At 44.4% G+C, this 67,643-nt stretch overlaps 1 protein-coding gene across 2 annotated transcripts; it reads right to left on the bottom strand.

The window, feature by feature from the left end:
- Positions 1 to 27,557: 27,557 nt before the first annotated feature.
- LOC106611281 (uncharacterized) lies at positions 27,558 to 64,427 on the bottom strand. Of its 2 annotated transcripts, none has more exons than XM_014211326.3 (13): positions 64,289 to 64,427; positions 50,287 to 52,629; positions 47,132 to 47,452; positions 45,174 to 45,561; positions 44,563 to 44,629; positions 42,682 to 42,824; positions 42,330 to 42,433; positions 38,391 to 38,466; positions 37,320 to 37,408; positions 36,462 to 36,605; positions 34,252 to 34,386; positions 33,314 to 33,507; positions 27,558 to 30,987 (listed from the first exon to the last, which is right to left on the bottom strand). In XM_014211326.3, exons 2-13 carry the CDS (start codon positions 52,276 to 52,278, stop codon positions 30,738 to 30,740), a joined length of 3,903 nt encoding a protein of 1,300 aa, XP_014066801.3. In that variant the 5' UTR covers positions 52,279 to 52,629; positions 64,289 to 64,427; the 3' UTR covers positions 27,558 to 30,737. The 2 variants fall into 2 exon arrangements, with proteins under 2 accessions (XP_014066801.3, XP_014066800.3); XM_014211325.3 differs by lacking the exon at positions 64,289 to 64,427 and adding an exon at positions 61,901 to 62,325.
- Positions 64,428 to 67,643: the final 3,216 nt, after the last annotated feature.

The raw sequence follows: 67,643 nt of genomic DNA, 5'->3' as shown, positions 1-67,643 counted from the left end.
CCTCTGACAAACCATCAAACAGGCAAAGCGTCAATACAGGACTAAGATCGAATCGTACTACACCAGCTCTGATGCTCGTCGGATGTGGCAGGGCTTGCAAACCATTACAGACTACAAAGGGAAGCACAGCCGAGTGCTGCCTAGTGACACGAGCCTACCAGATGAGCGAAACCTTTTCTATGCTCGCTTTGAGGCAAATAACACTGAAACATGCATGAGAGCACCAGCTGTTCCGGACGACTGTGTGATCACGCTCTCTGCAGCCGGTGTGAGTAAGACCTTTAAACATGTCTGTAGCCATGAAGTGCTTTGAAAGGCTGGTCATGGCTCACATCAACACCATCATCCCAGAAACCCTAGACCCACTCCAATTTGTGTACCACCCCAACAGATCCACAGATGATGCAATCTTTATTGCACTCCACACTGCCCTTTCTCCCTTGGATAAAAGGAACACCTCTGTGAGAATGCTATTCATTGACTACAGCTCAGCATTCAACACCATAGTGCCCTCAAAGCTCACCAATAAGCTAAGGACCCTGGGACTAAACACCTCCCTCTGTAACTGGATCCTGGACTTCCTGATGGGCCACCCCCAGGTGGTAAGTGTAGGTAACAACACATCCGCCACGATGATCCTCAACACTGGGGCCCCTCAGGGGTGCGTGCTCAGTCCCCTACTGTACTCCCTGTTCACTCATGACTGCATGGCCAGGCACGACTCCCACACCATCATTAAATTTGCCGATGACACAACAGTGGTAGGCCTGATCACCGACAACAACAAGACAGCCTATAGGGAGGAGGTCAGAGACCTGGCCGTGTGGTGCCAGGACAATAACCTCTCCCTCAATGTGATCAAAACAAAGGAGATGATTGTGGACAACAGGAAAAAAAGGACTGAGCACGCCCCCATTCTCATCCACAGGGCTGCAGTGAAGCAGGTTGAGAGCTTCAAGTTCCTTGGTGTCCACATCATCAACAAACTAAAATGGTCCAAGCACACCAAGACAGTCATGAAGACGGCACGACAAAACCTATTCCCCCTCAGGAGACTGAAAAGATTTGGCATGGGTCCTCAGATCCTCAAAAGGTTATACGGCTGCACCAGTGAGAGCATCCTGGTTGGTTGCATCACTGCCTGGTATGCTGCTCGGCCTCTGAGGCACTACAGAGGGGCCAGTACATCACTGAGGCCAAGCTTCATGCCATCCAGGACCTCTATACCAGGCGGTGTCAGAGGAAGGCCCTAAAAATTGTCAAAGACTCCAGCCACCATAGGCATAGACTGTTCTCTCTGCTACCGCACGGAAAGCGGTCCTGGAGCACCAAGTCTAGGTCCAAGAGGCTTCTAAACAGGACAGGAGGGAAGGGGATGGGGAGGTGGGAGAGGGAAGGAGGGGAGGGGAAGGGAAGGGATATCAGCTGACTGACTCCTTTTTAATTAGCTCTTGAAATATGATCTGACCCTCCTACCGGTTCCACCTGAATTGCAGGGAACCTTTAGCTGATAAATGATCAAAGAGGTTACATCATTTCTATAGATGATTGAAGACATCCTCCTGGCCTGGGCTGCGTTCAGCAGGGCACAATGTTGTGGAAGACTCAGGCAGAAATATATCATGCAGAATAAAGATGGGCTCCCAAGTGGCGCAGCTGTCTCAGGCACTGCATCTCAGTGCAAGAGGTGTCACTACAGTCTCTGGTTTGAATCCAGGCTGTACCACATCCGGCCGTGATTGGGAGTCCCATAGGGCGGCACACAATTGGCCCAGCGTCGTCCGGGTTTGGCTGGGATAGGCTGTCAATGTAAATAAGAATTTGTTTTTAACTGACTTGCCTAGTTAAATAATAATAATAATCATCTTACATGTAGAACACGGACTCAGCTCTATATCATGACAACCTTCCACAACATTTAAATATTTATTTTACCTTTATTTTAATTGTAACAGGGAGTCCCATTGAGACCAACGTCTATTTTGCAAGGGAGCCCTGCATCTCACAGATTACACAACAATTACACAATCACGGCAGCATTGATCATGCCTCTGTTCTTGGGTTAGGCTGCAGTTGGCCTTTACTACAGCCTAGTAACTATGCTTCTACCCATGTGATCACAGCTACTGTGTGTTTGTTGGTTACAGTCTCTAACAGACAGTCTTGGACAGCGTAGGAGTTTAATTGGCTTGTGACTACAGTGATGTGTGGTGTCGTCACAAATGTCTTTGCCAAAGAGACAGGGAGTGTTTTGAGCCTGTTCCGGGCCAGCCCTGTGTAATGATTACAACATGTTGCACACCCCGCCTAGGTCCAGAGAACAGTTAAAACACACACACTTGAACCTACAGTATATGAAGTGTGTGTTTAAAATGCAAACACCTACCAAACTCTATGAGCACACTCATGCACGCACGCACCACACACCACCACACCACACCACACACCACCACACCACACCACACCATACCACCACCACACCACCACCACACCACACCCCACCACCCCACACCACCACCACACCACCACCACACCCCACCCCCCCACACCACCACCACACCACCACCACACCACACCACCACACACCACCCCACACCACCACACCACCACCACACCACACCACCACACCACACCACACCACCACCACACCACCCCACACCACCCCACACCACACCACCACACACCACACCACCACACACCACACCACCACACACCACACCACCACACCACCACACACCACACCACCCCACACCACACCACCCCACACCACCACACCACCACCACACACCACCCCACACCACACACCACACCACCACACACCACATCACACCACACCACACCACACCACCACACACCACCACACACCACCACACCACACCACCACACACCACCACACACACCACACACACACACACACACACACACACACACACACACACACACACACACACACACACACACACACACACACACACACACACACACACACACACACACACACACACACACTTTCAGCCCATTCCCATCAGGCCTCTCCCAGCCTGCAGCACGGCGCTTCCTGTGACAGACAGAGACACGCTCGCTATAGCTGGATCAGAGGATAAGAGAGGGAGAGAGAGAGAGAGAGATAGATAAAGGGGGGAGGAGAGAGGGAGGGAGAGAGAGAGAGGGGGGATGGAGAGGAGAGGGGGGAAAGAGGAGGGGGGGAGTAAGAGAGGAGAGAAATATTGGAACAGATTATATAGAATACAGCATGCAGAGGGGATCCTTAAAACTGTCACTGTCAGGACAAGGAGATTAAGAAAAATAATATGGGTAGAAATGATTTTACCGTGTGACTACCCACTGGTCAAAACAATGTTGAATCAATGTTGTTACCATGTCATTTTAACTAAATAATTCAATGTGACATCAATGTAAGAGAATTCTGTCTTTTTTTTCACCCAACTTTGAACCTAAATCCAATGACAGGGTGACATGTTCCGTTGATTTCACGTTGAATTCACGTTAGCTGACCACTCAATGAAATGTAAATTAAATATAGATGTTAAACTGATGTCTGTGTCCAGTGGGTAAGTGCAGATCAACTCCCTCTCTCTGAGCTAATAAAAACAATCAATTTCCTGCAATGAATCTGTTAAGAATCTCCAGTAGCTTGTTTTATTGGAACCGGGACATTTTTGGCCTCTGTTATTTGCGGGAGTAGCATAGCTCCACAGAATGATGGATAGGGGTCTATCCAGCGGGCTGAGAGCAGAGAAAGAGGAGAGTTAAACACAAGAAAACATACAGGCTGGGATCAAGACTGTTAGTAAAACAAGCCACAGCATGGTTTAGTTCATCAGTCCTGCAAATCTGTCAGACAGAGGAGGGAGAGATGTAAAGAGAAAGAGCCAGGATTGAGTGGAGAATATGCTGCAGACAGAGAGAGGGAGGGAGAGAAGGGGAGATGGAGAGAGAGAGACAGGATTGAGAGGAGAACATGCTGCAGACAGAGGGAGGGAGGGAGGGAGGGAGGGAGGGAGGGAGGGAGGGAGGGAGGGAGGGAGGGAGGGAGGGAGGGAGGGAGGGAGGGAGGGAGGGAGGGAGGGAGGGAGAGGATTGAGAGGAGAACATGCTGCAGATAGAGAGATGAAAAAGAGAGAGAGCGAGAGAGAGAGAGGGATACACAGGGAGGGAGGCCGGCCAGGACTGTTGGCCAGTAGATTCAAGCTACAGGACTCAGTGTCCTTTTCTTTGAGGCTTGGACAGAGACAAAGGGACAGTGAGGAGCTGTCAGAGCATGGGAAGTGATTGTTATTCACATGCTCTCTCTCTCTCTCTCTCTCTCTCTCTCTCTCTCTCTCACACACACACACACACACACACACACACACACACACACACACACACACACACACACACACACACACACACACACACACACACACACACACACACACACACACACACACAGAGAGACAAACAGACACACACACACAGACACACACACAGGTTGCCACGCACACACACACACACACACACACACACACACACACACACACACACACACACACACACACACACACCACACACACACACACACACACACACACACACACACACACACAGGAGACGTTCTGTAGGGTCACCAACTGTGGCTGTCCTATCTCTTCTCTCTTAATACTCCCATTACCTCATTATACTGATTATACTGGCTTAGCTTTCTTCCTTTTATCCCTCCAGCCCCTCAGAGCAGATCCAGCCTGTCCACATACACTATATTCATCATGAATAGCTGTAGGACCTCAGAGCAGATCCAGCCTGTCCACATACACTATATTCATCATGAATAGCTGTAGGACCTCAGAGCAGATCCAGCCTGTCCACATACACTATATTCATCATGAATAGCTGTAGGACCTCAGAGCAGATCCAGCCTGTCCACATACACTATATTCATCATGAATAGCTGTAGGACCTCAGAGCAGATCCAGCCTGTCCACATACACTATATTCATCATGAATAGCAGTAGGACCTCAGAGCAGATCCAGCCTGTCCACATACACTATATTCATCATGAATAGCTGTAGGACCTCAGAGCAGATCCAGCCTGTCCACATACACTATATTCATCATGAATAGCTGTAGGACCTCAGAGCAGATCCAGCCTGTCCACATACACTATATTCATCATGAATAGCTGTAGGACCTCAGAGCAGATCCAGCCTGTCCACATACACTATATTCATCATGAATAGCTGTAGGACCTCAGAGCAGATCCAGCCTGTCCACATACACTATATTCATCATGAATAGCAGTAGGACCTCAGAGCAGATCCAGCCTGTCCACATACACTATATTCATCATGAATAGCTGTAGGACCTCAGAGCAGATCCAGCCTGTCCACATACACTATATTCATCATGAATAGCTGTAGGACCTCAGAGCAGATCCAGCCTGTCCACATACACTATATTCATCATGAATAGCAGTAGGACCTCAGAGCAGATCCAGCCTGTCCATATACACTATATTCATCATGAATAGCAGTAGGACCTCAGAGCAGATCCAGCCTGTCCACATACACTATATTCATCATGAATAGCAGTAGGACCTCAGAGCAGATCCAGGACTAACAAGTCATAGAGATCAAAATGTTAGCTACATCCTTGTTGTTACAGAAACACTTGACTCTGTGAAAGAGTTGACGACTGCACGAACAACAACTTGAACTGTTTGCGACTTTTCGACTTTGCGTCATAGTATTATGATTGGTGTTTCTGTGTAGTTTCTCACATAGAAAACATTCCAGAGCCTCTCTGCAAGAAGTGAGAGACTGCAGACAACTTCAGTTTGTGTTTGACTTGGATATGTGTCAAGAAGTGGCTTATTGTCAAAACAAATATACTACTCACACATGCAGACAGACACTCTCATACACTCTGGACACCAATATGGAAACATGGAAATAGTGTATCTGTCCTTGTCTGTACTGGGTTCTAAGCATGTACAGTATATGTGAATGTTTAATATTAGCATTTAGTATTTGTGAGGTGATCTACAATAAAAGGCAACATGTAACAAGAACATTTCACAGAAGTTTCTCATAATTGGATAATAGGCTAATCACATGGAAGCCATTGAGAATAGGTTCAGAAAACAATTATCTAAACCCAAACCCACCACCCTCAAACTGTTGTCATAAAGAGCAATTTCAAGCCAGGCACAATGTTGGCAGGAACACAGCTATTTGTCAGAAAAACCCCAAACAAACAAACAGGAGTAAAAATGACGGTTTGCTAGGCAACGGGTAATTATTTATCAGGGTTGTGTGTTCTGTGCCATGGTTACGAGAAGCTTCATCAAAACAGGATATGAAACGGTGGTGTGCTGTTGATGATTGTCTACAGTTACTTCCTGTTCTCTCTGGGTAGAGTCAGATTTGATGAATTCAAAAAATAGATTGTAATTATTATTTATTTATTATTAGTTATTATGGATTCCAATTAGCTACTGCCAAGGCAGGAGTTACTGTTCCTGGGGTCCAGCAAAATGAAGGCAGTTAAATACAATTAAAAACATTACATTACATTCACAACAGATTTCACAACATATTAAGTGTGTGCCCTCAGGCCACTACTCTACTACCACATACAGTATATACAATACAAGATCCATGTGTACGTGAGTGTATGGTTTGTATGTTATCATGTGTGTGTGTATGCGTGTGTCTTGGCCTGTGTGTGTGTGTGAAGAGACCTCTGGTGGCATGTCTTGTGGGTATGCATGGGTATCTGAGCTGTGGGCTAGTAGTTTAAACAGACAGCTCGGTGATGAAGTGATGAAGTCAATATCTCCTCTACTTTGAGCAAGGAGAAATTTACATGCATATTATTAATGTTAGCTCTCTGTGTACATTTAAGGGCCAGCCGTGCTGCCCTGTTCTGAGAATTTTCCTAAGTCCTTCTTTCTGGCACCTGACCACAAGACTGGACAATAGTCCAGCTGTGATAAAACTAGGGCATGTAGGACCTGCCTTGTTGATAGTAGTGTGCAGAAGGCAGAGCAGAGCTTCATTGTGGACAGACTTCTCCCCACCTTAGCTATACTGTTGTATTAACATGACCGTTTACAATCCAGGGTTACTCCAAGCAGTTTAGTCTCCTCAACTTGCTCAATTTCCACATTATTCAATAGAAGATATAGTTGAGATTTGGGGTTTAATTAATGATTTGTATGCGCACATAATATGCACATACATTTACACGGATTCTAACGCACACCCACTCACATACATGCTGCTGCTACTCTGTTTATCTTATATCCTGTTACCTATTCAGCTTACCCATATACATATCTACCTCCATCACTCCAGTATCCCTGCACATTGTAAATATGGTATTGGAACTGACCCTGTATACAGTATGCTTACTTAGTTATTGTGTTCACATTTCTTCTTATTTCTAGTTTGTTTTTTCTAGTATTACATTGTTATTGATTATTGGGTTATTGGGTTTTGAGTTTTAAAGATAGGCATTTTACTATACTTGAAACTTAAAGCATGAAACTTGAAAATACAAAGCTTTTAGTTTTTTAAATACACTGCTCAAAAAAATAAAGGGAACACTTAAACAACACAATGTAACTCCAAGTCAATCACACTTCTGTGAAATCAAACTGTCCACTTAGAAAGCAACACTGATTGACAATAAATTTCACATGCTGTTGTGCAAATGGAATAGACAACAGGTGGAAATTATAGGCAATTAGCAAGACACCCCCAATAAAGGAGTGGTTCTGCAGGTGTGGACCCAGACCACTTCTCAGTTCCTATGCTTCCTGGCTGATGTTTTGGTCACTTTTGAATGCTGGCGGTGCTTTCACTCTAGTGGTAGCATGAGACGGAGTCTACAACCCACACAAGTGGCTCAGGTAGTGCAATCATCCAGGATGGCACATCAATGCGAGCTCTGGCAAGAAGGTTTGCTGTGTCTGTCATCGTAGTGTCCAGAGCATGGAGGCGCTACCAGGAGACAGGCCAGTACATCAGGAGACGTGGAGGAGGCCGTAGGAGGGCAACAACCCAGCAGCAGGACCGCTACCTCCGCCTTTGTGCAAGGAGGAGCAGGAGAAGCACTGCCAGAGCCCTGCAAAATAACCTCCAGCAGGCCACAAATGTGCATGTGTCTGCTCAAACGGTCAGAAACAGACTCCATGAGGGTGGTATGAGGGCCCGACGTCCACAGGTGGGGGTTGTACTTACAGCCCAACACGTGCAGGACGTTTGGCATTTGCCAGAGAACACCAAGATTGGCAAATTCGCCACTGGCGCCCTGTGCTCTTCACAGATGAAAGCAGGTTCACACTGAGCACATGTGACAGACGTGACAGAGTCTGGAGACGCCGTGGAGAACGTTCTGCTGCCTGCAACATCCTCCATGACCGGTTTGGCGGTGGGTCAGTCATGGTGTGGGGTGGCATTTCTTTGGGGGGCCGCACAGCCCTCCATGTGCTCGCCAGAGGTAGCCTGACTGCCATTAGGTACCGAGATGAGATCCTCAGACCCCTTGTGAGACCATATGCTGGTGCGGTTGGCCCTGGGTTCATCCTAATGCAAGACAATGCTAGACCTCATGTGGCTGGAGTGTGTCAGCAGTTCCTGCAAGAGGAAGGCATTGATGCTATGGACTGGCCCGCCCGTTCCCCAGACCTGAATCCAATTGAGCACATCTGGGACATCATGTCTCGCTCCATCCACCAAACGCCACGTTGCACCACAGACTGTCCAGGAGTTGGCGGATGCTTTAGTCCAGGTCTGGGAGGAGATCCCACAGGAGACCATCCGCCACCTCATCAGGAGCATGCCCAGGCATTGTAGGGAGGTCATACAGGCACGTGGAGGCCACACACACTACTGAGCCTCATTTTGACTTGTTTTAAGGACATTACATCAAAGTTGGATCAGCCTGTAGTATGGTTTTCCACTTTAATTTTGAGTGTGACTCCAAATCCAGACCTCCATGGGTTGATAAATTGGATTTCCATTGATTATTTTTGTGTGATTTTGTTCTCAGCACATTCAACTATGTAAAGAAAAAAGATTTGAATAAGATTATTTCTTTCATTTAGATCTAGGATGTGTTGTTCAAGTGTTCCCTATATTTTTTTGAGCAGTATATTTAGGACTAACTTATTGTTTGCCCCCATTCTGAAACTGACTGCAGCTCTTTGTAAAGTGTTGCAGTGATTTCACTTGCTGTGGTAGCTGACGTGTATAATGTTGAGTCATCAGCATACCTTGACACATAGCTTTACTCAGAGCCAGCGGCAGGTCATTATCAAAGACTGAAAAAAGTAAGGGGCCTAGACAGCTGCCCTGGGGAATGCCTGACTCTACCTGGATTATTTTGGAGTTCCCATTAAAGAACACTCTCTGTTCAGCAGATTATGATTGAAAATGTAAAAAGCTGCACTGAAGTCTAACAAAACAGCTTCCATAATATTTTTATTAAACATTTCTCTCAGCCAATCATTAGTAATTTGTGTAAGTGTCATTCATGTTGAAAGCCATTTTCTATAAGCATGCTGAAAATCTGTTGTTAATTTGTTTACTGTGAAATAGCATTGTATCGTGTCAAACACAATTGTTTACAAAAGTTTTCTAAGGGTTGGTAACAGGGTGATTGGTCAGCTGTATGAGCCAGTAAAGGGTGCTTTTCTATTTTTGGGTAGTGGATTGACTTTTGCTTCCCTCCAGGCCTGAGGGCACACACTTTCCTGTAGGCTTAGATTGAATAGATGGCAAATAGGAGTGGCAATATCTTCCGCTATTATCCTCAGTAATTTTCCATCCAAGTTGTCAGACCCAGGTGGCTTGTCATCAATGGAATACCATCTCTTATCAATGAAATACAACATTTTATCAATGAAAGACAATATTTTATCAATGCAATACAACATTTTATCAATGAAATACAATCTCTCAATCAAAGTGAATTTTGCCTGAATCAAAGTGGACTCCATGATGCAAAAGCAACATTGTTTCAGTGTGAAAAGGCAATGCATGTTTTGGAAAATATAGCATGTCATCCAGAAGCATCTAAATGTCATCACCATCTGGTCTCAGGAAGCATTAATTATCACTTAGCAATGGCTATGGCGGTGAAAGTGGCACTCTCGGGAACGTTTAACCGCATTGGCCTAAATCTCTCTATATACTGTATGGCTCTGTATAGAACTGATATAGGTCATTGGTCTGTGGCTACTGGTGTAAAACGGAGCATTCCAGAACACTCTAGACTAGAGCATTAAATACTGTGCTGCTGTTGCTGCTGTTACAGTTGTAAAACAAAGTTTTCAAAACAGATGTGTTCTAAAGGTGATTCATCTTTCCTGCTAATAAACATTGACAGGAAGGAGCCCTGATTACCATCACAGGGTGTTTTATTATTAAACGTAATGTCTCCAATTGTCTCCACACTAAGGCAATAGCACTTCGCTATACAATTCGTGTTTGGAATTCCTTATGAGTAGAACCAGGAGGTTTCCCTGAACACGTGACCTGACCAGGAAAAGCTCTGGGCCTTAGTTATTAAACATTACTTCTTGAGAAGGTACAATAATGTTGCTGGACCCCAGGAAGAGTAGCTGCTGCTTCGGCAGGAACTAATGGAGATCCATAATAAATACAGGTAGAAACACACTATATGTAGATATTAGGACCAATAAAACCCAGTCTATCCACAGTGTTTTGTGACATCAACAACTGTCAATAAGAGTATAAGTCTACCTACTATCAGAACAGCGGAATAAAAATAGCCTATTCAAATATTTATCCTAGAAACTTTATTGATAGCCTAGCTCCCTGGGAGTCTCCAGTGATTTGTGTGAATGATCTGTCAAGAAAGACAGAAGAAAAGAGAAATAGAGAGAAAGAGAGAGAAAAAATATGTGCAGGGTGAAAGTGTTTCTTGAGTATTTATGCTTTGTTTTGTCTGGAGTGGATTCCCCCCGACAGCAAGAAATCAAAACGATACATTTCCTTCTTTGTGCTGAGACCTGTATAAAATGAATTGTTACTATACAGTACATCTACTCCCCTCTCCTTGGCCCCAAAATCACCGAAAAATACAGTGTAAAAACTCGGGGATGTAGGTTTTGTTCAATAAAGCAAAAGCCCTGTTATTGATCAAAATACTGTACATAGAGAGGTGCCGAATGTCTGCTGACTTTGGTCTAGTTAATAACACCTGCCATCACATTTTCTATCCAATAACCTACAAATGCTGAGATTCGTAAAACACTGCAGGGATACATTTATCAAGAATACAAGCACATGTTGTTTTATTACTGTACTATTGGGGATTTCTATTGGTTAGAGAGTTACTATATATTTTCTGCAGCAGAAATTAAAACTTGCACAAACTTTTTTTGTGTCTCCTTGTCAAGTGTTCATTTATAATGTTGAGGAACTGAATGTGTCTACTCTCATTTGTGGGTTTGGCCAGCTCAAGGCCATCGTCGGCCAAACAAACTATCTATCCTACAATCTGAAGGCAGTTCCCACACTGTGCTGAGACTGTGTTGAGTCCCAAACCACCCATTTACCCACCGTTTTGGCCTCAACATAAAAGGTAGTCAATCAGTCACAAAATAGGCCTAGATTCAAGACCCATTTCTGGCTAGATCAACAGAGCGGGCTCCATAAATCATTTTAGCACAATTGTACAACTTCTGGTCATATTGTCCATGTTCTAGGGCCCATTTGTGGTGCCAGTTTGTCCTCACAGGGTTATATTTCAGGAGCAGACAGTCTCTCTGGGGAAGACTTGGGTCTCTGTGTGTTTCTGCCATGGTAACCAAAGATTATTGAAGGATGACATCATCAGTGCTCTCCTGTTTGAAAAGAGCGCAGCAGTCATGACAGTCCTGAAGGTTTCTGTTGTGGGTGTGTGAAAAGTCATGCCTAAAGAACTGGCTTCTGTCAACTTTGGAAACCCTCTCCCGTGTGAATGGTACCACTCATTTCCCGGCAACCTACTCTGGGTAGCCTACAAAGACAGAGGAAAATTCAGCATTGAATTCACAACTCTAAATAGTCCTGCTAAGTGGTGAACTTTGAATAGACATTAGTTTAAAGGTGTTGTTATGATGTTATGGTGAGGTTCCACAGAGCAGAGGGAGACAGGATGGAGTGAAGGAGTGAAGGAGGGAAGTAAGGAGAGGGGGAAGGAGGGAAGAAAGAAAGGAGGGAAGGCCCTTACAAAAAAAGATTGCCGTTTTGAAACTGCAGTAAAAGTGCAGTAACTGCAGTCGACTGTGGTATTTTGGACGCAGTAATTGCAATATAACTGCTGTGTACTGCAGTGTAACTGCAGTTATACTGCACTCTAACTGCAGTTACACTGCTAAAATTACTGCAGTAAAAAAAACAGTGTTATTTTGGACGCATATTTGCCACATACTGCAGTTATACTGCACTCTAACTGCAATCTTTTTTCGAAAGGGAGGGATTATATTTATTTTGATTAAGAATTATAGGGTCTCCTTTATGGCTTAGTGCACCATTGAGGAAGACATACTGCTACAGTACACCAGAAAGTTCTCCATGACAACCCCCACCATTCAGAAGTTCCTGCACTCCTCCACTTTAACAGGCAATTTCAAATTACACAGTGGTTTTCTTTTGATTATTTGAAAAGCTTTATGGTTGGCTTGAATCTCAACTGAAATTGTATTTAAACCCTGGACACTGTAGCGTGCTGTACAGTATGTAAGTAATCATCTAGCTACCAGAGCTTTGAAGGTATTCATTTCCATCCCGTCGTATACGCCACATAAATCCCCTTTCAGATCAATCACTGTACCCATACTTCACAAACTGCAGGAAATTGCATGTCTCCGCATTTTTTTTCACTCATAAGTCATGCAAGGGAACAAGCTACCAACCCTGGCCCTGTACAGTAGTTCCACTAATAGACTATTAACATAGTCTAATGTAGGATTCATTTAGGGGAATTATTATTGGGCTATGATAGTCCACCTGGATAGGATTGACTTCGTATTGATTCCTGTCCAGGGATTGTGGAAGTTGTTCATATTATGGGAACATCCGTTGGCTTTGATGCGACAGACAGAGGTTCTGGTGGAGTAACAGACCAGAGGGAAGCTTGAAACACAGGATGCATCGTCTTAGGGCTGGATTCATTCCACATCGCGGAAGTCTCGCGGAAGATCCACGTTAAAATGTAAAGGTAATTTCCGATTGAGCCGACATAAGCAGTGTTTACCCTGAATGTAGTATCCGCGAACGCGGGAACATTGCCTTTATATTTCAATTGAGCTATAGTGTGGATCCTCCGCGATACTTCTGCAATACGGATTTAATCCAGCCCTTAGTCTTTTGTACTGAAACAGCTGTGGCCACTGTTTCTCCCATTAACCATTCTCCTCTAGCTAGTGAAATGGCATGAGGAGTTCATGTTAAGAAAGGCCTTCATCCTGAGTTCCCTCAGCTCCTTATGAGACCAGGCTGGAATTGCAGGAAATTTGCTTTAAAACCACATTCTCTCCATCCCGTGGAAAACAAATGGGTAGAACTGCAGGAAATTCGCTTTAAAATGGCAAAGTGTTCTCTTGGCCCCACGGAATTTTGAAATAAAAGATCAATAACAGAGTTATTTTTACTGAACTGCCCTCTTGTCCAGGTCTCCCTTGTGAGATAAGCTGGATAAAAGGTTCAATAAAGGTTCTATAATAAAGAGCTGATTTGGTCTCTGATGTTGATCTCTGATGTTGGTCTCTGATGTTGGTCTCTGATGTTGATCTCTGATGTTGGTCTTTGATGTTGGTCTCTGATGTTGGTCTCTGATGTTGGTCTCTGATGTTGATCTCTGATGTTGGTCTCTGATGTTGATCTCTGATGTTGATCTCTGATGTTGGGCTCTGATGTTGGTCTCTGATGTTGATCTCTGATGTTGGTCTCTGATGTTGATCTCTGATGTTGGTCTCTGATGTTGATCTCTGATGTTGATCTCTGATGTTGGGCTCTGATGTTGGTCTCTGATGTTGATCTCTGATGTTGGTCTCTGATGTTGATCTCTGATGTTGGGCTCTGATGTTGGTCTCTGATGTTGGTCTCTGATGTTGGTCTCTGATGTTGATCTCTGATGTTGGGCTCTGATGTTGGGCTCTGATGTTGGTCTCTGATGTTGATCTCTGATGTTGGTCTCTGATGTTGATCTCTGATGTTGGGCTCTGATGTTGGTCTCTGATGTTGATCTCTGATGTTGGTCTCTGATGTTGATCTCTGATGTTGATCTTTGATGTTGATCTCTGATGTTGATCTCTGATGTTGATCTCTGATGTTGGGCTCTGATGTTGGTCTCTGATGTTGATCTCTGATGTTGGTCTCAAGGAGCTTTAGAGTCTCGTGAAAGGTGACTCCTCCTAGTTGGAGTCTGCAGTGATTAGAAATCTGACAGGGAGTATTTTGTTTGCTGATTTCTCTCTCTCACCAATGTTGATAGAACTCTGGTGGTTGCATTTGTGGTCTGCTGTTTACGATGTCTTTCATAAAACCGGCCCATTATGTATGACAGAACTCCGGAAAGCACCAGTAATTCAGTACAGAAGTAGGCTACAGAGTACGGGGCTACGTCCCAAATAGCGCCCTATTCCCTACATAATGCACAAATTTTGACCAGAGCCCTATGGGGCTTGGCTTAAAGTAGTGCACTACAGTACATAGGGCACAGGGTGACATTTGGGACACATCCGGGTCTGCGATTATGAGAACCATACACACCAGGATAGATACAGTAATGAAAAACACACATTAGTTAAACACGGTAACTCACTGCTTCATCATAGAGACCAATCTGAGAGAGAGTATTTACTCTGCCATTAGGCTTTCAGATGTTAAGTAGTTAGGCGTAGCTAGCAGGCTGATACTCCACAGAGCAGAGCACCATGGCGGGGTTCACCCCTGGCCAGTGACGGTTGGTGGTTACAGTATTTCCCCTCTCTGTACTTTCCCCTATGTGCTGTTTTCCATTCTAACTGCATGAAGATATCCTCGTCATCTCGTTTTCAGAAATGTTTGAATCACTCTCTCTGATGTGGTTCTGGCAGTTCCAGAAGCCTCCTGTGAGTTCTAGAACATCTCCTCATTGCAGTGCTAACTGGTGGGACACTGAACAGATTCCATCCATAAGGTTCCGGAGGTGCATTTATGGGTATGATTGAGAGAGAAAAGCAAATAGAGGAGAATTTGACAAACCCGGGCAGGCCTAGAAATGAATTGATTGCTAATGGCATGTCGTTTGTTCCTTCCCTGCTAAAATATACTGTACGTGATGTTCAGGTTTGATGCAAAAACAAATCTGCAGTCAATTAAATATCAAAAATCATGTGGAGCTCAGATGATTATTGTTCATGAATAAACCACCACAGTGCTGAACACTTCTATAACAGTGAGGTTACAAAGATCCTCGGATAATAAACTCATTTGAACTACTATTGTCCCACAGAACGAGTTTCCTTTAAACTCGTTCAAGGGGAGAGTACTTTTAACCAAACAACATTCTTCTCTGTTGGAAGGAACCAGGACGGTTGTTACTGTGGTTTCCTCTGATACAATCCTGTCTTGACCAATCAAATAGGGTTTCTTTTGGCGGGGATTTTAAAACCACATATCTGGCAACCCCAACCCTATCACTACCTGTCCTGCTGTGCTCCAGTCTTGTGCCTAACATGGCAACCCATTATAAAGTGCTAATCACATATGATCTCAATGAGAGGTCGGGATGGATTTCAAATCATATCATCTCAATGAGAGGTCGGGATGGATTTCAAGTCATATCATCTCAATGAGAGGTCGGGATGGATTTCAAGTCATATCATCTCAATGAGAGGTCGGGATGGATTTCAAGTCATATCATCTCAATGAGAGGTCGGGATGGATTTCAAGTCATTTGGGATCCAGTTCCATTAGTGTCCTGTATAACAGAGCTTCAAACAATCTAATCTGATCTCTGTAACGTCGTGCTCTATAATCTGATAGCTCAGACATTTATTTAAAAATATATATAGTTCACCTTTATTTAACCAGGTAGGCTAGTTGAGAACAAGTTCTCATTTGCAACTGCGACCTGGCCAAGATAAAGCAAAGCAGTTCGACACATACAACAACGTCCCTCAATCTGAATCAAAACCAACTTTACTAAGATCAAAAATATAAGACTCATGAAGGCCATTGGAGAATAGAGACAAAGACAACTAACTTCCTCTCCAACCTCTCAAAGGGGGACATGGGGATTTAATTTAAGACTGTCTTTCTCTATCTCTCTCTCTCTATCTCTCTCTATCTCTCTCTCGCTTGCTCTCTCTCTGTCTGTATGGTATAAAAAGTAAGATGGTTCGAAAATAAAACTGGAATGCACCAAGTCTGAGAACCTCGGTGCGTCTCCATGGCAACCGTCTCCCCCCTCCAAAACACAAATAAACTCAGTCTTGATTTTCTCTCCAGATTAAAAAAAAGAGGGAAGGAAAGAGAGAGAGCAGAGAAAATGCTTTCTCAAGCTGTGTAGCTGTAGAGGGGATCCTGTGGTGGTTCTGCAGTATGTGGGAACGTTTTCAGACCACTGAAGAATTCAGTACAATAATATCTGGAGCTGCAACTGTGAACTGAACTGGGCTGGCGTGCTAGAATGGGATTTTGGTTGTGCCCTGCTTTTCCCGCCTGTTGACATTAGTTCTGGTGAATGTAACAGTACTGCATTATATTGTGAAGTTAGGGTGACCGAGGTTACAAAGCCACAGATGTCGAAAAGCAACAGGCCACTGTGACTGAGTAGAAAACTACACAAGAAAATGGAGGCTATTCTTATTCTCAGGAATTATGTTAGCTATCCTTTTCACAACAAGTGTCAGGAGAGACTTGACACTTTGTATTCAACTTGAATGATTGTCTAATTGACACCTGTTCCACCTCTTTCGCTCATTATCTACTTAACCTCAAACTCATTATCGTCCTCCTACTAACCGCCTCCAGCACTTTGGTCCTCCACTCCCCTCAACAGTTTTTGGTAGCACTTTATTTTAACGGTTCATAATACACCATTTATAAGGCATTTACAAACCATTTGCTCACCATTTATTAATCATTAGTCCCACATCTGTAAATGTTAGTAAGCTAGTTAGTCACATGTACATAGTTTATTAAACACCCTGTGTTGTGTGATTATTCTTTGACCAGGTGCTGCAGGAATGTCTACCAATGGCATTCCCATATAAATAGTGCTTACTCTAGATTAGGGACTGCAAAAATACTTACTAATACTAATGATTGGTAAATGGTTTATAAATCTGGAAGTAATGATGAATAAAGGGTGAACACACAAGATTGATTGATTTATTACAGTGTCATGCATCTTCAGGATGCCCAGCCCACATGGGCTTATAAGACAATGTATTTGCTGTAGCAAAATACAAGAATAACGTCAATAAACGCACACATACATCTATATAAACATACGTTCAAAACAATTGAGAAAACAAAACAAAAACATTTCAAGTATACAACTTATCTTGTTGCATCTGCTATGGAGATTTGCAACCAGAAATTATAAGGACACAAGGCGAGACCCAAATGCAGACACAGGAGGCAGATGGTTGAGCTCCGATATTTATTTCACCAAAAAGGGGTAGGCAAAAGGCAGGTCGGGGACAGGCGAGAGTTCATAAACCAGGTCTGAGTCCAAACAGTACCAGGGGATAGGCAGGCTCGAGGTCAGGATAGGTAGGGGTTCAGTGAACAGGTCAGAGTCCAAACAGTACCAGGGGATAGGCAGGCTCGAGGTCAGGATAGGCAGGGGTTCAGTGAACAGGTCCAAACAGTACCAGGGATAGGCAGGCTCGAGGTCAGAACAGGCAGTGTGGTCAGGCAGGTGGATTTGGCGTCAGGACAGGCAAGGGTCAAAACCAGGAGGGTTAGGAAAAAACAGAGACTGGGAAAAATAGAAGCTTGGAGAAACGCTGGTTGACATGGCAAAACAAGATGAACTGGACCAGAGAGACAGGAAACACAGGGATAAATACACTGGGGACTAATGGGGAAAACAGGAGACACCTGGAGGTGGGTGGAGACAATCACCAAGGCAGGTGAAACAGATCAGGGCGTGACAGAAATACTTATTTCCTAAATATCCATTCAAATTTTTATTCATCTCTAATCCAGAATAGTTCCTATTTTCTTTGAAACATTTTATCAAACAGTATAGCTCTCAAATCATCATATAAAGTGCAATGCAGTTCATTCTCGACCTCCCCTAAATCACAGACATAGTCGCTTTTCTTCATCTATTGCATTGATTGCATTCAATTGCCAGAGACAGTATCCCAGTTCTCATCTGGGCACACAAGGATCTTTGGTTTCTGGTTAGGTGAGAGGTGTCATAAGGTTCTGGATCTTAGCTGTTTTTGATCTGGTTGTAAATTCTGAGTTTTGGTTTTAGCCATATGTCAGTTGACCATTTTTCTTTGTAGCTTAGAGTTAACTTGTGTTTGATCATATTGACATTGCGTCATAACTTGTTTCTAAATATGTGTTGAAGATCAGCTTCCTTAAATATGGCAATTAGCTCCTTTGTCCAATGGTAGTTGTGTGTTTTATCCCAGTTAAAAACCTTTTTGTTACTGTTTTGCTATAAATGCCTTATAAATGGTTTATTACAAACCCTTAAACTAAAGTACCAAGTATTCCATCCCAGTCTGGTAGCCCTGACACTGGGGCCATTGTGTGATGATAGGCCTTCCTTTCCCTGGTTCCCCAGGCCAGAAAGCACAACCACAACAGAATGTTGACATCACTGAGGTGTGGTCTTGGGATGCTGGGCTGAAAGATGAAGCTGAAACCTGGTCAAAGATTTATATAACTAACCCCAAGATAGACCACAGCATGTCGTTTCCAATGGGAGCAAATTAATCATAGTGGGCAGATCAAGCAAGGAGATGGGCAGAGCCAAGCACTAGCTGGCGCGTTCTAGCATGTATTTGCATATTTTAGTTAGGGAACGCCTACTCTGTGAAGTGTGTGTGTGCAATAACTCAATTGGCCTTGCACTCCTTCTAAAGTACAACATTTTTTGACACTTTGGCAAAGAGTAAAGTCTACAAAGCTTAGTCCACTCTGTCCATAACATATTCTAGTTTTGGAAACAGGAAACTGTATTGAGATCAACGTTTCATCGATGAGAAAATGTGCAGAATGTCGGCCAAAGTCCATCTTCTTACATCTTCTCCCACTGGGCTTCCTCTCATCACCATATTTGGTATTGAGTGGAAACGCCAACCGAATTCTTCACATTTATACATTCGGTGAAATATCTGGCTCATTGTTCTATCTGTGAGTTGAATTAAAAACTAGCTAACTATACTGTAGACTGGAATGGACTATTAAGCTATCTAGCTAACTGGTAGGCTGCTATCTAGCTAACTAGCAGACTGCTAGCTAGCTAACTGATAGGCTACTAGCTAGTTAACTGGTAGGATGCTAGCTACCTAACTGGTAGGCTACTAGCTAGCTAACTGGTAGGCTACTAGCTAGCTAACTGGTAGGTTGCTAGCTAGCTTTTGATGGTTATGTTGCTAAAATGAAATAAAGAGTAACTCAAACATGGTTTCTCATGTGTGCACTGTGCATGCCAGGAAGAATACCACTTAAAACAAGTTGCTATGTTTCAATAAATAGGTCCTTAGGCCTGTGATGTATTAAATGTCTACAGTACACTCTTCTAAGTTATTCACTTTGTTTGCATGCAGACTTAGGTTATATATAGGTTAAGGGGGATACCTAGTCAGTTGTACATCTGAATGCCTTCAACTGAAATGTGTCTTCTGCATTTAACCCAATCCCTCTGAAATAGAGAGGTGCAGGGGGCTGCCATAATCAACATCCACATCGCTCAGGGAACAGTGGGTTAACTACCTCACGACAGATTTTTACCTTGTCAGCTCAGGGATTCAATCTAGCAACCTTGCGGTTACTGGCCCAACGCTCTAACCACTAGGCTACCTGCCACCCTCAGGCATATGTATAGGATATGACATCATGCAAGGTGATTTGCTTCCGTCCAAATATTGAGTAATGATTTAAGATGATACAATTATCATTTTAGCTCACGTTATTCTTCATTGTATTATTTTTTTAACGGTTAGGTGTACATGTCATCACAGGGCATTAAAACACAGCAAACACATGAGAGCTGACAGGGTTACTGTAAATAGCAACAACAGGAAAGGCAGCGACGTGATAAGAGACAGATGTATTGAGGGGCATTGAGGCCCATAATATGTGATCAGCTAGCCATCTGTTTCCTGATGTCTTCGAGGTGCTACAGTAGACTGAGATTACATAGACATTATAAAACCCAATGACTCTATAGGGTTGACTTCCACATTTACTGTTCAGTCACACCAGTGCTAAAGGAAGAACGTGTGTGTGTGTGTTCACATGTATGTATGTGTAACAGTATAGCTTCCGTCCCTCTCCTCGCCCCAACCTGGGCTCGAACCAGGGACCCTCTGCACACATCAACAACTGCCTCCCACGAAGCATCGTTACCCATCGCTCCACAAAAGCCGCGGCCCTTGCAGAGCAAGGTGAACAACTACTTCAAGGTCTCAGAGCAAGTGACGTCACCGATTGAAACGCTATTAGCGCGCACCCCGCTAGCTAGCTAGCCATTTTCACGTGTGTGTGTGTGTGTGTGTGTGTGTGTGTGTGTGTGTGTGTGTGTGTGTGTGTGTGTGTGTGCTCGTGTGCATGCTTGCGTCCATTTGTGCGTGTGTGTAATGTGTATAGTTGCTTATCTCTGTAGTAAAGGCGGAGAGGAAACTCAGTGATAGCTCCCTCTCAGAAACATGGCCACCTCCAACCAGAAGATGAAGAGCAGAGGAAAGGCCTGGTATTGGTGTTGGAACAGAAACCAAAGGGAACTGGTGAGCTGCTGTTGGACGGCTTCACTAGCTAATCTATGATGTGATTCCCTGCCTGGACTGGACTGTGTATACTACAGTAGACCAGGGGCCAACTGTTTACACCAGGGGCCCAGAGACAAATCAACACTTATCCCTGTGTGTCCTCCACTGGCCCCCGCTGTCCCCACTGTCAACTCTCATCACAAAACAGACACACAGCAGGCAATAACATGATAAACAGCTGGTTCCTATGAGATACAGTAGACACATACATCATATTAATTCCTACAGACGCCCATCCATAACCCCTGTACAAAAAGCTCATAGAATCTTCTTTGATCAAGTGTTGGTCTTTCTGCCTCATAGGGCCAATAGGGAGAGAGGAACATAGTCAACTGTGGTATAGGAAAGCAGAGGAGAAGGTGGAGGAGAGGAGGGAGGGAGGATTTTGGCTCCTGGCCTTGACAGTTGCAGGGAGCCATGGTCTTGAGTCTCTCTGCTACTCTCATCAATTGGAAACGTTAGTGTGCCTGCCAGGCCGGCCACCTGTGCCGAACTGAGCCATAATCAAATCAAATCAAATCAAATTTATTTTTATATAGCCCTTCGTACATCAGCTGATATCTCAAAGTGCTGTACAGAAACCCAGCCTAAAACCCCAAACAGCAAGCAAAGCATGTGAAAGAAGCACGGTGGCTAGGAAAAACTCCCTAGGAAAAACTCCCTAGAAAGGCCAAAAACCTAGGAAGAAACCTAGAGAGGAACCAGGCTATGAGGGGTGGCCAGTCCTCTTCTGGCTGTGCAGGGTGGATATTATAACAGAACATGGTCAAGATGTTAAAATGTTAAAATGTTCATAAATGACCAGCATGGTCAAATAATAATAATCATAGTAGTTGTCGAGGGTGCAACAAGCAAGTCCGGTGAACAGGTCAGGGTTCCATAGCCGCAGGCAGAACAGTTGTAGAGGAGTGGGAGGATCGGGGGGGTGGGATAGTCAGGGCCGGTCCAGGGTTGGGGTCGGTGGGTACAGACAGGGGGTAAGGACTGGGTCGGGCTGGGAATCTGTCTTGGCCCTCAGGGTAGCAATGGAACTCTGGGTCCCATTTGAACCTCCTCTTTCATCATTGCGTCATTACGACATTAACCCTGATCACAGTTTTAAGGGGTAGTAAGTTCATTGCTCTCTTTCTCTTCAGCATGAGTAGCGAGGGTGTCCTAAGCAGAGAGAAAGAGGGGCTGGAGAGAGAGAGAGGGTGGAGAGATAGTGAGAGAGAGAGACAGAGGAGTCATTGATGTGAAGCAGACCCACCTGAGCATGACTCCAACTGCGTTCTTTTTGATTGGTCCTGTTTATCTCCTCCTATCTGACTGTCTGTACTACCCAGGACCTTGTTCACATCAGATAGGAGGAGATAAACAAGACCCTGGGTAGTACTGACATTCAGATAGAAGGAGATCAACAAGGCCCTGGGTAGGGGACCAAGTGGTCCACTGGAGTCTTGGTTCCATTTTAGTGACACGTACAGTCCCTCAGATCCAATAAGCCCAGGCTCTGACCACTTTACTGAGGTTTGGGACCGGCCCATCTGTTAGATGAGTCCCAGTAGATATTTCTATTTAGGGCTGTAGATGATGGTGGAAATATTATTTTATGATGTGAGTCAAAATCTCTTCCCTCAATGAGGAAGCAATGGTCCAGGACATAATATAGACAGAATAAGTAGAGGACTAAGTGTGTCCCTCTATTGAAACAATAGTCATTAAAGGGATAGGGTAAGATTTTGGCAAAGAAGTCCTTTTTTCCGGGTCCTACTAATCATCCCAAACTACCCCAAACAAACCAAATAACCCAAACAGGTACACAAAAGACCCCAAAAGTACCCCAGAGTACCCAAAAGAACCCTAAAGTACCTAAAAGAACCCCAAAGTTCCCAAAAGAACCCCAAACAACCTCAAATGGGTACCCCAAAGAACCTTAACCCTTTTTTTCTACTTACCCAGAGTCAGATGAACTCATGGATACCATTTTTATGTCTCTGTGTGCAGTTTGAAGGAAGTTAAATGCAGTGTCTGAAACCATTGATAACTAGCGTTAGTGCAATGACTGGAAGTCTACAGGAGCAGCAAGTACGCCAAAATCTCACACTATCCCTTTAATGATCATACAGATGACGTTCTAGTTCTGTGGTGGGAGCTATGCAGCTGTAACTGTTCCTGTTCTATAGAATGAAACTGTTGTACACAGTGAGGTAAGACTGAAACTGTTTTACACGGTGAGGTAAGACTGAAACTGTTGTACACAGTGAGGTAAGACTCAAACTGCTCTGTGTTTTTGTTTGTGTCTGTGTGTGTGTGTGTGTGTGTGTGGTGTGTGTGTGTGTGTGTGTGTGTGTGTGTGTGTGTGTGTGTGTGTGTGTGTGTGTGTGTGTGTGTGTGTGCGTGTGTGTGTGTGTGTGTGTGTGTGTGTGTGGGGGGGGGGGGGGTAAGGTCAGTTAGTGCTGCACTAGGTAAGGTCAGTTAGTGCTGCACTAGAAAAGGTCAGTTAGTGCTGCACTAGAAAAGGTCAGTTAGTGCTGCACTAGAAAAGGTCAATTAGTGCTGCACAAGGTAAGGTCAGTTAGTGCTGCACTTGGTAAGGTCAGTTAGTGCTGCACTAGGCAAGGTCAGTTAGTGCTGCACTTGGTAAGGTCAGTTAGTGCTGCACTAGAAAAGGTCAGTTAGTGCTGCACTAGGTAAGGTCAGTTAGTGCTGCACTAGAAAAGGTCAGTTAGTGCTGCACTTGGTAAGGTCAGTTAGTGCTGCACTAGAAAAGGTCAGTTAGTGCTGTACAAGGTAAGGTCAGTTAGTGCTGCACTAGGTAAGGTCAGTTAGTGCTGCACTAGAAAAGGTCAGTTAGTGTTGCACTAGAAAAGGTCAGTTAGTGCTGTACAAGGTAAGGTCAGTTAGTGCTGCACTAGAAAAGGTCAGTTAGTGCGGCACTAGGTAAGGTCAGTTAGTGCTGCACTAGGTAAGGTCAGTTAGTGCTGCAGTACAGCCGTCTGTAATAGCTACATCTGTGCTGCCATGGTGAGTTGATCCCAGGATTCAGTTCTCTCAAACACACACACACCCACACTTGGACTGGGTTACATGGCCGACCCCTCTCTCCACACCACATGCTGGCTGTTCCTAGGGGTTTTGGAGACGGATTGTAGTGGGGTTGATCTCCTCTCTCTGATAAATGAACCAGAATACCATCACCATCAACAGCCAGTTACAAATGAGTCTCTCTAGCTGCGTCCCAACTGGCACATAGAGGCCACTGGACTGGGAGAGTCAGAGAGAATTATTTGTGACTCACATTCAGTCCCAAATAGGTCTCTGTTCCCTATATAGTGTGTAATGGCAAATTAAATATAAAAGTCCCATTCAGTAAAGTGATTAACAGGTTTTATAGTTTTCCTTTCTGTAATACACAAGATTCTGTTTGTGCAAGGTCGATGTTCACTAGACTTGAATGTTATGGACAGTGCTCCTATCTGCTGATAGTATTGGCGCCAGCCTGATGGTGCCAATTCCGAGGACACACTGGTTATTATTGTATTCTGTGAGACTGTGTGGTCCACTGCCTTGTGTTATGTCTTTTGTGACGTATTTCCAGAACATATGTGATAAGGATATAAGGGCTCAGAGACTCTGTGCTGAAGGTGTCTCGCTTTTGCAACTTAAACATGATTTTGTTTGACTTCATCAATAACTGCTTTATTTTTTCTTCACCTGGAAAGTCCCATTACAGTGCAATAGAGAATAGGGTCCCATTACAGTGCAATAGAGAATAGGGTGCCATTACAGTGCAATAGAGAATAGGGTGCCATTACAGAGCAATAGAGAATAGGGTGCCATTACAGTGCAATAGACAATAGGGTGCCATTACAGTGCAATAGACAATAGGGTGCCATTACAGTGCAATAGAGAATAGGGTGCCATTACAGTGCAATAGGGAATCGGGTGCCATTACAGTCCAATAGGGTGCCATTACAGTGCAATAGAGAATAGGGTGCCATTACAGTGCAATAGGGTGCCATTACAGTGGAATAGGGTGCCATTACAGTGCAATAGAGAATAGCATGCCATTACAGTGCAATAGAGAATAGGGTGCCATTACAGTGCAATAGAGAATAGGGTGCCATTACAGTGCAATAGGGTGCCATTACAGTGCAATAGAGAATAGGGTGTCATTACAGTGCAATAGAGAATAGGGTGCAATTACAGTGAATAGGGTGCCATTACAGTGCAATAGAGAATAGGGTGCCATTACAGTGAATAGGGTGCCATTACAGTGCAATAGAGAATAGGGTGCCATTACACTACTCAATAAATGAATGTTAACAAATCAAATCAAATTTTTTATTGGCCGTGTACACAGATTTACAGATGTTATTGCAGCTGCAGTGAAATGCTTGTGTTTCTAGCTCCAACAGCAATAATACCTAGTAATCACATAATCCAAAAAGTAAAAAGAAAGAAATTAAGAAATATCAGAACGAGCAATGTCGGAGTCTCGAGTAGGTGGACCATTTCAGGTCGTCAGTGATGTGCACGCCTTGGAACTTGAAGCTTTTGACCCTCTCCAATGCGGCCCGTCGATGTGGATGGGGCATGCTCTCTCTGCTGTCTCCTGTAGTCCACGATCATGTCCTTCATTTAGTTGACGTTGAGGTTATTTTCCTGGCACCACTCTGCCAGGGCTCTCACCTCCTCCCTTTAGGCTGTCTTGTTGTTGTTGGTAATTAGGCCTAGCACTGTTGTGTCATCAGCAAACTTGATGATTGAGTTGGAGACTTTGTGGCCACGCAGTCATGGATGAACAGGGAGTACAGGAGGGGGCTGAGCACTACCTTCACAACTTGGGGTCGGGCCATCAGGAAGTCCAGGACCCAGTGCACAGGGAGGGGTTCAGACCCAGGGCCCTGAGCTTAGTGATGAACCTGGAGGGCCCTGAGCTTAGTGATGAACCTGGAGGGCCTTGAGCTTAGTGATGAACTTGGAGGGCCCTGAGCTTAGTGATGAACCTGGAGGGCCCTGAGCTTAGTGATGAACTTGGAGGGCCCTGAGCTTAGTGATGAACTTGGAGGGCCCTGAGCTTAGTGATGAACTTGGAGGGCCTTGAGCTTAGTGATGAAATTGGAGGGCCTTGAGCTTAGTGATGAACTTGGAGGGCCCTGAGCTTAGTGATGAACTTGGAGGGCCCTATGGTGTTAAAGGCTGAGCTACACATGGCTCTGATCTCTGTTTGTTCATAGATGCTGTCACAGCTTACAAGATAAAGCAACGTTTCATGTTGAAGAATCCTCTTCAGTTCAAACCCCACTTCTCCTAACCCGTCTTTCCTCCCTTCTTCCCTGCATTCCTAAACTCTTTCAATACACATAGAAATAGAATGGGGAAGTCTGTTCTATTCATTCCATTTCTATGGAGGAGACATCTGAGCCTCATACTGTTCTTGTTTTGACTGTGAATATTGTCTGTCATCCTGATCCAACTCTGGTCTAGTAGCCTGTTGCAGCTCTGTCCAGCACTACTGATCAAGCTAGTCCAACACGTTCACTGTAGAGAGAAACAACAGAAGGGGGAGAGAGAAAATGTCAGAGTGAAAGGACAAACAAAAGAGCCGAACAAAGATTTAAGAGGAACACGTGCAGAAAAACATGCTAAAATTGAATAAAGAAATCCAAAAACATACTACCAAACAGCCACACCAGGCTCCATCCAAACCAACATCCAACCACCAGTTTGGATGTTCCACCAAAACAGCCACAGCAAGCTCCATCCACACCAACATCCAACCACCAGTTTGGATGTTCCACCAAAACAGCCACACCAGGCTCCATCCACACCAACATCCAACCACCAGTTTGGATGTTCCACCAAAACAGCCACACCAGGCTCCATCCACACCAACATCCAACCACCAGTTTGGATGTTCCACCAAAACAGCCACACCAAGCTCCATCCACACCAACATCCAACCACCAGTTTGGATGTTCCACCAAAACAGCCACACCCGACCAGTGACTCACGACACGGTCACATGACACAGTTTGATATGAGAAGCAGCATATGTCTAACTTACTTAATTACTCTTACATTACAAAGAGTAAATCCAGTATTGTACACAGTATAACATTATTTTAGCTCAATCTGGAATAAAGCTATTTATATAGGCCAGAAAAAAAGACAAGAAAAGTCAAATGAACATAGAATTTGAAACAATAATGCCCTCTTATGCTTGGGACATGTAAAGGCATGTAAGATTCCTACTACAATACTGCCCTGTAGTGGATCTTAGTAAAATAACAGCTGCAGACACGGTGTAGGGTGAAGTTGCCCCTAAATGCTGATCTTGGGTCAGTTTAGCATTTCCCCCACTAATGGTTGGGGTTAAGATTGACGGAGGGGAAGCTGATCCTAGATCTGCACCTAGAGAACACTTTACCCTGTAGCCAGACACACATTGAATGAAACAGTGACTACATGGACTTGGTCTAATAACCTGGACCAATAACATGTCAGCTTATAGATACTAGCACGTTTTGTAAAGGACCAAAACACTTATTTCATGAGTATTGTAACATTTTAATAAACAGTGCTTTCCCCATTTTTTATTACAAAAACACACAGGCAGTAAAAATCTAATTTAACCAAATAAGTTATATTGTAGTAAAAAGCACTTGAGATTCCATTCCATTTTACATCATTAGTGTGAAATGAACCCCATAAGAAAATAGCATACAAAGTATGCATTCATAGAGTTTAATTCATAGATATTCTTAATGTAAATAAAATGTAAAGTGTTTTATTCCCTTAACTAATTGAATGAAAGTGAATAAGGCTTCCAGCTTCTTGGCATTCGTGGCATGCCCTCCCTCAATTTCCTCCTTAATTCTGTTTTACAGTATTAAAATAACATTTCAAAACAAACAATTGCCCATGACAATCTTGTTGGGAGAAAAATAATAATAAAAAAAGGGTAAGGAGAGATAAATTGAGATAACAAAAGAGAACAGTCAGGATAAAACCTCAACTGGCTAAATTATATTTTAGAGTGATATTTGACTAGAAAAAGCAAACTTGCAAGTGGCATTCCACACACTCACAAACGCTCCAGAATGCATACACATCACACACTCAAACACACACACACCAAAGAGGCTGGTGGGAGGAGCTATAGAAGTATGGGCTGTTTGTAATGTCTGGAATGGAATCAGTGGAATGGAGTCAAACACGTTGTTTCTGGTGGTGGCAGGTAGCCCAGGAGATAAGAGCATTGAGCCGGTAACCGAAAGGTTGTTGGTTGGAATTCCCGAGCTGACTAGGTGAAAAATATGTCGATGTGTCCTTGAGCAAGGCACTTAACCCTAATTGCTCCTGTAAGTCGCTCTGGATAAAAGTGTCTGCTAAATGACTCAAATGTAAATGTTTGATACTGTTCCATGTATTCCATTACAATGAGCCCGTCCTCCTATAGCCCTCCCCGCCAGCCTCCTCTGACACACACACAGTGCATAGTACCCAGGTAGGTTTAACTGGGCCCAGTAATAGGAGCCGTTCCTCTCTGCTCCCCACTGTGGATGACTGCTTAAGGAGAAGAATCTTCAGCCTGCTCGTTTGTTGCCTTGGCGACAGATAGAGTCTGGTCTGGCGCTTGGCAGAGGCGATAGAGATATGGAGCTTGGCAGAACGAGATATGTCGACAATAAGATAGTCAGATAGATAGAGACATCCTTTTCTAAGAGTCCAGACTATAGGCATAGAATAAATAGAGCGGACATACCCATTCAAGTCAACATCATTCAACAGTCAACATCATTCAACAGTCAACAGTCAACATCATTCAACAGTCAACATCATTCAACAGTCAACAGTCAACATCATCATCATGTTTTCCTCCCTCTTTCCTCCTGCCGTAATGATGTGGTTAGTGCTATCCCGGAATCTTTGGGATGTCCATACCCTAAACCCTAGCTTTAAACCCAACCCTAACCCTGACCCTAACCCCTACCCTTAGTTTACCTAAACCGTTTTAATCTGGATACAAGGAAGAAGGGTGTCATCAGGGATCATGTGGTTGTTCTATCTACTGCACGTTTACAATTCTGTTTCACATCTCTTCTCTACTCAGACTGTCTTTAGATGTAATTCTAAAACCTCACAGTTCAAAACAGACAGCGAAAGCAATGTCTTAAATAACCCTAAACTACAGTCAAATGAGAAAGAGATCTCCAAAGCAACCTGCCGCAAAAACAATCCAAAATCACAATAATACAAGAGACAACAGTGACATTATTAATAACAATATTATTAACAAAAAACAACATTAACAATTTGATATAATAAGCAGAAAAGCAACAGTAACTCGTTGAATATAAAAAGAACCTTTGTAAAATTGATTGTCGTTCATCCAAAGATAAAAAGCGTTAAAAACATCCAAGGCATCGACAGTGAGGAGAAACACCACATGATGACTATAAAAAAGTGATCAGGGTAAGGATTCACAAAACTAAAACCCAAAAGAACAGCACTTGAAACTAAGACGAAACCAGTTTGGTGAACTGAGGACCGACGCATCTGTGCAAGCTTTTGGCAGCCTTGAGTGTGTGAAAAAGTCCCAAACAGGAAAAAAGCTGAAAGTCACACAACGATGTGTGTTCTGTTCTCTAAACTGTTCCTTCCTTCACATGTAGGTAAGCCTCCACACAGGCAGTGTTACGAGAGATGGAAGAAGTGAGACATCCCACCTTTTCTGGTTCATGTACAGTCAATGAACTAAGCGGATCAGACCCAGCTACTAAAGCATTGGTGCCTATGGGAGAGCCACCCCCTTAAGCAGACTGGAACTGACCATTTTTTTCAATGGTAAACGGCCTGAGTGGGAAATCTTCATTTATCCACCATCTTTGGTGTTACCACCACATCAGTCTATCTGGGCTTTTCATGACCTGGAAGTCCTTTCAACTTCAATATTGCATGGCCCCAATCACTCATATGGTGTCCTTCTATTCATAATAACATATCAAACTGGGGAGCAGAGAGTAGAGAAAGCAGTGGCCAAGCTGGGTTGCATTGTGGCTCATGTAGTCTTGCATTGCCAGGCATCACAAACTATTCTAGTTGTTAAAGACTGCGATGGGGGCGTGGCTATATAGTTCCCACCTGATGAGTCTGTGTGTTGTGATTGGCTGAAAGTGCTGGCAGGAAGAGGAAGAAGCCAGGGGTGGATGGCAGACAGGAGAAAGGAAAGTATTGGTGTTAGAGAGAGATGGCATGGCTTTCTTTCCTACCCTACTGTGTGCCTGAGAGAGAGTTAACCCCTGAACACTTCACAAGCAGGTTAAAGGGAAGAGGGAGAAAACGTGTGAGAGAACTTGTCCCTGAAAGTGTCAAGATAGGAGATCCTGTTCCATGAAACAATACAAAAGCAGTTTGTTTATAAAGACAGTTTGTTTCCAGAGAGAAATGCTGCTAAAGCAGGCGTAACAAGAGGGCGTAACAAGAGGGCGTAACAAGAGGGCGTAACAAGAGGGCGTAAAATGTCCCTTGAGCACTAGGAGCCGTAGCTGAACACTCGAGGGCGCTAGGGTTCTGAGGCCTCAGAGTTCTGCTCTGTTCTGTTTGTTACCCCTCACCCTGCCAGTGGAGAGGTCTGTCTGTCTGTCTTAGCCAGATAGATTGAGCGTGCACTTGCCATAATGGCAAAGACAGGTGGGGTGGGCTCGTTTTCTCTCTATGGTCTTAGTGCCAGTCCTCATCTTCCTCTTCATCATCATCTTCCTCAGATGAGTCATCGTTTGTGCTGTCTCCTCCAGCTGTGTTCCCCTCCCGTTCCCCGTTCTGCCGCGCAGCCAGTAACGCTGCAGCCTCTGCCGCCGCCTGGGCCGCTGCCCTCTCCTCCGCCTCCTTCTGCCTCAGAGCTGCGGCCTTCTTCTCCTGCTCCGCGTGGCTCTTCATGTGGGCACTGCGGCTCTTCACCTTGTAGAAGATCCTAAGGGGAGGAGGAGGAGGAGGAGATGCACAGAGGTTAGAGTTCAGAGAGAAGACTGGGTTGGCTTCATTGTAAGCTTTCGTATCTGTGGACAAGCACTGTATGGTGTTGGTTTATGGTTCAGTGTAGAAAAATAGGTCCGCACTTCAATTCGAGGAGTGTAGACTTTGTCTTTACACAATCACTGTACTGTGTGTGAACCTTGAATCTGAAGGAAGGAGAACTGATGAAGTCCAGATGCCAGAAACATTTGTCCACGTGTAAATGAAATATCAGTTTTCCTCACTTCATAATCTAGGTTCACAAACCATACAGTGCTTGTGCAGAAGAGAAGGTCCGCTCTCGTGGTATTTCTACTGTGAATCTAGAATTGTATGAAGTGCAACACCATGATAAGGCAGAATACTGCAGAGTAGTCTACAGTATATGGGCCAATGAGGACCCGGATAATGGGCGTGTTGATAATTAGTACACTGTCAGTCACTGGGCAGAGCTGCATAGACTGGGGGCATGGCATGCCATATCACTGCTGTGTTTCAGTTGCTAGGAGACAGTTGATAATAACAGGACTGCGGTTGCTAAGGGTGAGCTCTTCTATCAAAATTGGCCAACTCTGCTTTATTCCTTCCTGCTCAAACAACCACCAAGGAGCACTTCTCACTATGTTATACACGTGCATGCACACACACAAACGCACTCACCCACGCACACACAGTGCTCGGAGTGCTTCTCAAATCAGTGTTTTTGCAACCAACAACATCTCTAAGATTCCAACATTTTCCAACCAACCAGTAGAAGACAGTTATCCTGCAGATGTTGTCGATATCTCAGCACCCTTTGATCAAGGGTTCTTCTCCAATATACAGTACACATCACTACTACCAGTCCATACGATTCACTCTCAGAGTGGACAACCTCGAATTGCAAAACAGCAGGTTGGTATTTATATTCATGACTCTTGCCCTGGAGGCAGCTCTGCAGAGTGGTCACTACTGTCACAGACACAATGTCATCAAATCTGATTTTAAACATAACCTTTACCCTAAACTTAACCACACTGCTAACCCTAATGCTTAAGACCAAAAAGCTATTTTTGTCATGATTTGTTTTCATATATAGCCAATTTGGACTTTGCAGCTGGCCCATCAAGCGGAAATCGCTCAGTTCTGCCTCAAGGGCAAAATTCATGGTAATAAACATCAACTTGCTACAAAATATTGACAGATGTTGTACACTTTGCAATCAATCAATTGGAATAGCTTTATTCAAATCTTGGATCTCAAGACTATGTTTCTTTTATATACCATTTAGCATTTACTCCATGTTCTACCAACTGAGCTTCCAAGTACCTTTAACCAGAAACCAACTGAGCTTCCAAATACCTTTAACCAGAAACCAACTGAGCTTCCAAGTACCTTTAACCAGAAACCAACTGAGCTTCCAAGTACCTTTAACCAGAAACCAACTGAGCTTCCAAGTACCTTTAACCAAAAACCAACTGAGCTTCCAAGTACCTTTAACCAGAAACCAACTGAGCTTCCAAGTACCTTTAACCAGAAACCAACTGAGCTTCCAAGTACCTTTAACCAGAAACCAACTGAGCTTCCAAGTACCTTTAACCAGAAACCAACTGAGCTTCCAAGTACCTTTAACCAGAAACCAACTGAGCTTCCAAGTACCTTTAACCAGAAACCAACTGAGCTTCCAAGTACCTTTAACCAGAAACCAACTGAGCTCCAAATGCAGTACCTTTAACCAGAAACCAACTGAGCTTCCAAATACAGTACCTTTAGCCAGAAACCAACTGAGCTTCCAAGTACCTTTAACCAGAAACCAACTGAGCTTCCAAGTACCTTTAACCAGAAACCAACTGAGCTTCCAAGTACCTTTAACCAGAAACCAACTGAGCTCCAAATGCAGTACCTTTAACCAGAAACCAACTGAGCTTCCAAGTACCTTTTACCAGAAACCAACTGAGCTTCCAAGTACCTTTTACCAGAAACCAACTGAGCTTCCAAGTACCTTTAACCAGAAACCAACTGAGCTCCAAATACAGTACCTTTAACCAGAAACCAACTGAGCTCCAAATACAGTACCTTTAGCCAGAAACCAACTGAGCTTCCAAATACAGTACCTTTAGCCAGAAACCAACTGAGCTTCCAAATACAGTACCTTTAGCCAGAATCCAACTGAGCTTCCAAATACAGTACCTTTAGCCATAGAACCACATAGAGAGTTGGGCCATCTTTGACAGTTGACGGCACCATGTTGCTCTGCCAGTAGCCATCTAAGACCTTCTAATCTAAGACATGTCTCAGACACTTACCGGCCACACTTCTTGCAAGGGAACTCTCCCTCTGGTCCGGCGGGGCCCTTGGTCCCTGATATGGTCCCGGTCTTGGGAGGCGGCCGTGGTTTCGAGGGGGCGCTGGGAGGGGGCTGAGGGGGGTGACTGACCCGGGAAGACATCTGGTCTCTCCTCACATCGTCCTGTGTCTTCAGCACCAGGACCGCTCCAGCCTGCACACACATTTCAATACTTAATTTGCAACATTATTTAAGCATTCAAAAGATCATAGATGCAAGGACACAGGCATGCATACAAAAAGCACCTTCTCCTCCACATTGCCAAGCTGCGCATGACAGCTGATCACTGTCAGAGTAGTATCTTGCCAACTGCTTTGCACACACACACCTCTGGTCAGCACACACACTCACACATCTCCCAGCTAGAGCCAAACTAACCTGAACATTGCATACCTGGTTAGTACAAAATACACTCAACATAATAAGGCTTGTTTTTGACACATTTTTACATCAGACCATACAAAACATAACAAAGCTCAAAGTTTCACCAAAGCTCAAGAGGCCACCTTTTAAAACCATAGCTTTCTACCAGATCACCCAACTAACTGCAGAAAATGGGGAACGGGTCAGTTTTATGAGTCATCGTTTGCTGACAGAGTCAAATTACGCAACATGGGGAGAGAGGAAGCCAGCCAAGTCAGCTGTTCAGTGTTTAGCCACTAGAGGGCAACAGACTTAACAACGCTGCAGCTTGGTTTCCCTATCCACTATCCTACTGTGAACTCAGTCAAGGCAAGTTCAAAAGTGCAAATGTTGTTTACTGCATGGGGGCATCAGTGTTGATTACACAAGAATAAACATAACACATACATACATGAAAATGCTCATTCATCTTCTAGTCAGCGTCTCCTCCGTTCCAACACACAGACACACACTGTCCCTGAGTCTCCCACTCACGTTCTCTGTGGCCTGTAACGTCTGTGTCATCCTGCTTGGACTGGAGCCCCGCTGCTTCCTGTCAATTGACCCCTCCCAATTCCTGTTGTCTTCCTCTTCCTTCCGAGATTCTAATCTCTGAGAGCTCTGAGAGCTCTGAGAGAGAGAGAGACAGAGAGAAAGGGAGAAAGATAAGCAATGTTCCCTTGGGACTGCCGTGCAGAAGAAATATAAGCTAGAGAAGCACGATATTGAACTTCACTGAACTTTCTAGAGTTTTCGCCGTTAGTTAACACTATAAATGTTTCCCTTTACTGTTGGAATTGTGATAGAATCAACACAATATTAGCCACTTTCAATGGAACATACCGAAACAAAACGAACTATAAAATACTTTAGTATGCAAAACTAACTATGCAAGAGATTTTGTTGTAGGCAGAACACATCGGAGTCGGATTCTATTGACAGGGCCTCCGTACTCTACACAGACCGGTGTGCCATAACCAATCAGAGCTGCAGTAGGCCTATATGCAAATAGACCATTGCCATATATGGATCTGTGCCATTCACTTTAAACTGGACTATGTTTACAGCATGAGCGGTCATCAGTAGATGTGCTTGTTTTGAGATCAAAGAGAGAGCTACATGTAGCAACATGTGCAAATTTGTACATCTGTTCATATCCTTTGGTAGTTAGTGAATTATTAGCCCAGTTATAGATCATTTGTAGTTAGCAATGCGGGAGTGATTGCTTCCTGCAAGAGCACAAAACGTGTACATTTCTACCCATCTTCGAAAAGTGAGTCAGTTATAGTTTTTTTTGTGTCTTGAATGGACAGTGTTGCATTTTTGAGACAGGCTTGAATAAGCTTAGCAGCCAATAGGCAGAGGGTAGTATAATTTGTCTGATTCTCTGTAATAATGGTATGGGAATAATGATGCATTTTATTTTGTAAAGTGGTTTCTGGCATCAAACAACACAACAACATTTTCAGTCTGAAGGACAAGTGGATAAAGTGGTTAATGTAAAGCCATGCGTGTTTCATGGAATGTAGGCCTACATTGACACCACACACTGGCTGCTACTGTAGGCTGAATGATAGAACAGCTATTTCCATGTTAAAATGCTATGGCATACATTTTCTCCATTGTTTTTGATGGTAGGCCACACTGGTAGGCCTACATTATGATCAAATAGCCACAGTAGCCTGCCTACATGGCCACGTTTAGAACTGTAACTTAAAGCGGGTACAGCCTCAGGGTTCACAGTAAACCACTGTTAAAACTGTAACTTAAAGCGGATACAGCCTCAGTGTTCACATTAAACTACTGTTAGAACTGTAACTTAAAGCGGATACAGCCTCAGTGTTCACAGTAAACTGCTGTTAGAACTGTAACTTAAAGCGGGTACAGCCTCAGTGTTCACAGTAAACTACTGTTAGAACTGTAACTTAAAGCGGGAACAGCCTCAGTGTTCACAGTAAACTACTGTTAGAACTGTAACTTAAAGCGGGTACAGCCTCAGTGTTCACAGTAAACTACTGTTAGAACTGTAACTTAAAGCGGGAACAGCCTCAGTGTTCACAGTAAACTACTGTTAGAACTGTAACTTAAAGCGGGTACAGCCTCAGTGTTCACAGTAAACTGCTGTTAGAACTGTAACTTAAAGCGGGTACAGCCTCAGTGTTCACAGTAAACTACTGTTAGAACTGTAACTTAAAGCGGGTACAGCCTCAGTGTTCACATTAAACTACTGTTAGAAATGTAACTTAAAGCGGATACAGCCTCAGTGTTCACATTAAACTACTGTTAGAACTGTAACTTAAAGCGGATACAGCCTCAGTGTTCACAGTAAACTACTGTTAAAACTGTAACTTAAAGCGGGTACAGCCTCAGTGTTCACAGTAAACTACTGTTAGAACTGTAACTTAAAGCGGGTACAGCCTCAGTGTTCACAGTAAACTACTGTTAGAACTGTAACTTAAAGCGGATACAGCCTCAGTGTTCACATTAAACACACGCCGGAAGTTGTACATCATATTCAAGCTTGCGCTCAGCAGAACTGAATTTATTTGGAGGGAACATTGAAGACAATAATTATTGTACAAAGATTGCTTATGTAGTGTTGTATCTGTTGGTAAAGGGATGGATTGTTTATAGAATCTGTAAATGCTTATGTACTACTTGTGAATGTGTTATAACATCCTTTTGTAGGTAGTCAATCAACTCACCTTGTGGTCCAGCTCCTCCTCAGTGTTCCTGCTCTCAGGTGGGTCCGTGTCTCCGTAGATCAGAGCTCCGTTCCGACCCGTCTTCACCTGCCTCTTATAGCTGTAGTAGAACTCCACACACTGAGCCACCGTCTTAGTGCTTACCTGAACCACCAGACACACACACAAACACACACACACACACACACACACACACACACACACACACACACACATCAACAGACACTTCATATCTAGGCCTAGTACATGTTTTAACATACTGTACTGTGTTTTCCTGCTTATAGAGTCTCAAAACTCTATTTGAGTGGTCCACCATGTGGCTTTTAAATCTGTATTTTGTATTCTCAACTAATGTATCTGCTTCCAACTCACACTCTCAAACACATAGATCCTCTGAACGCAGCTCACTCTCCAAATCCCAACTCAGAGGTAACTCTGTTCTTGCCATAATATGGACTTGGTCTTTTACCAAATAGGGCTATCTTCTGTATATCACCCCTACCTTGTCATAACACAACCGATTGGCTCAAACAAATTCAATTAACTTTCAACAAGGCACACCTGTTAATTGAAATGCATTCCAGGTGACTACCTCATGAAGCTGGTTGAGAGAATGCCAAGAGCTGTGCAAAGCTGTCATCAAGGCAAACAGTGGCAACTTTGAAGAATCTCATATATAAAATATATTTAGATTTTTTAAACACTTTTTGGTTACTACATCATTCTATATCTGTTATTTCATTGTTTTAAATGTCTTCACTATTATTCTACAATGTAGAAAATATAAAAAATAAAAACCCTGGAATGAGTAGGTGTGTACAAACTTTTGACTGGTACTGCACATGTACTGGTACATACCAGTTTCTGGACCATGAAGAAGTCTTTCTTATAGGCAGCGATCCCTTTGTTAAAGCAACTTCTCTCTACTGGGGTCCAGCTGTCTGACCCTGAGAGAGAGAGAGAGAGAGAGAGAGAGAGAGAGAGAGAGAGAGAGAGAGAGAGAGAGAGAGAACGAGAGAAAATGAGAGAGAAAGAAGAGAGAGAGAGAGAGAAAGAAAGAGAGAGAAAACAGACAAAAGAGTGGTGGGGAATTAGACGGACAGACATTGACTGGTGACTGTCTGCTCCTGTATGCACAGGGTGGACACACACACGACTGGTTGGACAAACAATGGTTCTCTGTCCTCTGCTTGGGATTAACCAAACGCCACAAACCCAATACCCCACTCCTCTCCCACTCTACCTCTCACTCTGCTCCCATCATCCCCAGCGACACTCTCAATCCTCCACAGTTTCCCTTCCACAGCCAATCCCCCCCTCTCTCCATGGACCCACACCGCTCCACCCACTCCATCCCCCACCAGCTAGCACCTCCCCTCCCTTCAGCTGCCATTGTTTAAGGCTGAGGGGGGCTCTGGAGCCCATCCCTGTTACTAGAGGGGAGGAGAAAAGGACTCATACAAGTATTCAGACAGCACAGGCATGCCTGCAGGAATGCACTTTGACATAATCCAATGAAGTTTGATTATTCTAATTTCGTAAAAGTACCCACAGAGATTTCTGCACCGAGGCTTGTCTGCAGGAAGAGTAGACAACCCACAGAGATTTCTGCACTGAGGCTTGTCTGCAGGAAGAGTAGACTACCCACAGTGACTTAGAAACAAAGTAAGAGAGTGCCAGAGGAGAGAGCAGTGCAGTAACCATAGACATAATACTGTACAGATATAAAGTGTTATATGTAGGGTTGTAGAATTTCTGTAACTTTTCAAAAAATTCCCAGGTTTTCCAGAAATCCTAGTTAGAGGTTTAGGGATTTTCTGCTTTTTCTCTCCTGATTCCTGGAATTTTACAACCAGGATTTCTGGAAAACCTGGCACTTTCAGAAAAGTGAGCAGTATTTTTCAACCCCAGTTCTCTGTCTTGACCAACCGGAGTAGTGGTAGTATCCTAGACGGTGGTTCTTTGGGAAGATGGGGTTTTTCAATAGCAGGAGGGCCAACGCTTCCTGAAAACCAAGAACAACAAATCAATCCAACCATTTACAAATTAACTCTGAAGAGTAATACATGAAAAATGTCCTGTTTGTTTATTTTTTGCAACAGCTTATGAGTCTCCGAGCAATACTTCAAATCAAGGTTTACTTGGCTGGAGCACACACAGGACACTGATCAGAGTTCTACTGGATATTGAGAGGCTGATCTGTCCCTAATAATGAGGGGATGAACTGGGAAATATACTGTAAGAGAGCAACATGTATCCTGCTGCTGCAGAGACAGAGAGAGAGAGAGAGGGAGAGAGCACTTCACACACTGACAGCCACCCTCTGTCTCCTTGACAACATCATGGCCAAATGCTGCAAGCTGGAGCCACTAGTAAAAGCTGTCTTCCTCTATATCTCAGCCCCTCTAGCTCACGGTCTCTCTCTCTCTATCTCTCTCATTGAACACATTGCTGGGTTTCTGCCCAAGGCCCCATACATGACCTTTACTCTAGTGTGTCAGCATGTGTGTGTATACTGTATCAGTGTATGTGTGTGTGTGTAAGTGTTTTCTACATTGGAAAGATGGAGCACTGAGCATATCTGATATCAAAACAACACCTAGATTCAAGGAGAACATGGATACTAGCAGGAATAGTGAACTCACTAGCCACTGTGCTGCACCACATCTGTTACATGTTAGATACACAGCAGTTAACTTTGCTGAGTGACAACACTAACAATTCCTCCACCCTAATACCTTTACCATACCATACACCCTAATACCCTTACCATACCATACACTCTAATACCCTTTCCATACAATACACCCTAATACCCTTACCATACCATACACCCTAATACCCTTACCATACCATACACTCTAATACCCTTACAATACCATACACCCTAATACCCTTACCATACCATACACCCTAATACCCTTACCATACCATACACCCTAATACCCTTACCATACCATACACCCTAATACCCTTACCATACCATACACCCTAATACCCTTACCATACCATACACCCTAATACCCTTACCATACCATACACTCTAATACCCTTACCATACCATACACTCTAATACCCTTACCATACCATACACCCTAATACCCTTACCATACCATACACCCTAATACCCTTACCATACCATACACTCTAATACCCTTACCATACCATACACCCTAATACCCTTACCATACCATACACTCTAATACCCTTTCCATACCATACACCCTAATACCCTTACCATACCATACACCCTAATACCCTTACCATACCATACACCCTAATACCCTTACCATACCATACACCCTAATACCCTTTCCATACAATACACCCTAATACCCTTACCAAACCATACACTCTAATACCTTACCATAGAACCTAATGTCCTTACCAAACCATACACTCGAATACCCTTGCCAAACACCCTTACCATACCATAGACCCTAATACCTTACCAAACCATACACCCTAATACCCTTACCATACAACACACCCTAATACCCTTACCATACAATACACCCTAATACCCTTACCATACACCCTAATACCCTTACCAAACCATACACCCTAAAACCCTTACCAAACCATGCACCCTAATACCCTTACCAAACCATACACCCTAAAAGCCTTACCAAACCATACACCCTAATACCCTTACCAAAGCATACACCCTAATTCCCTTGCCAAACCATGCACCCTAATACCCTTACCAAACCATGCACCCTAATACCCTTACCAAACCATGCACCCTAATACCCTTACCAAACCATACACCTTAATACCGTTACCAAACCACACACCCTAATACCCTTGCCAAACCATACACCCTAATACCCTTACCATACCATAAACCCTAATACCCTTTCCATACCATACACCCTAATACCCTTACCAAACCATACACCCTAATACCCTTACCAAACCATACATCCTAATACCCTTACCAAACCATACATCCTAATACCCTTACTAAACCATACACCCTAATACCCTTACCAAACCATACACCCTGATACCCTTAACATACACCCTAATATCCTTACCAAACCATAAATCCCTAATACATTACCATACCATACACCCAGTGGTGGAAAATTTAAACAATTTTAATATTTGAGTAAAAGGAAAGATACCTTATGTCACGTCCTGACCAGTAATAGGGGTTATTTGTTATTGTAGTTTGGTCAGGACGTGGCAGAGGGTATTTGTTTTATGTGGTTCGGGGTGGTTGTGTGTTTAGTGGTGTGTTTGATTTATTATTCCGGGTTTTGGGCACTGGTCTATGTTAATGTATTTCTATGTTTAGTCTAGTTCTTTGTATTTCTATGTTTAGTTTATTGGGGATTGGACTCTCAATTGGAGGCAGGTGTTTTCTAGTTGCCTCTGATTGAGGGTCCTATATATAGGTATGTGTTTGTTTTAGTATTTGTGGGAGATTGTGCTGTATATAGCTTTGTTGCCTTACCGGCATGTTATTAGTCGTTGTGTTTTTTTTGTGTACGTGTTGTTTTGGTTCACCTTCTTTGTCCGATTAATAAAAGAAGATGAGTGCACATTTCCCCGCTGCGTCTTGGTCCACTTTACCCTACGACAACCGTGACACCTTAATAGAAAATGACTAAAGTAAAAGTAAAAGTCGCCCAGTAAAATTCTACTTGAGTAAAAGTCTAAAAGTATTTGGTTTAAAATATACTTAAGTATCAAAAGTAAAAGTTTAAATAATTTCAAATTCCTTATATTAAGCAAACCAGATGGCACCATTTTCTTGTTTTGGGAATTTACGGATAGCCAGGGGCACACTCCAACATTCAGACATTATTTAAACTAAGCCTGTGTGTTTAGTGAGTCCTCCAGATCAGAGGCAGTAGATGACCAGGGATGTTCTGTTGATACGTGTGTGAATTGAACCATTTTCCTGTCCTGCTAAGCATTCAAAATGTAATGAGTACTTTTGGGTGTCAGGGAAAATGTATGGATTAAAAAGAGAAATATTTTCTTCAAGAATGTAGTGAATTAAAAGTAGTAAAACATCTAAATAGTAAAGTACTGATACCCCCAAAAACAACTTAAGTATTTTTACTTAAGTACTTTACACCAGTGCATACACCCTAATAGCCTTATCATACCATACACCCTAATACCCTTACCATAACACCCTTACCATACCATTCACCCTGATACTCTTACCATACATACCATACACCAAATTAGCCTTACCATAGCATACACCCTAATACTCTTACCATAGTATACCATACACCCTAATACCCTTACCATACCATACACCCTTATAGCCTGACCATAGCATACATCCTAATAGCCTTACCATAGCATACCATACACCCTAATAGCATTACCATAGCATACACCCTAATACCCTTACCATAGCATACCATACATCATAATACCCTTACAATAGCATACCATACACCCTAATACCCTTAACATGCCATACACCCTAATAGCATTACCATATCATACACCCTAATACCCTTACCATAGCATACACCATTTGTGTTTGCTGGTGGTAGAGAGTGCTGTGCTAAATGGCTCAAATTAAAACATAAAAAATAGAATGCATTGTGTATGCATTCGGTGGTGGTATAGCAAGAAATGCAGGTATGGATATTGGAACACAGCCGGGGTCCAGTTAAATCCCACCCACCAAAGCCAAGATTGTACTCTGTTCAGTACACGCAAGATGGAAGAAAACCCTCACAAACAGAGGTTCAATCTGTCAACACCTAAACCCCCTTTTTCATTTTCAGTTTCAAACCATTTTGCTACAGTATGCCCTAATGAATGTGACCCAGCTCTAACCCCTCCCTGTCATCCCTCTTCAGTCATCATGACCCATCATGCATTGCTCACCATGATGTCACCCTTGCACTCGTACAGGCAGTGCAGAGCCAGCTCCTGATTGGTCCCTCCGCCGTGCAGAGCGCTTGAGCACGCCAGGTTCATGAGGTCATCCACTGAAGAGAGAGAGAGAGGGTGGGGGGGGAGGGGGAGAGAGAGGGGGGAGGGAGAGAGAGAGAAAGAGAGATTGTGATTGAGATACTGTAGCATGATCAGCAAATGTTTTCCACTGGGTTCTTCAAATCACTACTGAATGCTTGATTTACTGACTCATTTCTATTGGATAATACCAACCTGGTTAATGACAGTATTATGACAGTATTAATGGTGGGACAGTTAGATGATACTTTTGTTAGTGTATTACCTCTCTCCTGGTCTCCAGGTTTAGCCTCCAGATCGTGGAGAGGAGCCCAGACCAGCTCAGCCTTGGGATGGTCTTGTTGGGCCGCTGAACGCTGCCTCAGCTCTGGTACCTCTGCCTGGTACCTCACACCGATGTTTATACGCCTGAGATGACAGAATGTATAGTTAGTGGTCAGTCGGAGAGACGGGAGACACACAGTCTCTCTGTCCTGCTATAGCATAGCCTCCATTATTACAATTCTAGATCATACTGTTGTGATCGACAGGGAAGGTTTCGCAAGTTAGATCCATTTTCTATTTAAAGAAAAATAATGTGAATAAGTGTTCTTATACAGACATGTAGTTAACTAGTGGAATGTTTACATATCTCGCATTACTCATCTCATATATATATATACTGTATACTGTATCCTACACTATCTATTCTTTACTATCTATTGCATCTTAGTCACTCTGTCACTGCTCATCCATATATTTTATACTTATATATTCTCATCCCATTCCTTTACTAGATTGTGTGTATTAGGTTTTGTTGTGGAACTGTTAGATATTACCTGTTAGATAGTGCTGCACTGTCGGATCTAGAAGCATAAGCATTTCGCTACACTCACAATAACATCTGCTAACCATGTGTATGTGACCAATAACATTTGATTTGAATTGATTTGTTCAGCTGGTTTACAGAAATAAGCCACAGCTAATCATCTAAAAAACGGTCTGCTGCACTGAAGCAACCGGACGGTGATAAAGCGGTAAGTCGACCAGGTTATCCCCAGGATACCCCTCCAATGATAGCTAATGGCAGCTTTGAAACAGTCTGGAACACAGACACTATTCAGCCTTCTCCCTCCCTGTGTACTAATTGCACCCGGCTGCAGCCTGCTAGCTCAGTTCAGGTCCCTTCCCAGAATGAGCTAGCTGGAGTGTGTTCAGCAGGGCACAATGTTGTAGAACGTTCAGATAAAAATATATTAGGCCTCTGTGGTAAAACAAACAAGCATCTGTGGATGTCGAATAAAGAATCACTTCAGCTCTATTCATTTGATTTCTATCAGCAACGTTCACAAAGTTTGCCTCCTAAACTGACCCTGCTGTAAGCTGATCTGGCTCACGACTACATGGACTTTTCCCATAAGAAACAATCGTGTTTGTTTCCCCATTGCAAAACATTTTGCTACATTGTACACTAATCAACAGGCCCCTGCTGTAAGCTGATCTGGCTCAGGGGGTTGAGGTGGGGTGTTTAAGGAGGAAGCAGAGGAGGCTGGCTGCTCTAGACTCAGCTGAAAGCCCTGATTTATCACCACTGGAGGTTACCCCTGCCTGGCCGCCCGGCCGCCCTGACTACTAGCCAGCTGCTACCAGTCAGAGAGAGGAAGAAAGGGAAGACAATCCACAATGCACCCTGTTTCTCTCTCACCAAGCAATCACCACTCCCCCACCTCCCACACACACACACACACACACTCCTCTGTCTTTGTGAATAAAATCAGGACTGTGATACAGGCTAACTGGGTCAGATCCAAAGCACCCAATCTATCCTTTCATAACTAACACAAAAACAGTCCTCCTCTACTGCAGCACATATCAATAGACTCAGCACCATCACTGAGAAAGACACACAGTGTACCATTTGACTAGTTGTTTGGCCTTGGATGAATATCTTCTCTGACTCTAACTTTGATTTAAGAGTACTTTGATTTAAGAGTACTTTGATTTAAGAGTACTTTGATTTAAGAGTACTTTGATTTAAAAGTACTTTGGTTTCACACCACCCTCTCAGGCTCGAATCTTAAACTTGAGATCCATACACGTAACTGATAATGGGATGAAAGGAGTATGGAGGGTGGTGTGTTGTGTGTGCGTGTGTGTGTGTACTCACGGTTCTATGCTGACTGGAGTGGCCTCACCGATCGCTGAGAGCAGTGGTGGGGTTATGTCAACGCTGTCTGAAAAACACAACAACAAAAAAACGTCCGCTAAATGTACTATTCTTATCCCTTTTAACCTTATTACAGCAGAAAATATTTAGTATAGCAGATTTGGAGGAAGTGAGCTTACTTCATGCGTATTCCTCAAGAAACGTTTATATGAGGGAATTAAGTTATGGTCCAACTCACACAGCTACAGTTCATTCTGATGACAGCTTGTTGAAATCCTAATGGCCGGTTTCACGTTCCCAGATTAAGTTTACCCCTGGACTAAAAGGCATGCTCAATAGAGAATCTTAGCTTTATCTGGATCTGGGGAAACCAGTGCTAAGGCATCTGCAAACCCCAGTAGCACTCAGGTAGGCTATGTTTGAACTACAACCCCCAGAAACACCCAGCTAGGTAGAGTATGTTTGGATTACAACCCCAGTAGGACACAGGTTGAGCAGGTTTGGACTAAAACCCCCAAAAGAAACAGGTTAAGTAGGTTTGGACTACAACCCCCAGAAGCACATGGGGGTTTGGACTACAACCCCAGTAGGCCCCAGATAGTGGTACTCACTGGATCGCAGCAGGCTGCGTGTGGCTGATTTGGGCGTGATGGGTGGAGGCAGACCCTGGCTGGAGGCAGACCCTGGCTGGAGGCAGACCCTGGGTGGAGGCAGACCCTGGCTGGATGCAGCAGAGGAGAGGAAGGTAGAAAAGTAGAGACCTGATCCCTCTCTCACCGGGCTGAGGATGGGCGGGGGGGTGTAGGGCGGCATGGTCAGGGGGTTGTCTATTAGCCGGACAGGGGAGCGGAGGTGGCTCTGGTAGGGGGTGATGCAGGAGTAGACAGGAGGGGCGATGAAGGTGCCAGGCTTGGGAGGCGGGATGAAGAGGGGTTCGGGCCGGGGACGGCGTTTGGGCTTCTTGCCGTCGTTGTCGTTCCCTCCCTCGATTCCGCCGTTCTAAAGAAGGAGGTAGAACATCAGTACAAACACAGAAATACATGACTACTACTGTCCACCATGTCCTCCTGTCCACCCTGTCCCCCCTGCCCACCATGTCCACCCTGTCCACTATGTCCACCCTGTCCACTATGTCTCTCTGTCTCCCTGTCCACCATGTTCACCCTGTTCCCCTGTCCACCCTGTTCCCCTGTCCACCCTGTCCACTATGTCTCTCTGACTCCCTGTCCACCATGTTCACCCTGTTCCCCTGTTTCCCTGTCCACCATGTCCACCCTGTTCCCCTGTCCACCCTGTTTCCCTGTCCACCATGTCCCCCTGTTTCCCTGTCCACCATGTCCCCCTGTTTCCCTGTCCACCATGTCCCCCTGTTTCCCTGTCCACCATGTCCCCCTGTCCACCCTGTTCCCCTGTCCACCATGTCCCCCTGTCCACCATGTCCACCCTGTCCACTATGTCTCCCTGTCCACCATGTCCACCCTGTTCCCCTGTCCACACCCTTATACACCAGTTAGTATGAAGCAATGTTTACAGCATGCAGTCTAAGTGAGTTATTCATCTGGTCAGACACTAGAGAGGATACATTCTACATCAGGGGTCTCCAGCAGGTCGATCGCAGCCCACCGATGAGTGGCTCGCCAAGCAATTCTCAAAGTACAAGCAATTTTTTACGTGTTCTACCACAAACTGTCATAAACAAATCTCACAAGTAACAGACATTGCAAGCTCCCAGCTACTATCTAATCAAAGCAACACTGACATTATCCCACCCCTGGTTAGCCACTACTGGCTTAAAAAGCCAAACGTAACACAATATCTGCCAATTAATTTCCAGCAATATTGCCCGTCTGTCTGTCTGGCTGTCTGTCTGTCTGGCTGTCTGTCTGTCTGGCTGTCTGTCTGTCTGGCGCGTGTGTTTGTCTATCACTGTGTGTAGCCAGTTGATGTGATAACTGTCTTGTGGGTCGACAGAAATACTTTCCCCAAAACCTTCTCAATTAAATGTTAACTGTATAGTAGGCTTACCTGGCAGAAGTATACTATGAGGAAGTATATCGTTTGTATATATTATTTATTATTTGCAAACTTTGCCACGAAATGAGCAGCAGCAGTAGAGAACCATCGCTAAACCGGCACATAAAAACGGCACTTTCCTCACTAAAGGGGAATTAAAGGAGAAATGTGCAAATTTGTTAATTTTCTATTTTGTACATTATCCCCCTACACATAACATGTCCAGTACACCCCCACCCTGGTTATTGTACAGTACAGTAGTAGGCTATACCTCCATCTATAGTCTGGATAACCCCTGCTAATCTCCATGACCTGATCTGGGGCAGCAGGGAGGGAGGGGGAGGGGCAGGGTTGGAATGAGGGCAGGGGGGAGAGAGAGACATGAGGGGAAACAGGGGAGAGTGGGCTGCTGGATGATGGGGGGTGCTAGAGCATGGTGGCAGGATATGTAGGATTGTAATAGATGATATGGAAACAGAGGTATGAACCAAGCCCCTACTTATGGTACTAGAGGAGACGTTAGTAAGGTGTGTGTGGGGCGGGCACTAGCACCTACTTGTCCTGAGCTCTCTGACAGAGAGTTCCTGAGAGATCGCCTGCGAGTGACAATGACGGAGGGTTTGCCGTCCATACTGGTCACGTCCTGGAGGGTGAAGGATCTTTGTGGCCGGCCTGTCTCCGGGGTAGAGTGCTCCCCGTCTGGGGAGGACGAGGACGAGGGGGGGTCTGGCCTCCGTACAGGGACTGACACAGGGATGACCAGGGGCATCATGCTCTCATCACGGGGCCGCTTGGCACTGTGGCCCCCTGAATCCCTGTCCATGGTCCCTCGCCCTGGCACTGGTCTCTGGGGGCTCCAGGGCCTGTGGTGCTGTGCCTGACGACGAGACAGACAGAAACACACATCATCAAATACCTGACTGGAGAGGCTACCTGAACAGGCTTCCTTTACAGATCAAATGAGCAAACAAACTACTTACTACTTCATGTGTTGTCGTACTGAAGTGAACCTATAATAGAATTATACTACCAGGAAGGGAAAGCTAGCATAATGCTGTGAATTGACTTTCAATTCCCTAAACAAACATCATACAATTAAGTGAAGATGTTGGAGTATTTCATCAGCTGAAGCCCATAGGAGTGAGTGTGGCAGACACCTATAGGAGTGAGTGATTGCGGCAGACACCTATAGGAGTGAGTGAGTGTGGCAGACACCTATAGGAGTGAGTGAGTGTGGCAGACACCTATAGGAGTGAGTGAGTGTGGCAGACACCTATAGGAGTGAGTGAGTGAGTGTGGCAGACACCTATAGGAGTGAGTGAGTGTGGCAGACACCTATAGGAGTGAGTGAGTGTGGCAGACACCTATAGGAGTGAGTGAGTGTGGCAGACATCTATAGGAGTGAGTGAGTGTGGCAGACACCTATAGGAGTGAGTGAGTGTGACAGACACCTATAGGAATGAGTGAGTGTGGCAGACACCTATAGGAGTGAGTGAGTGCGGCAGACATCTATAGGAGTGAGTGAGTGTGGCAGACACCTATAGGAGTGAGTGAGTGTGGCAGACACCTATAGGAGTGAGTGAGTGTGGCAGACACCTATAGGAGTGAGTGAGTGTGGCAGACATCTATAGGAGTGAGTGAGTGTGGCAGACACCTATAGGAGTGAGTGGGTGTGGCAGACACCTATAGGAGTGAGTGAGTGTGACAGACACCTATAGGAGTGAGTGAGTGTGGCAGACATCTATAGGAGTGAGTGAGTGTGGCAGACACCTATAGGAGTGAGTGAGTGTGGCAGACATCTATAGGAGTGAGTGAGTGTGGCAGACACCTATAGGAGTGAGTGAGTGTGACAGACATCTATAGGAGTGAGTGAGTGTGGCAGACACCAATAGGAGTGAGTGGGTGTGGCAGACACCTATAGGAGTGAGTGAGTGTGACAGACACCTATAGGAGTGAGTGAGTGTGGCAGACACCTATAGGAGTGAGTGAGTGAGTGTGGCAGACACCTATAGGAGTGAGTGAGTGAGTGTGGCAGACACCTATAGGAGTGAGTGAGTGAGTGTGGCAGACACCTATAGGAGTGAGTGAGTGTGACAGACATCTATAGGAATGAGTGAGTGTGGCAGACACCTATAGGAGTGAGTGAGTGTGGCAGACACCTATAGGAGTGAGTGAGTGTGGCAGACACCTATAGGAGTGAGTATGACTTGATGCTGGAGGCCTATACACTGGAAAACTCCAGCCCCAACACCAGGACAGGAGAAAGAGAGGTAACCCCCCCCCCCCCCCCCCCTTAGGGGTTTCAGCCCTATGATGGAATGAATGGGGGAGGGGGTTCAGCCCTATGATGGAATGAATGGGGGAGGGGGTTCAGCCCTATGATGGAATGAATGGGGGAGGGGGTTCAGCCCTATGATGGAATGAATGGGGGAGGGGTTTCAGCCCTATGATGGAAAGAATGGGGGAGGGGTTTCAGCCCTATGATGGAATGAATGGGGGAGGGGTTTCAGCCCTATGATGGAATGAATGGGGGAGGGGTTTCAGCCCTATGATGGAATGAATGGGGGAGGGGGTTCAGCCCTATGATGGAATGAATGGGGGAGGGGGTTCAGCCCTATGATGGAATGAATGGGGGAGGACGGAGGAGTGCTGAGTGAAACGGGTCCAGTCAGCATTCAGCAGGTTAACCTAGCAGTCCTAGTCTATATTCTATATGGTGAGGCATGAGGCAGACACGAGGGATGCACCGTTTGACGCTAGATGTAACTGCACCGTCATGTAGGGGAAGACCAAGTCTGCATATACCCCTTACCATCCCCACGTTGTAAAATATATAGAGAGTAAAAGCATCGGAGCAGGTTCTACTCTTTATGGTCCTGTTCTGGTGTTTTGTGGTGGAAAACTAAGCTGGTCGAGCGTAACACTTCAACCCTGTTACACGTAGATAGACAAGCTAGAAATGTTTTTACAACAACAAAATTGTGACGCTTGCATTCAATTGCCCCTCCCTGTTGCACATAACACACTTCCATTTCCTGTCACAAGGGGATTCATGGCTGATTTAAGATGAAATCATCAACTGTTACGGCAAACACTGTTACTTTATTTGGCACTTACTATAGTCATTTTTTTTATTATCCTCTTGAGATCCTCTTTTATGAAATTGAACATTTGCTCTTTATGACAGAATATTAAAATGAGGTGAAATCAAACTTTTTTTCAATCAAGTTACACCTCTCAAAAGGCACTGAATTGGTGGAACGACACATAGGGCACTAGGTTGCACTGAGGAGAAAATACCCACGTGGTTTGCATTTCTTGCTGTTTTTTGCACACACAAAATAGGAGTATTGCTTATCATTTTTAGAATTTGCGTTATATCATGAGTAATTGTGCATCCATAACCTATCAATAAAACCCTTTCATGAAGACAGACCGTGCTAAATCATTCAGATCTGCTGTGTTAATATTGGGATGATGATTGCTTATTCTGCTCATTTCAGGCTCGATTGGCCTTGGCAGATGCATTAAGCTTTTTGTTTCTGATCTACTTCTAGATAAGGGAGCCAGGAATCCCTCTGCCATTATACAAAGGTAAACAACAACGAAATGGATTGTTTTAACAACATTCATCAAAGAGGACTGTTATTGCAGCTCCTCAAGCCCAACAGTACTAGCAGAAACAGTTACCAGGGTAGCAGAAACAGTTACCTTGACGATGTGTGGCGGTAGGGACTCCATCTCTGAGGCTTTCTGGGCCAGCGTCTCCAGGTTAACCTCCTGGGAGACCCTCCGTTTCCTGCGTGTGCTCTGGATGACCCCTGTAGGGGCCATCTGGGCAACGTGGACTTCAGGGGCTCCACCTTCAGGGGTTCCACCTGGCTCCTCAGAGGCCCCATTCTGGGCCCCATCAGATGGTATGAGGAAGGGGTTTCCAACTGGTGGTGGTCCACCTTCCTTGGAGAGTCTCCTGGACCTTCGAGGCTGCAGCTGGATATGGGGAGGTTGGAGCTGGGTCTCCGTGGGGGGGAGCTGGGAGTCTGTGTGGGGGGGGATGTTTGGAGGGTCTGGGGACATCTCCTGGAGGTCTGGGGAGGATGCTGCCTGAGCACAGGGCTCTTGGGAGGGCACTAACACGGGTGCCTGGGAGTGAGGGTGTGGGTGGGTAGGTGGGTTCTGGCTGCTGGGGTAGTATTCTAGAACATGTTGGGGTTGTTGTTGTTGCAATTGTTGCTGTATTTGCTGTTGCTGTTGTATTTGTTGTTGCTGTTGTAACTGTTGCTCTTGTTGTATGTGTAGTTGTTGCTGTTGTTGTAGTTGCTGTTGATGCTGAAGCATTTGCTGCTGTTGCATCTTCTGATGTTGTTGTTGCATTTGTTGTTGTTGCTGTAATATTTGTTTCTGTTGCTGTTGTCGTTGTTGTATCTGCTGCTGGAGCTGTGGATGCTGTTGGGTCTGTTGCAGCTGCTGCTGGAGCTGTTGGGTCTGTTGCAGCTGCTGCTGGAGCTGAGGATGCTGTTGGGTCTGTTGCAGCTGCTGCTGGAGCTGTGGATGCTGTTGGGTCTGTTGCAGCTGCTGCTGGAGCTGAGGATGCTGTTGGGTCTGTTGCAGCTGCTGCTGGAGCTGTGGATGCTGTTGGGTCTGTTGCAGCTGCTGCTGGAGCTGTGGATGCTGTTGGGTCTGTTGCAGCTGCTGCTGGAGCTGTGGATGCTGTTGGGTCTGTTGCAGCTGCTGCTGGAGCTGTGGATGCTGTTGGGTCTGTTGCAGCTGCTGCTGGAGCTGTGGATGCTGTTGGGTCTGTGGATGTGGTTGGGGTTTGGGCTGTTGGGCATTGTAGTTCAGATTAGGTAAAGTCCTATTGCCCCCCTGAAACACCTGGTAGTAGCCAGCCGTTAGGTGTTGCTTAGGCTGGCCGAAGGCTAGCTGGAAGGGCTGAAGCACGGAGCTGCTCCCAGGGTTGGATGTGCTGTGCTGCTGGGCATTTAGAGCCCCAGGCTTAAGGGTCTGTGGGAATGCCTGAGTCTGGGACTGCTGTTGCTGTTGGGAAGCCTGATGCTGCTGCTCCCACTCTAGGCTGCGAGGCTTGGCCACGTCTCTAACATCTCTGTAGGCCTCTCCTCCAGCAGGCAGAGGGTTCGGGTTAACCACCTCCTGCTGCTGGGGAGGCTGCTTCTCTGCAGCCCTACTAGGAGGCTGTGGCTGCTGTGGCTGCAGGGGTGGAGGCCCCTCACGGATCTGCTGCTTGGCAAAGGCAGTCTGGGTCTGGGACCGTGAGTCACTGACGTTGACGCCCCCTAGGTACGGAGCAAAGTTCTGCCCCCAGTTTGTGACACCCTGTGTCCAGTTCCCAGTCCCAGTTCTCTGTTGAGGCTGTGGTTGAGCTGCTGGGTCCTGGTGTGCCCACTTCATGGGTACAGTCTGTTGGTAATGTCCCCGACTCTGGTCTCCTTTCTCTGGACTGAAGATCACTGAGTTGAGGTACATACCAGTATGTGGAGCCTCTGGGTTGGAGGTTGTGGAGGTGACGGTGCCTGCAGCCTTACTCTGGCCAGGACCAGGATCTGAGGCTGGGGCACCAAGGTCGTAGTAAGAACCTTGTGGATTCTGCTGAGAAGACGTCTCCTTCATCGCCACTCCTTGGTCGTTGAAAAAAGAGATGCGTTTGCCTGTTCTCTTACTGTTGGGTAAACTCATGGCTGGCATGAATAATGGGGCGAGGTGGGGGGACTATGGGGTACTAGGTGCATAACAGTCCCCCAACCACACAGACCACCAATCAACGTATGTCCCAAAGTGGTCCTCTTCCACTGGCCTTATCTGAAGATAAAGGGAATAGAAAGTTCACAGCACACACCCTGGGAGAGGGGGTTGCATATTTTAACGGAAATCACCAAACCACATATGCAACCAAAAGCCAAGGAGTTGGATTGAACGTAGACAAAACCCAATCCTCTCCTTCTCCCCTTGAACTCCTCTTCCTGCCTTATTGAGAGGTTGCCGTTGCTGATAGAGATATCTGGATGTCCACTGGCTCGTTCATTCATGGGAGACACCCTGTGAAGAGACCAGAGGGGTCATGTTACAGGACAGTCCAGAGAGGTCCCAATAGGGTTCCTAATGGACCTATTGTTAAAGCTGCCTGCAGCCATGTAAAAACCCTTTCCAACACAATGGAGTACCAGTGAAAGGTAACGGGTTGGGTGGGAAAGAAAGAAAGATAGGAATGAAAGTGTGTGTGTGTGTGTGTGTGTGTGTGTGTTGAAAGTGTGCCTGCCTGGCTCCATGCATGCAGTGTGTCCTTACCCCTGTCATGTGAGCTGAGCTAGTAATGACACAGCCTAGCGCACACACGCACACACACACACACACACACACACACACACACACACACACACACACACACACACACACACACACACACACACACACACACACACACACACACACACACACACACACACACACACACAGAGTCACACACAGTCACACACACGCACATAGTCGCCCAGTCACACGCACAGTCACACACACACAAACACTGAAGCTGGACTCCCTTGCAGAAGAAATGTTGTTATAAAGGTTAAATACTTCCTGATCACATGGTAACTAACTGGTTGCAACAGTCAAATGGCCGCTTCAAGCCACCATCACTTTACATTAGGTTCTGAGTGACACAGCAGGAGATAGGAGGATGCACTACAGCCATCACACACACAGACACACAAACGCACACACATACACACACAGACCCTGGCCGAGACCCCACTCTCCTAGGGTGTCTCAGGGCGAGTTGGGATACGCAAAAAATACACATTTCCAATTCACACATGCGTATTAATACACACTTGTACATGTGTGAAATAGGGCAAATATAAGCAACCGTGTATTATTATTACACCCACCACACGGTATGAGAATGAGTGCGATTTTACCAATATTCACCGTTGTGGCCCGTTTGCTAATTTCTACTGTCATATTCCCTGTAGCTCAGTTGGTAGAGCATGGTGTTTGCAACACCAGGGTTGTGGGTTTGATTCCCACGGGGGGCCAGCACAGAGAAAAAAAAAAAAAAAAAACATGTATGAAATGTATGTATTCACTACTGTAAGTCGCTCTGGATAAGAGCGTCTGCTAAATGACTCAAATGCAAATGTAAATGTATATTAAAGCTTCCTCTTGAATTTAATTGACTTGCTGTAACAAGGGCTTTATAAATAAACTTTATTGATTGGTTGACTTGTCTGTCTGGGTAGGCACAGCACAGTGAGAGCTGCTCTCCTTTCTGACGAATGAATACACCAAAAAGAGATTCTGAGGCTAAATGTTACTTGTTTGTGCCCCAAATTGCACCCTATTCCATATGGGTCCTGGTCTAAAGCAGTGCACTATTTAGGGAATGTTGTGCCATTTGGGATGAATCCTACTTTGTCTTTTTGCACTGGGGCTCTGACTCAATGGTCTCTGAGTCATTCAGGACAAAGTGGGAACCTGTCACCTCTTGACCTTGTTCCTGCTTCCTCAAAAGGGTAACCTGTCACCCCTTGACCTTGTTCCTGCTTCCTCAAAAGGGGAACCTGTCACCCCTTGACCTTGTTCCTGCTTCCTCAAAAGGGGAACCTGTCACCCCTTGACCTTGTTCCTGCTTCCTCAAAAGGGGAACCTGTCACCCCTTGATCTTGTTCCTGCTTCCTCAAAAGGGGAACCTGTCACCCCTTGACTTTTTCCTGCTTCCTCAAAAGGGGAACCTGTCACCCCTTGATCTTGTTCCTGCTTCCTCAAAAGGGGAACCTGTCACCCCTTGACCTTGTTCCTGCTTCCTCAAAAGGGGAACCTGTCACCCCTTGACCTTGTTCCTGCTTCCTCAAAAGGGGAACCTGTCACCCCTTGACCTTGTTCCTGCTTCCTCAAAAGGGGAACCTGTCACCCCTTGACTTGTTCCTGCTTCCTCAAAAGGGGTAACTGTCACCCCTTGACTTGTTCCTGCTTCCTCAAAAGGGGAACCTGTCACCCCTTGACCTTGTTCCTGCTTCCTCAAAAGGGGAACCTGTCACCCCTTGACCTTGTTCCTGCTTCCTCAAAAGGGGAACATGTCACCCCTTGACCTTGTTCCTACTTCCTCAAAAGGGGAACATGTCACCCCTTTAGAGGTCGACCGATTAATCGGTTTGGCCGATTAATTAGGGCCGATTTCAATGTTTCATAACAATCGGTAATCGGTATTTTTGGCCACCGATTTGCCGATTATTTTTATTTTTTTACACCTTTATTTAACTAGGCAAGTCAGATTAAGAACACATTCTTATTTTCAATGATGGCAAAGGAACGGGGGTTAGCTGCCTTTTTCAGGGGGGATTCGGGGATTTGTTTTTGCAACCTTCCGGTTACTAGTCCAACGCTCTAGCCACCTGCCTTACATTGCACTCCACGAGGAGCCTGCATGGCAGGCTGACTACCTGTTATGCGAGGGCAGCAAGAAGCCAAGGTAAGTTGCTAGCTAGCATTAAACTTATCTTATAAAAACGATCAATCTTAACATAATCACTAGTTAACTACACATGGTTGATGATATTACTAGTTTATCTAACGTGTCCTGCATTGCATATAATCGATGCGGTGCCTGTTAATTTCTCATCGAATCACAGCCTACTTCGCCAAACACGTGATGATTTAACAAGCGCATTTGCGAAAAAAGCACTGTCGTTGCACCAATGTACCTAACCATAAACATCAATGCCTTTCTTTAAAATCAATACTTAAGTATATCTTTTTAAAACTGCATATTTAGTTAATATTGCCTGCTAACATGAATTTGTGTCACTTCTCTAGCGTTCCGTGCAAGCAGTCAGGGTAAATATAGCAGTTTGGGCCGCCTGTGTCACACCCTGACCTGAGAGAGTTGTTTTTCTCTGTTTGGTTAGGTCAGGGTGTGACATGGGGTGGGCATTCTATGTGTTGTATGTCTATGTTATTTTTTCTTTATTGGCCGAGTATGGTTTCCAATCAGAGGCAGCTGTCATTCGTTGTCTCTGATTGGGAATCATACTTAGGCAGCCTTTTCCCATCCTGTGTTTGTGGGTTATTATTATTTCTGTGTGTGTACGCCAGAGTTGCGTTACATTTCTTGCTGTTTACCTGTTTATTGTTTTGGTTCGGTTTTCTTCAAATAAAGATGTGGAATTACCGGCACGCTGCGCCTTGGCTCATATATGACAGGGAATTTGAAGATAGAGAACGTGACAACCTGGCTCATTGCGGACTGTGTGAAGTCCATTTATTCCTAACAAAGGCCGTAATTAATTTGCCAGAATTGTACAGAATTATGACATAACATTGAAGGTTGTGCAATGTAACAGGAATATTTAGACTTAGGGATGCCACCCGTTAGATAAAATACGGAATGGTTCCGTATTTCACTGAAATAATAAACGTTTTGTTTTTGAAATTATAGTTTCCGGATTCTACCATATTAATGACCAAAGGCTCGTATTTCTGTGTGTTATTATGTTATAATTAAGTCTATGATTTGATATTTGATAGAGCAGTCTGGCTGAGCGATGGTAGGCAGCAGCAGGCTCGTAAGCATTCATTCAAACAGCACCTTTGTGCGTTTTGCCAGCAGCTCTTCGCAATTCTTCAAGCATTGCGCTGTTTATGACTTCAAGCCTATCAACTCCCAAGATTAGGCTGGTGTAACCGATGTGAAATGGCTAGCTAGTTAGCGGGTGCGCGCTAATAGCGTTTCAAACGTCACTCGCTCTGAGACTTGGAGTAGTTGTTCCCCTTGCTCTACATGGGTAACGCTGCTTCGAGGGTGGCTGTTGTCGATGTGTTCCTGGTTCGAGTCCAGGTAAGAGCGAGGAGAGGGACGGAAGCTATACTGTTACACTGGCAATACTAAAGTGCCTATAAGAACATCCAATAGTCAAAGGTATATGAAATACAAATCGTATAAAGAGAAATAGTCCTATAATTCCTATAATAACTACAACCTAAAACTTCTTACCTGGGAATATTGAAGACTCATGTTAAAAGGAACCACCAGCTTTCATATGTTCTCATGTTCTGAGCAAGGAACCTAAGCGTTAGCTTTTTTACATGGCACATATTGCACTTTTACTTTCTTCTCCAACACTTTGTTTTTGCATTATTTAAACTAAATTGAACATGTTTCATCATTTATTTGAGGCTAAATTGATAGTATTTATGTATTATATTAAGTTAAAATAAGTGTTCATTCAGTATTGTGTAATTGTCATTATTACAAATAAATAAATATAAAAGAAATCGGCCGATTAATTGGTACCGGCTTTTTTTGGGGTTCTTCAATAATCGGTATCGGCGTTGAACAAAATCATAATCGGTCGACCTCTACACCCCTTGACCTTGTTCCTGCTTCCTCAAAAGGGGAACATGTCACCCCTTGACCCTGTTCCTGCATGTTCAATAGGAAAAGGCAAGAGACGGGACAATGAGAGAACAAACAAGACTCACAGTGACCTTGAGAATAACATTAAAAAGCACATTGATTGTTGTCCAAATCTTTCTGGGCATCACTTCCATTGCCATGACAACACGTTATGATAATCCCAATCTGGATACACAGAGATACAGAACCCCTCTGCAATTGAAATATTTTACAGCTGGCACTGATAGCATGTACTACAATCTCCAATTGAACTGTATGGCCTAGGCAGCAACCATCTAGTAAACACACACACACCTTAAAGCTAGAGTCCTTAATTGAAACAATAACAATTTTGTTTTGGTAAAAAGCCAAAGGATGGGCCTGGAGAAATCTAACCACTCTCAAATTCTCGACAGAGCTATGGATGCAAGGACAGACCATCCACGATATCAAAATTATCATTTTAACCATGTTTTGAGGCTATACAGTGTCTGTTAACATTTACTTTATTTAGAAATATTGTATTTGGGAGGGAGACACTCATGTTTTTTAATACTATACCTCTTGACACATTGAAGAGAATAGTCATGGCCTCTAAAACGTCAAGCTGCATTCTGGACCCTATTCCAACTAAACTACTGAAAGAGCTGCTTCCTGTGCTTGGCCCTCCTATGTTGAACATAATAAACGTCTCCCTATCCACCGGATGTGGACAAAACTCACTAAAAGTGGCAGTAATAAAGCCTCTCTTCAAAAAGCCCAACCTTGACCCAGAAAATATATTGAATCTCCCATTCCTCTTAAAAAAAATCGAAAAAGCTGTTACGCAGCAACTCACTGCCTTCCTGAAGACAAACAATGTATATGAAATGCTTCAGTCTGGTTTTAGACCCCATCATAGCACTGAGACTGCACTGGTGAAGGTGGTAAATTACCTTTTAAAGGCTCTGCATCTGTCCTCATGCTCCTAGACCTTAGTGCAGCTTTTGATACCACATTCTCCTGGAGAGATTGGAAACCCAAATTGGTCTACACGGACAAGTTCTGGCCTGGTTTAGATCTTATCTGTCGGAAAGACATCAGTTTGTCTCTGTGGATCGTTTGTCCTCTGACAAATCAACTGTAAATGTTGGTGTTCCTCAAGGATCCGTTTTAGGACCACTATTGTTTTCACTAAATATTTTACCTCTTGGTGATGTCATTCAAAAATATAAATGTTAACTTTCACTGCTATGCGGACGATACACAGCTGGTGAAGCCCCAAAATTGCCCTCCCTGGAAGCCTGTGTTTCAGAAGTAAGGAAGTGGATGGCGGCAATTTTTTTAAACTTTTAAACTCTGACAAAACAGAGATGCCAGTTCCAGGTCCAAAAAAACAAAGAGATCTTCTATTGGATCTGAAAATTAATCTTGATGGTTGTACAGTCGTCTCAAATAAAATTGTGAAGGACCTCGGCGTTACTTTGGACCCTAATCTCTCTTTTGGCGAAGATATCAAGACTGTTTCAAGGACAGCTTTTTCCATCTACAAAACATTGCAAAAATCAGAAACTTTCTGTCCAAAAATGATGCAGAAAAATGTATCCATGCTTTTGTCACTTAGACTACTGCAATGCTCTACTTGCCGGCTACCCAGATAAAGCACTAAATAAACTTCAGTTAGTGCTAAACACGGCTGCTAGAATCTTTACTAGAACCAACAAATGTGATCATATTACTTCAGTGCTAGCCTCTCTACACTGGCTTCCTGTTAAGGCTAGGGCTGATTTCAAGGTTTTACTGCTAACCTACAAAGCATTACATGGGCTTGCTCCTACTTATCTTTACAATTTGGTCCTGTCGTACATACCTACACGTATACTACAGTCACAAGATGCAGGCCTCCTTATTGTCCCTAGAATTTCTAAGCAAACAGCTGGAGGCAGGGCCTTCTCCTATAGAGCTCAATTTTTATGGAATGGTCTTCCTATCCATGTGAGACGCAGACTCGGTCTCAACCTTTAAGTCTTTATTGAAGACTCATCTCTTCAGTAGGCCCTATGATTGAGTGTAGTCTGGCCCAGGGGTGTGACGGTGAACGGAATGGCACTGGAGCGACGAACCGCCGTTGCTGTCTCTGCCTGGCCCGTTCCCCTCTCTCCTCTGGGATTCTCTGCCTCTAACCCTATTACGGGAGCTGAGTCACTGGCTTACTGGTGCTCTTCCATCCCATCCCTAGGAGGGGTGCGTCACTTGAGTGGGTTGAGTCACTGACGTGATCTTCCTGTCTGGGTTAGCACCGCCCTCGGGTTCGTGCCGTAGGGGAGATCTTCGTGGGCTATACACGTCTCAGGGTAGTAAGTTGATGGTTTGAAGATATCCCTCTAGTGGTGTGCGGGCTGTGCTTTGGCAAAGTGGGTGTGGTTATATCCTGCCTGTTTGGCCCTGTCCGGGGGTGTTGTCGGGCGGGGCCACAGTGTCTCCCAACCCCTCCTGTCTCAGCCTCCAGTATTTATGCTGCAATAGTTTGTGTCGGGGGGCTAGGGCCAGTCTGTTATATCTGGAGTATTTCTCCTGTCTTATCCGGTGTCCTGTGTGAATTTAAGTATGCTCCTGCTAATTCTCTCTCTTTCTCTCTCTCTGTCTCTCGGAGGACCTGAGTCCTAGGACCATGCCTCAGGACTACGGCCTGATGACTCCTTGCTGTCCCCAGTCCACCAGGTTGTGCTGCTGCTCCAGTTTCAACTGTTCTGCCTGTGGCTATGGGACCCTGACCCGTTCACCGGACGTGCTACCTTCTACCGCACTTGCTGTCTCTAACTCTGAATGATCAGCTATGAAACGCCAACTGACATTTACTCCTGAGCTGCTGACCTGTTGCACCCTTTACAGCCACATCTTGGCCATGTACTGTTATAATCTCCACCCGGCACAGCCAGAAGAGGACTGGCCACCCCTCAGAGCCTGGTTCCTCTCAAGGTTTCTTCCTAGGTTCCTGCCTTTCTAGGGAGTTTTTCATAGCCACCGTTCTTCTACATCTGCATTGCTTGCTGTTTGGGGTTTTTAGGCTAGGTTTCTGTATAGCACTTTGTGACATCAGCTGATGTAAATAGGGCTTTATAAATACATTTGATTTAATATTTCAAAATATATAATATTTTGGGCTGATGAGGTAGGACAGTTGAACTAAGCTCATAAGTCATATTTTTCCATAATCAATGGTCAGGCCTATATATACTTAATTTCTAAGTCCAAAAATGGATGTAGCAACTTTCAAATAGACAGCTGCATCAGTTCATATCCTGCACTGGGGCAACATTGTAACTTGACTGTCTGACCGACCACACTTCACAGTAAGGTAGTGCTGAGTTATTAGCCGAAATGTATGTTATGTTTTTGTTTTTAAACAACTAACTGAGTGACATCAGTTCATTCAATTGTTTTTTTTCTTCTGTGAGTTCAATGCGCACATTGCACATTTTCTCTAGATATAAATCAGATCAAGCCTGAACTGTGCAATGTAGTAGGGAGTTGTAGTTTACAACAGCTCATTATTCTAAATAGTTTAGCACAGAGAACATGGTCATTTACTACAATGACCCTAATCCATTGCGCACCTACTTATCCCTCTCGTGCATTTTTTCTATCTGTTTTACGTTGCAGGCAGAAAAATGCATGAGAGGGATAGAGAGAAGTTGCTTCACGAGGTATCTTTAATTGAAAATACATGATGTAAGTGATCGATAGTTGTTATTCAGCAGTCATAAAAGATTGCCTTATTCATTTTGAAGAACTACTCAAATAGTGATAATTTTTGTATTATTAAAACGGAAACGAGTTCAAAAAGCACTAATCACTCAGCACCATGGTGAGGACCTGACACCCTGGTGCACTGGCGAGGATAATTATACCATGTTATATTATAGCATGTTCTTAATTAGGAACATTTATGTAGATGCTCTTCCAATATAGGCTATAAAAAACAATGTGGATGCATCACCGTGTTTATGAAGAAATACCTATGATCAATTTCAGGGAATTGGAGAAAGGTGTGAGCACCCTATGTCAAGAACGTGCAAGATGCATTGCCTTGGCCTATTTTGCTGAACAACAGAAATCAGATGGAGTGTGTTTTGCAGTGTTGCTTTTCAAGAAGGGTTTATACAATATGAAACATGTGAACAGTAACACGATGTCCACCTAACCTTTCTGTAGGCTATCGAGTGTAGGCTAGTAGGATAATGACACAGTAACAACCCCCGGTAGGTTTTAACCAATGTAACGCCGTTAATATATAGCCTAGGTTTGGACCTCAACCGTAATTACCTAATCCCTAAGCGTTTCTTAATTTAAACAGCGAATACGCACCGCGGTGAAAGCGAACCCACAGTCGTTGTATTTGACATGGGGGAGTGAGAAGAATTGCCCACAGACATCAAAAAAAGGAAAAGAAAAAACATGTTGCGTCCTACATCGGAACAACCCTTGCTGGACCCCCCACCTCTGCACCGCGTCCCCACCGCCAGCCAGCTCAGCGCTATTTACGAGAAGGCAGTCCTTTGTTGCAGAACACGGATTATCCAGTCACTAATTCCATGGCACGTTGCAACAAAGTGAAGCAACAATGTAACCTATATAGGCTATACAAGCACGAGCTTCAAAATAAAAGAAAGATAGGATATAGTCCACGCGCAGCGGATCTAGAACTGCTCAACATGTCAATATGGTTAATAGCCTACGTCATATGAACGGTAATATCTTTCTTTTCTAAAGAAACACTCTATATTAACCAATAAACACACACAAAGATGTCTAAACAGCTGATAAGTTGGTTTAATATGCATAAAGGCTTTGTTTACAACAACCATTCACTTGCATGCTTCTCATATTCTCACCAACAAGCCCAGATATATAAATCCCAGTTCCTATCCGATCACTCACTGTGCTTGCCATGTTTCTGCGGTGACCACCAGTGCAGCAACTGTCCCCGGGTCCACGCGCCCCACAGTGTGCAATCGAACGGAGATATGACTGCATGCATCTCTAGCGTTGAGTCATTCTATGCTGACCTCACTATTATTTTTCAAGTCAAAGAATGAGGTAGATCGATGTCATTAAAACAAACGTGCTATCCGGTCCAAAATGGAGCAACGATCTGCAGAAATATGGACAATGTCGCACAAGAAGTGTTGCACATTATTGCGTTACTATTGCACAAATAGCCTACATGTACACAACACATCCGTGGTCTTATGCGGCCTTGTTTCTCCCGCTGTAGAACGCTCTCTCAATCGAATAACACATTCTTTCGGCTCATCCTTGTGATCCTCTCCACTCTGCTCGCCACACCCACTTCCACGACCATATATGGTTTTCCTCTGGCATGAGGGGCGATGTAATTTACGCGTCAAAAGTACCACGCAGATCCATGCGGTGAAATACCGCATATCAATGTGTCACTGATACATTTAAAAGGTGCAATAGGGGGAAACCGCGGCGCCATTTCCTGGTTCCTAAAATTCAAATAGTTCGCCTAATTTAATTTTGTGACAAAACAAGCAGTCACTGTGTTGAGTAGCTTTGTAACATCTAAACCTCCATGAAATATATTTCCCATAACCAAAAGTACTGTTTTTCAGCTGTTTGAAGCTGGTGTAGTTGTAATATTACAAATGTCAGAGGCCCTTGAATAGTTTTAAAGTTCCAGTGGAGTCAAAAACCAGATTTTCCTATATGTCCACACTATGAGTTTGGAATGATGCAGTGAAATTGTGAAATTGATGATAATGCCCTTTAGTGTAAGAGCTGTTTGAAAAGACCACCTGAAATTTCAATAGACCAATAAGAATGATTGTTCCAAACCTCTCTGCCAATAACAGCACATTTTCAGTTTTCCCCTCCCCACTCAGTTCTCTCACAGACAGTCCTAGCAAAATTCTTGCTTGAGAAATTGCCCTTAGCTAAGAAGTATTTTTGTTTCTTTATGACCATTTTAGTTGACAACAATCACAGTAAGGTCCTTAATCTTTACCCAGAAATGATTTGATATTGAGATAAAAACAGCTGCATTGGACCTTTAAGATAGGGAGAATAGACCTCTCTCTACACCGGTCCGCAATAGAATTGCTCTTCATGGCACTATTACAACAGTATTACAATATTATTACACTGTCACGAACATTGCATTTACATTTTGGTCATTTAGCAGCAGACACTCTTATCCAGAGCAACTTAGTCAGTGAGTGGCAGAGCAAATAGCATGTGTCTGCTGGCAGAAAGGAGATACTGCCAGCCCCACTCTGTCAGACTATACTCTGCTCTCTCTGCTGTACCTTAAAATAACGTTGCAAAGCTTGGAAACATTCACACATGCTATTCACTGCATAAGGAATATGCCAACCAAGCTTTGTGAGACTGAGTGAGATGTGAGATTGTGTGTGTTTTATTAGGCCTGTAGTTTTGTATCTAGGTGATGTCCATATAACATGAACTCTTTCAGTCTTCCATTGGGAGAAAGGCCTAAATGACATTTACAATCTACCTTCTAAAGAGAAAGTGTTTGGCACAGGTCATATCCATTAGCCTATCCAAATAATATATGAATCCATTGACTTAGTTATAATTGTCTGTCACAGCAACTGGCATTAAACTGGTAATGAATGGTTAATAAATCTAAAACTACAGTCTATAGTAAAAAAATCCACTTCACTCTTCAATGCAGGACCTGTGCAGGACACGTGCAGGACATATTTCCACTTTCTGGCTTCATCATACAATTGATGATAGCCTGCAATAGACCAGGAAGACGAATTGTCAGAAGGCCTGCAACTGTTTTATTCCAAATTATCTTTAATAATTGTATACCGATTATTAAGCGCGACTCGTGATCTATTGTACCGGGGATACACAATGTAACTTTCGATCGTGACGTGGAACTCTACCCCCCACTGCAGGGACCAGGGGGGCTGCACCGGAGATAGACTATCGTGCAGCAATTGTAAGTCTGCCTCCACCCTTGGCATCCGAGCTATCGAACGACGCGATTCTGTCTCTAGTCTAAACTATACTACTGCACAGAAATTCTAGATCAATATGCAGGGTTTCCATGGAGATGAATTGAGATGTGTTTTTAAATGCAGCCATTGTAGATTAAATATGCTACAGGGAGGGGACAATTAATGATGCATATCGGACCCATATCCTGAATCCTATATCGATCCCTTTCTTTCACCGTAGAGAAGTTTAAATACATTGACAAGTTGTCACATTACCATTGACAAGTTTTGACATTAATACACACGAATAAATGCAATTTCTACTTTAACCTACCTTGTAGCTGGTAGGCTACAATGCTCTGCTCGGCATTTTCTCTCAGTATCTTCTGAAACAGAAAACTTTTTTTCTGCTTTTCGGAGCGTCACTTCCTAGTTCCTACTCTTGCGGCTGAAATCATTGCATGGTGGTTGTGAATGCATAGCGTATGCTTTATTAGGAGTTGTTGCAATGAAACTCAACTAGTCACATCTCTTAATTCATTGTTGTAGAAGTATTGCGACACTCGACAGAGTAAACATTTATGAGAGCCATACAGAGTACACAGATATCATATTGGGTGAGGGCACATACCATTTTTAATACGTAGCCTACAAAACTACTCTGGCCTACTCCCTACTGTAGGTGGCGCATTTGCTTAATCACAAAGAGAGGACAACAAAGTGTCAACCACCACCACCAATCCATCCTATCGCAGCATAAACACAAGGATGAAAACAACGTTTACTTCAGCTATTTTGACGAGAGAAGATTCTGTATGTGCAAAGAGTGAGCTGCTAAACTTCCGACCTGGTATGTGTAGCCTTCTCCCAAGCTAATGATGTAAGGTATGACCGCAGATAGAACAATGAGCAAAAACGTTTGGTCTGGCTGCGACCCGTGTCCAGGAAAACCAAGCCCCCTCGTTGTCGCCACAGCAGGTTAGGATCATTAACGCAGGTTAGGATAACTAACGTAGCAGGTAGAGATACTATGCTTCTCTGAGTCATGGCTGAACAAGGACATGGATAATATAAACCTAGGTGTTTTTCTATGCATCGGCAGGACAACTGCAGAGCCCGGTAAGATCTGGGGTGGTGGTGTGTCTCCTTATTGACAACAGTTGTTGCGCGATCTCTACTATTAAGAACGTGTAGAGGTTCTGCCTGAGTTAGAATACCTCATGATAAGCTGTGACCATACTATTTACCAATATATTTTTAATCTGTATTTTTCGTAGCTGTCTATTTACCACCACAAACCGATGCCGGCACTAATGCCGCGTTCAAAACAACTGTGAACTCGGAAAAATACGATATCATATCATGACATCATTGATCTTTAGGTCGGAAAGTCAGAGCTCTAGAATTAGACCCGAGTTGGAATTCCGAGTTGGATGCCCGTTCAAAACGATTTTCCCAGTTGGAGCTGCAGTTGTTTTGAACGCACTGAGGTCGGTGATTTCCGAGTTTCCAGTTATTTTCAATGCTGCATTAGACCACACTCAACGAGCTGTATAGAGCCCCACAGTGGAGGTGTCATAATACCCATAAACCCTAGCGGTCAAATAGGGAAACGGTTCCAATCGTTTTTCCACCATTCATTTTTCCCATAGAGGATTTTAGAAACACTTAAAATAAGGGCTGTGTTTCGTGTAGGCTTACCCTGGCATGTTGTTTTGATAACCATGTAAATGTCTCTGACAAGGTGACTTTTTTCAATATATTTGGCTCAGAGGAAGGCCCTAAAAATGGTCAAAGACTCCAGCCATCCTTGAGATGTTTCTACAACTTGATTGGAGTCCACCTGTGGTCAATTCAATTGATTGAACATGATTTGGAAAGGCACACAGATGTCTATATAAGGTCCCACAGCGCATGTCAGAGCAAAAACCAAGACATGAGGTCGAAGGAATTGTCCGTAGAGCTCCGTGACACGATTATGTCGAGGCACAGCTCCGGGGAAGGGTACCAAAAAATGTCTGCAGCATTGAAGGTCCCCTAGAACACAGTGGCCTCCATCATTCTTAAATGAAAGAAGTTTGGAACCACCAAGACTCTTCATAGAAACTGAAACCTGTCGAACGCTGAAACCTGAAATAAAGACCTCGGTTTAAAAGCTGACAGTCTTTTTATATACTTTTATTTTATTTTGAATCCTGTGGCTCTGTTGGGCTAAATTGCTGTGAGCGCTGCTATCTGTCCTGGGATTCTGCCAGATTCTATATAGGGGGAGAGACGTGAAAGCCCAGCTAGCCTAGCTGGCTCGGCGCTCTCAAATGGAGGCCGCTATTGAACGTTTCCAGCGTTGCAGAAGCTGTGTTTACTTTGCTTTGTTCCAGGACAATGTGGACCGCACTGACTTTCAATGTAGCAACTGCTTGCTTGCGGAGGACTACAGGAGCGAAGTAGCTACTCTTAGCAAGCAAGTAGCAAACATACATAAGCTACTGGGGAACCCACGCCCACCTACTTTTTCTTTTTCTTCCACCCCAGTAGCCGGACGCCGCTCTGGTCTGGTGGAAGTTTCGCCGCCGTGTCGGCTCTCCACAGCCGACTGGCCGGTGCTAGGCAGGGTTCCATCCCCGAAGGCGTCTCCCCCTTCCCCAGAGAACGGAGCTGATCTCGACCCAACCAACCAGCCATGGAGGTATGTCACTCGCCATGGAAGTCGAAGAAGGCGTCCTCTGGCAACTGGGGATGTTGGAGATGTTGAGCCCAGACCTGACACAGACCAGAAACAGCTTTGCCGCCCTGGATCCAGAGGTTCCGGCGCCTTCATCCTTGGTGGCTTCCCAATGAAGATCAGATCCGGAGGTACCTGCGTCTTCGTCCGTCTCCCTCTCCGGTGGCTTCTACCTCGGGTTCAGATCCTCGGAGCTCCCAGCCACACCAGACCGTGAGGCTGTCTGAGAGACCGGCCCATTCAACATCACTCTTGTTAGACTTCAGTGCAGCTTTTGACATTATCGATCATAGTCTGCTGCTGGAAAAACGTATGTGTTATGGCTTTACACCCCCTGCTATAATGTGGATAAAGAGTTACTTGTCTAACAGAACACAGAGGGTGTTCTTTAATGGAAGCCTCTCAAATATAATCCAGTTAGAATCAGGAATTCCCCAGGGTAGCTGTTTAGGCTCCTTGCTTTTTTCAATTTTTACTAACGACATGCCACTGACTTTAAGTAAAGCCAGAATGTCTATGTATGCGGATGACTCAGCACTATACATGTCAGCTACTACAGCGACTGAAATTACTGCAACACTCAACAAAGAGCTGCAGTTAGTTTCAGAGTGGGTGGCAAGGAATAAGTTAGCCCTAAATATTTCTAAAACTAAAAGCATTGTATTTGGAACAAAACACTCACTAAACCCTAAACCTCAACTAAATCTTGCTTGGAGTAACCCAAGATTGTAAATTGTCATGGTCAAAACATATTGATGCAGTAGTAGCTAAGATGGGGAGAAGTCTGTCTATAATAAATTGATGCTCTGCCTCCTTAACAACACTACCAACAAGGACAGGCCCTAGTTTTGTCGCACCTTGACTACTGTTCAGTCGTGTGGTCAGGTCCTACAAAAAAGGACTTAGGAAAATTGCAATTGGCTCAGAACAGGGCAGCACGGCTGGCCCTTGGATGTACACAGAGAGC

This window comes from Salmo salar, chromosome 09, assembly GCF_965601325.2.
Source record: "Salmo salar chromosome 09, fSalSal1, whole genome shotgun sequence".
Classification (NCBI taxonomy): Eukaryota; Metazoa; Chordata; class Actinopteri; order Salmoniformes; family Salmonidae; genus Salmo; species Salmo salar.
This window is presented reverse-complemented; position numbering and strand designations above follow the sequence as displayed.

What these genes read in the sequence shown, in the direction of transcription:
- LOC106611281 (XM_014211326.3), bottom strand. Translation starts at nt 52,278, where the DNA reads ATGCCAGCCATGAGTTTACCCAACAGTAAGAGAACAGGCAAACGCATC. An exon ending in AGTGCAAGGGTGACATCATG is followed by an intron (nt 38,467 to 42,329) that starts GTGAGCAATGCA and finishes CTTGGTTTTCAG; the next exon opens with GAAGCGTTGGCCCTCCTGCT. An exon ending in AGGAGGAGCTGGACCACAAG is followed by an intron (nt 34,387 to 36,461) that starts GTGAGTTGATTG and finishes TCTCTCTCTCAG; the next exon opens with AGCTCTCAGAGCTCTCAGAG.